This window comes from Triturus cristatus, chromosome 10 (genome assembly GCF_964204655.1).
Source record: "Triturus cristatus chromosome 10, aTriCri1.1, whole genome shotgun sequence".
NCBI classification, from domain to species: domain Eukaryota; kingdom Metazoa; phylum Chordata; class Amphibia; order Caudata; family Salamandridae; genus Triturus; species Triturus cristatus.
The window spans coordinates 165,680,045-165,752,133 of NC_140593.1; the positions used below are offsets into that span (position 1 = coordinate 165,680,045).

Here is a 72,089-nt window from a genome sequence, read left to right on the forward strand (position 1 = left end):
TTGCTGTGTACACATAGCTTCTACTACACACAATATGCAACGATCATCTTGATCAATATTCATGGTCTGTACATTAGCCTTCCACGTGTGATGGCCATGCATCTCAAACGTTATATCAAAAATCAAATGTGTGTTACACGATGCCCCTGGTGTGTGTGTGTGTGTGTGCGCATTATTGTGCTGCCTTTCGGCCTGGGTATTGCTGGCCCGAAGGGATATCATCAGCCACGGGCAGAGTTCACATCCTAGATCACATGTGACAAACAGTAAACAGTAATATGTACATTTGTATTGCTGTATTCTCTGTTGTCAGGCTTTACCAGTTTAGTAGTGTGTCATATGTGAGACTTTCAAATTTACGTTTGGCATGCATTGCTTGACTATAATGAACGTTATCACTATTTATGACGTAGCCTCACTGCTGATCCTCCCTCCATCTGAGCACATTCACATGTGTGCGCTTCGCGATAGCAACACTTTCAATAATACCGCACACCATTGACATGAGTGTCTGCGCATATCCACAACCTTGACAACGAGATGTGATGTTGACCATTCAATGTTTTTGAACCGCATCTCATTAGCGATAGTTGCCGCCCTCCCGGTTCATGGTACATTAATGTAAATTGCGCATTCTGCAACGTCAAAACTACAACAGAAACACACATAAGTACACTTCCTGGCCAGGCAGGAACTGAACAACGCCCAGGTCCACGGAACTATTATTAACACCCCTACGCTCGCCTGGCGTACGCAAGCCCAGCCCACTTTGCGTACGTATAAATAGGATAACGACGACGCCACATGTCCCAATTCTTCTACACTGCCTCAGGTGATATGGCCGCATCCACCTCGCATATCACAATGCCCAATAAAAAAAGGGATCCATAAGGCGTACACCATCATCGCAATCAACACTGCACCTGAATTGTGAACACTGCTGCCCGTTGTGTTTGGACACACAACAATGACAGCAGGTGAGCAGTGGTTGCAATTGAGCGCGATGCTGCGGGAGGGGTGGGGTGCATCAGCCTGGGTGCGCAGGTACAAACAAGCGATATTGCCCTGCTTAATAATGTGTTCTCTGACCTCATTCAGTCACATGTCTGTCTCATTTTAAGGACCTTCTGGACCGTACTGTAGTCCTGAGCCAGCGGGCAGTGCTGCCCTACAGACACGTGTTGAGCGCAGTGCTGAGGGAGGGGTGGGGTGCATCAGCCTGTATGCAAAGGTGCGAACAACCAATGTTACCCTGCGTACCGATGTGATCTCTGACCTCATTCAATCACATCTCTGTCTCATTTTAAGGACCTGCTGGACCGTACTGTAGACCTGAGCCAGCGGGCAGTGCTGCCCTACAGACACGTGGCATTGGCTTTTGGGGCACTGTAGTGAGCTGATTACTAAGTGTACATGCACACAGGCTTGCGCCACTGCATTACACACGCACATTATGCTTCTACCATGCACTCTGTTCCTTTGTATGTGAACATTGGCATAACATATTATTATTTAAACTTGTGTATTCTCGTGCACTCCAACTCCTCTTTGAACCACGATTACCATTAACAGTTCGAAGATCGTACTTCAAGAAGGAAGGATGCACTCAACTGGTGTTCTCTATTAACCTTCATTTACCTCAAGACGTTTCCAACATTATATTTTTAATCCCTTTTCAGATACTGGGTTAGTGGAGCCAAAATGGGAGAAGCGGGTGCTCACCCCGTGATGATGCCCTGGGCATTCTGATGCCTTCCACCGTGGTATCAAGACACCGTCCCCGACCGGAGACCTGCTGGGCCACCCTGATAGCGGCACCCTGGAGTTGGAGCTCGCACCGGCACGTCCTTGGACACACCGGTTGTGGCAGGTGAGCAGTCAAGCCTCGGCGCGCAGGAGCTGCAATTGAGCACAGTGCCGAGAAAGGGGCTGGGGCGCAGCAGCCTGGGTGCACAGGTGCAGGCAAGCAATGCTACCATAGATAATCATGTAATCTCTGGCCTCATTCATATCTCTGGTTCACTTTAGGGACTTGCTGGACCGCACTCTTTCTCGCGACCCCAGCGTCCCAGACACACAGGTGACGGGAGGTGAACAGTGAGGGCTGGGTGCAGTAGGCCGGTGCTCTGTCTCCTCCTCCCTCTGTTCTTTTCCCTCTCCCTCCCCTTCTCCCTTCCACCCACTCGCTCTCTGTCCCATTCTCACTTTCCTTCGTTCATTCTCGCTACCTTTCTTTTTGTCTTAGACATGGCACACATACTTATGTTTCTTTTTTGTCTTGCAGGTTTTGTACGCTGCTTCCGGAGGAGTCCCACCCACTTCTTTCATGTTTTACTGTTGTTCGAATAAAGTTACATTTCCATTTATTTGTGTTGTGTTAATAAAAGTTATTTTTTTTACCAATAAATAACTGAGTGTATGGGTCTTCTTTTTCTGACAACACTGGTCTGTAGTTTATTGTGAAAATCGGCAGTTGATAGTAGGTTATAAGGGAAATTTTGTTTAATTTTCCGGTGCACCTACCAAATATAAACCAACAGACTATTACATAAATGAAGCCTGGGTAATTGTACAACGGCAAGAGTTCTATGAGTGTATCACTTTATAACACCATGAGTACTGCCCGTGTGATTTCAGAACCAATAAGGCATTGCCTAGGGCCACCGAGGCTTCAAGGACTGGCGAGGCCCACCCTGCATATTTAAATAAAGCCCCGGAGGTTGCCGATCCCCGGTCTAGAGTTGGCCTCGAAGCCCCCCGAACAATTCGTAAACAATACCCGGGGAGGTGTCGATCCCCTAGTCTGCGAAACGTCTCTGTGCCCTCCCGCGCCTAATTTACATGTGCGATTAAGATCCCCAGTGCTGCAGAGACCCCGCAATATAATAATAGGATTGGCCCCGGAACATTACCCACCAGTGGGCTCATTTAAATGAATGGGTGAGACCCCACTTCATTTATTTTTTCTCCATTTTTACCATCCGGTTCCGCTTTATTGAAACGATACGAGGTTTTCCTCCTCTGGCTTCAACGAGGCAAACAAAAATTTACTATCACAGGGTGCAAGCAATGCTCCCGCCCTGTAATAGCAAACATAAATGTCCCGCGCTTGCACACCCCGGGACATTGTATGACCTGCGCCTGGGAGGTGGCGCTCCATGGGACCATGATGCTTTGTTTAATGCATAACTACAGAATTAGTATAAACGCATACTAACACTACTTGCACACGTGTGGTACAGCAACCAGAGTGTAGTGAAAAGGCAGAGGAAGCCCAAAATCAAAAAATATAAATCCTACCAGAGGTAGGATCACATAGTTCGATCAGCCGACGACCCTGGGATGAGTAGAAACAGATTCACCAAGAAAACGGGTCTACAGCACAACGCAAGCAAGCGCAAAATCTTGGTGACTGCTGCCTTCTTTTCACCTTCTCCCGCTCATCGCCAAATTTATGTAGTGAACAGGAAGACAGCAGTGGATCCGATAAGTAGATTTATTGCAGGAAAAGAAGACAGCTTAAACAGCCACCAACAGGACCAGACATAAAAGGCATCCATCTTCTCCAGCACCGTGTGCAAACTCCCCAAGATTTCCCTCATGACAGCCCTACATTCTAACATTACATACTTACATTATAGTATCATTACATACTAACATTGAACTATGACTTACATTGAAATAGTACACAGAGCACATCACTTTACAGCAATAAGCTCACGGTTTAATCCCTGAGTCTTCAGACCAATAGGGGTGAATAGTTCGCTTCCCACTCCCTGTATAGTATAAATGCATACTAACACTACTTACAGTTATACTACAGTGGCCAGTATGCTACAGCGCCCACAACCCATCACTTTACAGCAATCAGCTCGGTTTGATCCCCGAGTCTTCACACCGGTAGGCGTAGTACTTCGCTTCCCACTTCCGGTATAGTATAAACGCATGGTAGAGCTCAGTAGTTCGCTTCCCACTCCCTGTATGGTATAAACGCCTACTAACACTACTTCCACAGGTATCCTACAAACACTAGAGCACATCACTTTACAGTAATGACCTCCCGGTCTAGGCTCTAGGTTTCATACCCAACTGTAGCAGCATCTCATCTCAGCACCATGTCACTCTGAGCAACACTGCACTTTCAGACCGGTAGGTGTGACTACTTCGCTTCGCACTGCCCCACAGATGTTACAGTGCTCCTATCCTCCTGTTTCCTACTCTTTTTGCCCTTTTTCCCCCTTACTCGCTTCAATGGAATCACAAAATGGCGGCCAACACTCCCTAGTTGCAACCGCTCGCAGCGCTCACAACCAGTAAGCAGCAATCTCGTGCTCGTAACGCCTCAGCAAATCAGATGGCAGAATTCCCAAATATCGATATCTGTAAATTTTGATATTTCTCCAAAACTACTGAATGGATTTACACCGAATAAACAAAAGCGTGCTTTCTAGACCAAGACCCTTCTCCCTGCCAAATTTGGGGCAATTCCGTTCACCCGTTCGACCTTTAGCCTTGTCTAAAGTTTCCTATGGATATTAGCATGGAGAAAACACGTGCTGATATGAACAAAGAATTAGTTTGGGAAATTTCATGAAGATTCATCAAACGACGCCAAAGTTATAAGCAAAACAAAAAATGCTCTTCCTATGGAAACCTGGTCCTAACTATAGCTACCTACTGGCGACCGCCAGTAGGTAATATATATATATATATATATATATATATATATATTCACTGAAAAAACCATAGGTTTCACACATGTTATAGTTAGCGGAAATTTTACTGATAAAAAACCAATGAAATTCCCCCGTTATAGTTAGTGCAGGCAACTATAACTCACGCGACCGCAATCCTCTGCTGATGCTAATACTGTATTTAGACACTTATTTGCCCATGTCTTCTTCCATACATTTTTAGCTATACATATATTACAAATATTTTTTTTTCATAAAGACACATATGTCATCAGCAGAAGATTGCGGTCGCGTGAGTTATAGTTGCCTGCACTAACTATAACGGGGGAATTTCATTGGTTTTTTATCAGTAAAATTTCCGCTAACTATAACATGTGTGAAACCTATGGTTTTTTCAGTGAATTTGCAAGGTTTTTTAAATGCTAATTCCTAACTATAACGTGTGTGAAACCTATGGTTTTTTCAGTGAATTTGTACGGTTTTTTAAATGCGCACCGCGTGCCCACGTTACGCTAGATGGGCCATGTACGCACGATGCGCTTCGCGCACCGTGCGCACATGGAGGACATATGATGCACTTCGTTTTGAAAGGTAATATTTTAATTTTTCGTAAGTTTTATAAGCCATGCACAAATGGTGCCCTTCGGGCACCATTTGCACACGGGGTGGACAGAGTGTGGATAATTTCTTTTTTTTTTTTTTTTTTTTTAAATATTATAGTTTATCTCATCAGTTATAAATAATGCACAATTGGTGGCCTTCGGCCACCAATTGCACACGGGGTGGGGAGAGTGTGGATAATTTTTTTTTTATATAATTTTTTACCGTACGCGTATGGTAAGCGTAATTGGCGAAATTAGCGAAAAAAAAAAAATTCCGTTTTTGGCCTTGGGGGATCTTTGGGGACTCCCTCAACATGGCTATGTGTGTGGGAGCTGTCTAAACAGCCCCTTTACATGTTTTTGTGCTTTGTATTTTCATCATCACTCTCAGTGCGAGAGAGAAAATGGCGGCCGCCGCTTCCTGGTTTCGGCCGATTCGAATGTTTACTAAGATCTAAGAGCCAATCAGAATCGCGCTCGCGCACGCCACCGTACGCGTACGGTAAGCGTACCGTAAGCGCACCGTAAGCTGGCTCAGATATATATATTGATTTAAAGGCTATTTTCTCAGAATCTACTGAACAGATTTACACCGAACCTACAAAAGGCACTTCCTTGACCTGAGGACTACCTCTCTGCCAAATTTCAAGTAATTCTGTTCAGCCGTTCGGGCTGTAGCCCTGTCTAAAGGTCCTATGGAAAAATGCATGGGAAAAACGCGTTTTGGGACCCCCCTTTTATCTCAGCCCCCGCTTGACGAATCCCCCCGAGACTTTCAGGGTAGGAGCGGAGCGTAGCGCCCCACCTATTTTGAAAGATTTGCGAGGATTCGTCGACCGGCGCCAAAGTTATTCAAAATAGAATGTTGCGGATTTCCTATGGAAACGTGGTCCTAACTATAACTACCTACTGGCGACCGCCAGTAGGTAATATATATATATATATATATTCAAGTTGTGTAGATGTGGAATTAGGAACAGTAAATCTATACTTTTAAATGCAATCACCTTGCGATATTTTGGTCTTCGCTATTTTGTCGACAATACATACTGAGGCATGCTTCAGTTAGCGAGGTAAACCAGCGCCACTCAGCTAACAATGAAAGTGACAACAGAAAGATGGACTTGGCTTACATTTTTACCAAAGTATTCAGGGCTAACCTCATCATTTTTTCACACAACGCAGCAAGACACCATGCTTCGCTGCATCGCGTGAAGGGAGAGGGGAACAGCGAGGAGAAATAAAGATATTTGACACATTTTCAGGTCTACCACTCATGGTAAATCTGGGAATGCGCCAAAATGCATGGGTGGATGTGTGGGAAAACCCAATCTCCACCCATGGAATGCCTACCTGGGACAAAGTAATGCTATTATTATTATTAAACAAATCGAGGGAGGAGAGGGCTTGAAAACATAACAATAAATTTTACTGTTATCAAGGTCCAGCATACATGCCCAAGCAATAGTGAAAAAAGAAGGTATGCAGTTCCTAACGTTAACACAAGGTGTGACAGAATAACAAATGGGTAACACAGTGGTGACAGGGAACTATAGTGAGAAGCAGGAGTAAAGGTTACTCCTTATTTGGAAAAGAAGACCCTCACACACCCAACAAGCGGGTGTCTTGCTTCATCACCGGGTCTTTGCTCCTTATCGGGCCGGCGAGTGCAATGCCCGATCAGGCACCTAATAGGGCCTTCCTAGCGGAGATCTTTTATTCCAACGCCGGTGAGTGATGTGTGTGTGGGGTTGAAAAAACAGTATTAAGACATAGGTGAGTGTAGGTGCAAATGGGATTAAAGTGAACCAATTAAAACAGGGGCAGGTGATCCACTAATTAATTTTAATACAGTGTGGTCACCATCCTGGTTAAAAAATATATACAGTCTGCACATGTGACACCAATAGTTAAGCGAGTGTATGTGCTGACGTGATCAAGAGGTCAACATGTTTCTTGCCTTTGAATATAATAAATGGCAATTCATCAGGACCAGAGATTTAATGCGGCTACCTACACCTCTTTGGTGGTGCCCAATGTCTATAAGAGACTGAGTAGTGAGCACGCATACAGCACCCTAAAAAAGTGTGGTACCGTAGTTAAAAAGCACACCTGCGGAGAAGGAAAATAACAACAAATGCATAAACAACAAATAAAGTTAAAACAACGTAAGCATTGCGACAGCAGTTACTTAGGGACAAATGGTGGTGTCAAGCCAACCGTGGCATGCAAAGCTAATGAGCAATGTATGGAGGACTTGTAAAAGAACCAAACGCAAGCATACAGGGGAGGCACAATATCCAATAACTGGTACCAGAGCCCATCAATTTATGATAGAGGAAACAACCAAAAAGAACTCACCCTCCTGGGTTGTGCTGCATACAAGGCTGGGAGGAGTACACACTAAATTATAGTGTCCTGCGCTGAGGGAGAGAAGAGAATATAGAACACTCACAGGATGTAGAGCAATTGCATCCAACATCATTGGGAGCAGTCCGTGAAGCGGAATTGCCAATGTCACCCCCGTCTTGCTGCTCGCACAACACGCGGCAACAAACTCCATGGCGACCGCTTCGACACCATGAAGAGGAGCTATGATAATGAGGCTTCCAAATTGCCGCGTGTTAAGCGGGGAGAAATAGTCAAATCACTAATTAAACAAGGATGTTACCAGCATTGTGCGAGCTATAATGAATAAACACGCCAGTAATCGAGGGAACAAGAGGAAGTGGGTCTGATCATTCAATGTCTTGTTGACCAACAACACATTCATGGGGACAGCGTGGTGCGCTAATTGCAAATTGAATGTGCACGCTGAAACCATAAACCAAAGGAAGGTAAAACGGAAGCGTTGCCATCGATGTCGACGCTCACAGAGTCACTAATTCAGTACTCACGGTTCCGTTACTCAACAAACGCCGTCCACCTAGTGACGCGCCAGCCGCTGTAGACTGGTGGTGTCTGAACGCGCCTTGCCTGTATAACACCCCCCACCGGCAAGCTCACGCGAGAGGCAGGTGACGTCGGAAAGGGGGCGTACTGACGCCGAGTTAACTGGAATGCTAACAGCCAAGAACGTGCGGGGCTGCGCGTCCTGCTCGTTGTCATGGAGATATGACACAGCGCGAACGCAACCCAAGTCAATATTAGACTAAACGCGTCAGAACCGGAAAACGTGGCAAAGGGTAGGGGGCACTCGGGTTTAATAAAGGACTCCATAGGGGTCAGAGTGACCCGCTAGGAAGTTATATAAAGCAACTGAGGAGTTCATATTTACAATGCCACACCACACACCAAGGTACTCACATTTACTGGCAATAATACAAGTATTATTTTATGAGGGTGACTGACAAAAGGATGCAGCAACTTGAAAAGAGAAAATTGGTGAGGTCAGGTCAGCATGCTCCACGGAATATCCTCATTAAGGCCCGTGGTGTCCGCAGTCAATCTCAGGACCCAACGTTGTTCAAGTCTAAAGAGGCTTCTCTTTGACATTTGAGGGTGTGATTCAAGGACAATCCATTTGAAAGAGTCTGGAGCATGGCGTTCAAGGTGATAATGCGTAGTCATTTTGGTGTTGGTTTTCGCGCATCGAAAGCTACTCTTATGTTCTAACATACGAGTCTTCACTGGGCGCGTCGTCATGCCTATATAGGGAAGCCCACATGGGCATTGCATCATGTAAACACAGTTCGAAGAGTTACAGTTTGTGTGTTTGGAAATGTTCCATGTTAGACCATTAGGCAATGACACTTCTTTGCTGGTGAGGGTTTGGGCACACATGGAGCATGACCCACAGGGATAGTGCCCTTTGACTGGGGGAAGATTCCATAGCATTCTTTGCGAACTGTGAATAGGTTTTCTAGGTCTAGTATGGACCAGTAGATCCTTAAGGTTGCTTGTGCGCTTAAATGCAAATCTGGGGGTCTGTAGAACCAAATCGCCGGTGTTAAGAATTCCCCAGTGTTTTTTTATGATGGATTTGATCCTGTTGGAGTCCGGGGTGAAGGTAGTGACACATGTGATGGACTTATCAGGTGCCTTGATGTTAGTGTCCAACAAGCTCTCCCTGTTGTTGTTTCTGGCTCGTTTGCGAGCCTTTGCTACCACATGACGCGGATAGTCTCGTTTAAGCAGATCTTCCATGAGCGTGCCTGATTCTTTCTGGTAATCCGTCACAGAACTGCAATTTCTCCTGATGCGCAAGAATTGCCCAAATGGCAGATTTTCCCTCAATGCTTTTGGATGAAAGCTGCTAAAGAGGAGCAGGCTATTCCTGTCGGTGGGTTTTCGGTAAAGACTCGTGGTGACCTTATTGTCATTGAGGCGGATACAAAGGTCCAAGAAAGGAACTTCTGAGTCAGAAATGGTATGTGAAAATCGCAAATAAGGGTTCAATGTGTTCATCCAAGTGCAGAATGCTATGCACTCGGTGTATTCTCCTTTCCAAAGGATAAGGATATCATCAATGAACCTTTTCCAGAGCAGTACATTTGCGGCGTAGGGGTTGGAGGGGTGATGTATGTCCCTCGCTTCGAAGGCCGACATGTACAAACATGCTAGACTCGGCGCGAATGTACTGCCCATGGAAGTCCCCTGAATTTGATGATATAACTGGGTATTGTATTCAAAGAAATTTTGTGTGAGGGCAAGACTAGCACACTCCATAATGAATGGCACAGGAGTGTCAGATGAATGAGCGCTGTTCATCAAGGCATCCTCAATGACCTCAAGAGTCGCTTGTTGTGGTATATTTGTGTAAAGCGACTCAACGTCAAGAGTCACCAAGAGATTTATTTCTTGTGGGTTCTGAAACCCCTCAAGAAGGCGCAAGACATCGGTCGTGTCGCGAATGTAAGAGGGTGTCCTGGTCACTAATGGTTGAATGAAATGGTCAACAAATTGTGACAGTGGTTCCAGGATGGACCCTATGCCTGACACAATGGGTCGGCCGGGCACCGGTGTAGTCCCTTTGTGTATTTTGGGGAGACAATAGAAAAAGGGGGTCACTGGTTCTTTTGCTGTCAGAAAAATGGCCTCCTTTTTCGAAATCCAACCTTCTAGTTCAGCAGTCGAGACCATAGCACAAATGGTCCTAGTCAACCTCGGGGTAGGATCGTCTTTGATAGGGACATAGTATCTAGTATTGTTAAGTTGCCTCCGACATTCAATATCATATTCATCTGAGGACCAAATAACAGTGGCTCCCCCTTTATCCGCTTGTTTGATAACGATAGATTTATCATTGGCCAAGGTTTTAATGGCCAATGACTCAATCTTGGACAAGTTGTTGAAGGGGACGCACTTGGTCTCAGTGTTCAAGTCCTTGAGGACTGCCTGTTCAAAAGTTAGTACTTCAGGAGGGACCATGCTGCGAGTCGGTGTGAAGGTCGATGGTCTATGAAGCCCTGAGTCACCATTGGTTGGCGAGGGGCTATCCTGAAAGAAGGCTTGAAGTCTCACTTTGCGGAAAAGGTTCTGAACCTCGCAAGTATCTCGAAACCTATCAATTTTGGGTGTAGGAACATAGCCCAGTCCTTTTTGGAGTACTAATTCTTCCACAGGAGTGATAACTCGGGAGGAGAGATTGACAATCAATCTCTCATGTCCCTGGTTTGACTCCTGGTTTCTATTGTCCTGGGTGGGAGTTCCTGTCACTGGACTCTTTTTTGTTGTCGACCTCTTCTGCGCCCTCTTCCTCTGCCCCAGCCTCTGTCTAAAAAAGGTTGTTGCATACCAGATGGAAAAGGTTGTTGCATGCCAGGTGGAAAAAATGGTGGTGGGGGGCCTTGATGGTACATAGGATATTGACACTTAGGTGGTCCCTGGTACGGGGGTATGTTAAATGCCGGGAATCTTGGTGCCTGGAATGGTCTAGCTTTTCTATTGTTGCCGTTCCAACTCCCTGTGCTAGAATCACTGTTTGTTGAGGAATTCCGTCTAGAGGGTCCTGAACCTTCATCTGACGAATACCCTGTGGCTGTTGAGGTATAATCTGCTTGGAGATAGGGGTAAACCTTTTCAGCAGAAAACTTCTTGATATCTTTTTGAAGCTTGGATATCTTTTGCTTCATCAGGTACTCCCTATTCTCTGCAAGTTCAGCATTAATTTCTGCTAACTTGGTTTTGTATGTCGTGGTTTGAATGATGACCTTAATGGCACCCTCCGCTGTCTGGATCTTGATAAGCAAGGCATCCGCTATTCTCTTTGCGGTGTTAATAATGAGAATGAGCCAGTCCCTGGTGCATTTCCATGCTACCAGGGACCACTCTTTTTTGAATAGAGCATCCTCTAGGAATAACCGGGGAAAGTTATTCACGATAAGCCCGTTGGGTGCTATATTTGCTCTTAAATATTCAGTCATCATGGCCCCATGGAGTGTCACTTTAAGCCACTCGTGTTTAAGGTTGCTTAGGGACGTCCAATCTTCTCCGTGGCTCCCAGAGGCCACAGAGCCATCAGCGGACAGCAGTGAAGGTGTTCTGAGTATTGCTGCTGCTGCTTCATCATCAAAGCTTAGTCCTTGGAAGTCCTCCATAGAAGGAGAGGGGGGGGGGGGCGGTTTATGTTGTATGTTACACAGAGTACATGAATTGGAACAAGTAGGAATAAGTCAAAATTTGACAAATTCTCAGGGTCAATGGTCCAAGGAGACACTGTCTAACTACTTGGTATCCTGAAAATCCCGCGGGGATCACCCGCACAATCAATATTAAACAAATCGAGGGAGGAGAGGGCTTGAAAACATAACAATAAATTTTACTGTTATCAAGGTCCAGCATACATGCCCAAGCAATAGTGAAAACAGAAGGTATGCAGTTCCTAACGTTAACGCAAGGTGTGACAGAATAACAAATGGGTAACACAGTGGTGACAGGGAACTATAGTGAGAAGCAGGAGTAAAGGTTACTCCTTATTTGGAAAAGAAGACCCTCACACACCCAACAAGCGGGTGTCTTGCTTCATCACCGGGTCTTTGCTCCTTATCGGGCCGGCGAGTGCAATGCCCGATCAGGCACCTAATAGGGCCTTCCTAGCGGAGATCTTTTATTCCAACGCCGGTGAGTGATGTGTGTGTGGGGTTGAAAAAACAGTATTAAGACATAGGTGAGTGTAGGTGCAAATGGGATTAAAGTGAACCAATTAAAACAGGGGCAGGTGATCCACTAATTAATTTTAATACAGTGTGGTCACCATCCTGGTTAAAAAATATATACAGTCTGCACATGTGACACCAATAGTTAAGCGAGTGTATGTGCTGACGTGATCAAGAGGTCAACATGTTTCTTGCCTTTGAATATAATAAATGGCAATTCATCAGGACCAGAGATTTAATGCGGCTACCTACACCTCTTTGGTGGTGCCCAATGTCTATAAGAGACTGAGTAGTGAGCACGCATACAGCACCCTAAAAAAGTGTGGTACCGTAGTTAAAAAGCACACCTGCGGAGAAGGAAAATAACAACAAATGCATAAACAACAAATAAAGTTAAAACAACGTAAGCATTGCGACAGCAGTTACTTAGGGATAAATGGTGGTGTCAAGCCAACCGTGGCATGCAAAGCTAATGAGCAATGTATGGAGGACTTGTAAAAGAACCAAACGCAAGCATACAGGGGAGGCACAATATCCAATAACTGGTACCAGAGCCCATCAATTTATGATAGAGGAAACAACCAAAAAGAACTCACCCTCCTGGGTTGTGCTGCATACAAGGCTGGGAGGAGTACACACTAAATTATAGTGTCGTGCGCTGAGGGAGAGAAGAGAATATAGAACACTCACAGGATGTAGAGCAATTGCATCCAACATCATTGGGAGCAGTCCGTGAAGCGGAATTGCCAATGTCACCCCCGTCTTGCTGCTCGCACAACACGCGGCAACAAACTCCGCTAGGAAGGCCCTATTAGGTGCCTGATCGGGCATTGCACTCGCCGGCCCGATAAGGAGCAAAGACCCGGTGATGAAGCAAGACACCCGCTTGTTGGGTGTGTGAGGGTCTTCTTTTCCAAATAAGGAGTAACCTTTACTCCTGCTTCTCACTATAGTTCCCTGTCACCACTGTGTTACCCATTTGTTATTCTGTCACACCTTGCGTTAACGTTAGGAACTGCATACCTTCTGTTTTCACAAAGTAATGCTAGCAAGCGACTTACGCTGCCTCGAGTTACTCCAGATTTACCAAGCACCGCAGGCCCATGCATGGTGGCCTTACGTGGCTTGGTAAATCTCATCTAGGTTTGCCTTGCCCTTGTATTACACTGTGTGGTGCAAAGGCGACACAAAACTTGGCTAAATATGCGCCTCAGTTTCTAGCATCTAACAGAAACCATAGGTCATCAGCCTTACAGGACACTGAGACAACAGAAATACAGGAACCACTGGAGAAAGGAGCCGTGGACCATGGAAGATGGAATGGGAGGACGGGCCCAAGGGCTGGGATGAAGGCAAGCTTTTGCCTAAGGGATAAAGATCCTTAAGAAAGGTCAGGATATATTGCAAATGAAAGTAAGGAGTGCTCAGCTACAGTGATGAAGGGAGAGCTGAGGGAAAGAAGGGACAGCTCATTTGAGATGTAGGAGGGTGAGGTTGCGAGATGCTCTTAAAGGAAGGAAAAAATAACTGAGTGAAGAGGTGGGAGATCATGCGAAGGAGGGAGAGGAGTGCCAGGATACATGAGGGAGAAGGGAAACTAGACACAAGGATGGGAAGAGCGGCCAGATGAAATAGGTATTTCACTCAGAGGAAAACAAAAAAATAAAACAATAAAGTGATGGGCGGACTTCTTGTATTAATCTCAGTCACTGGTAATAACTCTGGATTGTATTCCATTCCATCCTTTCATGCCCACTATGCCACCTCAGACAGATACCTCCCATATGCAAATCATCCTTCACCCTGCTCCAATAGAAACAGCCCAGTCTGAACTGCCAGGTCATGTTCCCGTCTGTGCTGGAACACTAGTAATCTTGGATGGTTTTAGCTTATTTGTGTCTTCCCCGTAGGGTGCATCTTGAGATCTTTAATACAGTGATGGAGGGACCTACATTTCCTCACTATGGTGCATGGTAAGTCCTATGGCAAATTGCACATGGGGGCTACATCTGGGCACTCCTGACACACTTCGTGCAATGCACTGAGGAAAACAAAAAAGCAATGGGTGAATTAAGGGGGCTGAAGTGAGGAAAGAGTTTAATGACAGCTCGTTGGAGGATGCTGAGTTAGTAGCCACAGAATTTTATTCATGGCTCATGGCATCTTTTGATAACATGTCCCCACTCAAGGTAATTCACGTACGAGGAAAGACGCCCACAGCACCATGGTTTTCAGAAAGACTCAGACTGCTTAGACAGGCTTGTCATCACCAGGAATGAGCATGGCGGAAATCCTAATGCCACCCTGGTAAAATGGCCTACAAGGCTAAGCTGACCGAATATAAAACAGCCATCAAGGAGGACAAGTTGCGGTACTACACCAATGAATTTGCCTCAACTAAATCCCCAAAAAATCTTTTTAAGCTAATTAGCCTCCTATCTGTCCCCTCAGCTCCATAACGCATAAGGAATTCCCAAGAGTTCTGCGACCGACTGGCCAAACTCTTCTATTCCAAAGTGGTGGATATATACAAAGGTCTGGACCTTCACAACTCTAAGCTCTCCAATTCCTTGAAAGTAGAGTCTCAGGCAGTAGCTGACCTTCAAAGGAATCGGTCTACCCTAGACAATCCCATAGCAAGCTTATTGTGTGTTACTTTGCTGACACAACAGCAGACAGAACATTTTCTTCTTGGTGTAAAATCGGGCTCCCCATTAGAACCTTGTGCCCATAATGTTCTGCAATTAGGAGCCAAGAGTATAGTTCCCCATCTTACTGAAACCCTTAATAAAGTTATTGAATCCGGGTGTTTTCCTCTAACATGGAAAAAGGCGGTAGTTAAGCCGTTGCTCCAAAAGGCCTATTTGGATCCCGCAGAACTAAAAAACTATCACCCTATCTCCCTGCTGCCTGTACCTACTAAAAACCTCGAGAAACATCTGAACTCTCAGATTATGAACTTTCTTGAGCAATTCCAACTCCAAAACGCTTCTCCATTTGGATTTAGGAGCAACCGTGGGACTGAGATGGCACTAGTATCTGCAGTCAACAACATCCGCTCCATAGTGGATGCTTGGGAGGCTGTGGTGCTGGTCCTTTTGGACCTATCTGCAGCCTCCTATACTATCTCCCCGACCAAGCTTGTCGAGCGGCTCCAGCAGCTGGGGGGTCACAGACTTTACACTCAAACACCTGGCATCTTTTCAAGTGACAGGTCACAGGTAGATTACGGCGGACCAGTTTCACTCGGAGTCCATAATGTTGCCATGTGGGGTGCCTCAGGGCGCCACTATGAGCCCTCCCCTGTTCAACTTGCATGTCTCCCCAGTAGAAAAACTTATCAGATCTTTGGGGCTACAAACTCTGTCCTATGCTGAGGACACCCAAATCATTGTGTCTATCTCGGGGGACATCAATGCGACTGCCTCCAATTTTAAAAACTGTATGCAGGCAGTGGCTACATGGATGGAGAGAAACTACCTACGACTGAATGGGGATAAGATGGAGGTCTTGATATTTGGTGGGCAACCCTCTGTGTGGTACAAACTGTGGTGGCCTGACAGGCTGGAAGCCTTACCCAATCCAACAAACTTTGCAAAAAATCTTGGAGTACTGGTTGATACAAATCTAGCGTTTGATTTGCAGGTACATAGGACAATCTCTACCTTTTTTTTGATAATTCAATCCTTCTGGAAAGTGTTTCCCTTCTTTCCTCTTCAGAAACGGAAACAGGGGGTTTTGGCACTTATTATGTACAGACTGGAATATTGCAATGCCCTCTACCTGGACATTAATAAGACTTTACTTGCCAAAGCTCAGCTTGTTCAGAACGTGGCAGCCAGACTGATTCTTGCCATCCCGAAATTTCAGTGTGTCTCTGAGGGGATTCGGAAACTTTACTGGCTCCCTGTGAACAAGCAAATTACCTTTAAGATTCTGTGCATAGTTCACAATGCCCTGGACAACAGAGGCCCTAAACAACTCAGGAATCTATTGAAACGCTATATTTTCTCCCGACAGCTTCGATCCTCGCTTAATTATTCCTAAATATAGGAAATCGAGATTGGGAGGTAGAGCCTTTTCGGTGGCTGCATCCACGTTGTGTAACTCGCTTCCCCTTTCATTTTCCAATCTTCAATCTTACGCCTTATTTCGTAAGCCCTTAAAGACCTGGCTGTTCACTCTGTAATGGCTATTAGTTAGCTCCTTCTTATTTTCTCTCTCCTCCGAAGACCAACTGCTATCAGTGCTTTGACGCCATTTGGCATGTGTTGCGCTTTACAATTCTTTTTTTATTCATTCATTCAGTAAGGAGAAAGACCTGGGATGCAAAAGGGAAACAGGAGAAGTCAGGTACAGCAAGGATGCCATGGACCCTATGTTAGCAATGAAAATGAACATCAGTACCCCTAGCCCTGTTGTAAAAAATCAGCAATAATTAGGATGCTAGAAGCCCTTCATATTACTGGGCATTGGTGTTACTGCACCTGCTGTACTAACAATAGCCATGTCCTTGAGGGGGTCTCAGAATGAGAGAACAAGCATTGGCATAGCCAATAGTTCTCGCCTTTGGGGTCTTATACGTGTTTAGAGAGAGCTATTGGCTTTGTTAACGTTTTTAATATGTGTTGCAGAACATAGTTAATGTTGTGCAGCATGTTTACAAGTTATAAGTTATAATTAAAAAAGTGTTATAACCATTTTCACTTTACATATAACTTAGAAAACATTATATACAACTGAAGTATCCTAATAAAAACCAGAATTAACACCAAAAATGTGTTCTTGTTTTGTTGTTTATGCAAGGAAGGGGGCAGTGGGGGGAAGGGGGAGTGGAGGTGTAGGGAGGGAGGGGAGGAGTGGAGTGGAGTGGAGATTCAGGGAGGGAGGGTTTGGGAGGTGTGGGGAGTGGAGGTGCAGGGAGAGAGGGGATGGGGGAGGGAGGAGTGGAGGTGGAGGGAGGGGGTGAGTGAGGGAGGTGGAGGGAGTGAGGGGGAGTGAAGGTGGGAGAGTGGAGTTGGAGGGGGAGGGAGGAGGGGAGTGGAGGTGGGGGGAGGTGGGAGTGGAATAAGGGCACGATTGACGAGCTAGTGCGATATGTCCTGGGCAGAAGTGACTAACTTTAGGGTAGGTTGGCTTGCCGGGTACACCAATAAGGAGCAGTTTTGCTGAACTTTAGTGAAAGTGGATGTGCCCCGTACTGGAGTAAGGGCAGAACTGACAATCTGCTTTAGTGGGGGTGGGTGTGCCCTGAGCAGAATTGACGACCTTTAGTGGGGGTGGGATGTCCAGGGTTGGAAAAAAGGGTGTTGCAGGGCAGAATTGAGGAGCTTTGTGGGAGGTAGGAGTGTCCAGGACTGGAGTAAGAGGATGCAGCAGGGACGCCCATGGGGCGCTGTAAGAGATGGACGGGTTGGGAGGATTGATTTATGTTTTAAGGGCAGCCGCCTATGGCTCTTGGGGTGGGAATGGGGGCGCTGCAGGTCCGGAGTGAAGGCAGGCGGCTGAGCGGTGTGTGCTGGCGGCGGAGGGGTGCTGCTGTAGAGCTGTGTATGTGGGCCCTAGTACTGGACTCTGGGTGCTACAGGCCAGATAAGGATGTGTTGGCAGAACTGGGAATAGGCACTGCAGGTCAGGGTTGGGGTGTGCGTGTTGGCATAGCTGGGGCTTCTGCGAGGCAGAGTTGGGGCAGAGAGCTGCGTGTGGGCCCCTGAGCTGGAACTACAGGGATTATGCAAGGTAGAACTGACATGCTTTCGTAGATATAGGTGGGCCCCTGTACAGTAACAAGCATTTGCAATGCAATAGGTCTCGCAGTTACACGAGTTAAAGCTATTGGCATTGTAAATGACAATGCCAATAGGCATTGTTAATTGCAATGTCAATAGCTCAAACTCGCGTAAATGCGAGACCTAATGCATTGCAAATGCTTGTCTAGGCAATGAAGCCTGTAGGCCCTTCTCCCGCTGAATCATCCATCGGGAACCCAGACAGGCCTCCGGAAGGTGCCCTTGGTGTATGCTTGCAGGCACTGCAAACATCTCCTCCATGAAGAGGCTAGAGTCAGAATTAAATACATGTAGAAGAATTTAGTCAAGCAGAAACCTCGCCGATGCCGTGACATTTCGCGCCTAGGGCTTGCAGACGGACACCATTTCACACTGCAGAACGGTCTGCAAATATCACAGCATTGTTATAAGGTGGCTCGTGGACGCCAGCTGTTCCATTGGAAGGGCACGGATCTGTGCATGCGTGTTGCTTATGAAGTGGGGGGCATGCTTGGCTGTATTTTCTAGGACCACAGTGAGCGGGGATGGTTTTTCTAGGCAATGAAGCCTGTAGGCCCTTCTCCCGCTGAATCATCCATCGGGAACCCAGACAGGCCTCCGGAAGGTGCCCTTGGTGTATGCTTGCATTTTTTGGTGCTCTGTATAAGAACGCACATGAATAAGACGGTGGGAGCCGTTTGGACAACACTGCAGTTAAGCAAATCGTAAAAACACAGTCCGGGGTGGCTCTGCTTAGGCGACAAGATTGTTTTTCGTCCGCGCAATCATGAAGGTGGTAATAAGCCCACGGCCCGGCTGTTGGGGACAAAAGGTAAAATCATGAAAAGGGAACGAGAGAGAAACAGGTGGGAGTGACAGAAGAGTCACAGAGGCGAATATGAGGCTAAGTAGAAGAAACGTCTGAGAGTGGAAAACGCGAGGGGTTAAAGATGAGAAATAAAGACGGGGAGCGAGAAGTACGCGAAAGTGAAAGCAAATGGTGTGCATTTTCGCGTCCGCTTTGATGTCCTCAGTGCCCACGAGGCTCACTGAGGACATCAAAGCAGACACGAAAGTGAGCACGCAGGCTGCCAAATGGTGCGCGCGCCCGGCTCACATGCACTGTATTTGGAGGCCTGAAAGCACTCGTTTGCACTTCCAGATCCCCCATTTACAAAAGCTCTCGCGAGAGCAGCGCTAAAGCGCTGGCTCAGGCGAGACCTAAAAAGGGTCTGCTGCAGGGCAGAGCTGGTGAGCTTGTAGCGCCTTGTAAGAGCTGTCTCCTGGCCTGGCAGGGGGGACTGGGCGAGATTGGAGTGATAAGAGCTGCTACAGTGCAGCTTAGTGGTGGACTGGTAGAGCTGTGTGTGTATGTGTGTGTGAGAGAGATGTCCATTGGCTGGAGTAACAGGCACTGCTGCAGTGTAGCATTGTGGTGCTTACAGCGTTTGTGTGCCTGTCCCAGTATGGAAAGGCAAGGGGTGCTGTGGCTCCTGGTGAGTTGGATTGACTGGGCCGTGCAATGCAATAGGTCTCGCATTTATGAGAGTTTCAGCTATTGGCATTGTAAATGACAATGCCTTTTATGTATGTGCTGTTTTAAAAACAGATAAATACAAGGCATTGTCGTTTACAATGCCAATAGCTTAAACTCCCACAAATGCGAGACCTGTTGTGTTGACAAAGATAGATACATAACGAACGGGATCAGTAAAGAGTCAATATGTAGCAGATACTACTAGATCTACACTAGTATGCACCAAGCATAACCTGATGGATACACAGGGCCTTCAGTAAATGCCCCTTGCACAAAAAGGATCTGACCCTCAAACAGACTTGCTGCAAAACAAAACAAGTCTTCTTCATGCACAAAGTATTTATAATTCACAAAGCCAGCCACAAAAAAAGAAAATCAGGCAGCGGCACAAAGAAAATTAAAACACTACAACGAAATTAAAATATGAAAATCAGCTGGGCGTTTGGTACCCATTAGCTTTAAAACATAACTTGCTTTTTGGCCTTCTGTGCCAGCTCATAGCTTGCTAAATTATTCATCCTCTGATTGCTATCACTGAGTAACATCTATCCCAGACAACACTCTGCGCCTCTTGGAACAGAAATATTGCTTTTGTTCGTGTTCACAGCTGGATTGCATAACAGCGCTTGGGCGCCAGGCCAACCCCTCCACACGGATCCATACTGCTCTGCAACAGGAAAAACAACCCCTTGTTCATAGCTATGACAGGAGCTCGCTGGAACAGAATTTGTTTGTCCTGTTTCCTTTTCACACAGAATTTGTTATGGAATACGTCACAAAAATGCGACCTACCCCAAGTTGTGCTGAGGAGGTTTTCTTCACTCGGCTTTCAATGGTTTGTCGCATTCATGAGCAGGGGGAAGCCAAGGGGAACACCATCATGACTGCAATGATGAGAAGGCACATTCAATGACTGGAAAATCCCAGCCCTGGCAGGATCAGAACCAGGAACCACTAGTGTCCAGGCACAGGTGCAGGCGGCACCTGTGCGTTCTGAGAAGCGTATCTGTCACTGTCGAACGTTGTGACCGAGTTTACTGCAGCAACCACCGTACGGAACCCCATTTTCATTACACATTAGTGTGCGAAAGGACGGGGGCACGTTTTTTGCGGGTGCGTCATTAGCACATGAGTGTCAGAAGCTTTGGCGGGAAAGAGAAGGCTGGTGGCAGCTTGAGCAGATGCTGTGCCCCGAGGCAGATCATTCCAGACAACTAGACTGTGACAAATTATACCAACAAGCGAGCCCGCGCGGCAGCGAAAGCTTTGTAATATGACCCAGAACAGATGGCACCCTGCGTGCCACTGCTTGCTCCCAACAGCTGTAGGCCATGGGAGGAAACATTTACTGGGAAAGGTGGGACATGCACTTGCCTTTGGCCAATTGGGTGCTTTCATTTTTGAAAACCACACGCAATGGCCAATACAATGTGTGCCAAAAAAAAAAGCCACACGCACGAGTTTGCTGAGAAGCTGGAGTGATTCCAAGAGGTCATCTCCTAGGGCAGCGCATGCGAGCTGCACTAAGCGAGACCTAAAAAGGGCTGGTTTGAAGCAGGGAGTGGGAAGATTACATGGAGAGCGCGTGTAGTAGCTGCTCGCCTGGGCCTGAGAGAGGAAAAGAAGATGCAGCGGTGATTGAAAACAGGGAAGCTGGAGTTAATTGGCAGAGGTGAACTGAGGTCACATCAGTCAAATCAGGTAGAGGCTTTGTACCATGTTCCCCACTCTGCAGGATAGGGTGTTTAAGATAAACTGCTGATGTACATTTGTGGGCTTTTGATCCTAAAAGGATCTGACTAAGTATATTTCTCACCTCTACCCAGTACTATGAACACTTGAGGGTTGGGGGAAAGTGGGCAGCAGGGCTTTCATGGTATCTCTCGCAGCCTCGTGTTTCTTGTGTTTCTAATGTACATATCCATAGTTTCAAGAACTTCTAAGCAGCAGATGTAAAACTCTTGAAACACTCAGCCAGCAGTCTTGAGAGCAGTTATCCAGTGAGAGTCCCTAAATTTATAATAGCAACCTCACTGTTTGAGAAAAAAGACACTGACCTATTCCATTCAAGTTTTAAAAAAGCACAACGTCCATCATTTGCAGCAGCCTTTTTTACTTGTGTGGCATGAATGGTGATATAGAAGGAAGGTATGATAGAGGAGCTTACTTACTTCAAAAAACACCATTACTATGTAATTGTTCTTTTAGGAAAGAAACCCTGATTCCCACTCTGCCTATAAAGGTATCTTTAAATCATGTTCATATTACGTTCTGCACATTGTCAAGGGCCCAATGTGTTTTAAGTCAAGTGCAGGAAAATTGTCGGGTAATAATTGCTCAGTCCACTTGTGTATTCTTCCTAGTGAAATCAAAACTGACTGGTTTTATTATTTTTATTTAACAGTATTTATATAGCAGCGTAGTCTTGATTGTTCTTGTATTCTGCCTATCGCGCCGTTGTTTTTTACTGTATTTGCTCTGTTGTTTTTATTGTACTCGCTTTCCTTCTGTGACCGTTTTCCCCATTATTGTGCCCTTTCTTGCCTTCGGTACCCACCGCCCGCTCCCCCCTTCGTTTTTCCCGCCGCTGCATCCCTTGCGGCCCCGCCCCCCTGTTCACCCTATTCACTGCCCCGCTCCCGCCTCTTAGCTGCTTCTCCCTCCCACCTCCCCTCATATGGTGGCCGCTGCGCGGTGAAGAGAGCAACCCTTGACCCTGTTACCAGGCAGGTCGCTCCCCTCACCGCACAGCACCACCTGTGTGATGCTGCCCTGGGCCCGCTGCCACCGCTCGCTTAGATTCGTACCCCTGCATAGTCTTCATTGTTCTTGTATTCTGCCTATTGCTCTGTTTTTTTTACTGTATTTGCTCTGTTGTTTTTATTGTACTCGCTTTCCTTCTGAGACCGTTTTCCCCATTATTGTGCCCTTTCTTGCCTTTTGTATCCCCTGCCCGCTCCCCCCTTCATTTTTCCCGCCGCTGCGTCCCCTGCGGCCCGCCACCCTGTTCACCCATTCGCCGCCCCGCTCCCGCCTCCCAGCTGCTCCTCCCTCCCACCTCCCCTCATATGGCGGCCGCTGCGCATTGAAGAGAGTGACCCTTGACCCTGTTACCAGGCAGGTCGCTCCCCTCGCCACAAAGCGCAACCTGTGTGACGCTGCCCTGAGCCCGCTGCTGCCGCTCGCTTAGGTTCGTGCCTCTCCATAGTCTTCATTGTTCTTGTATTCTGCCTATTGCTCTGTTGTTTTTTACTGTATTCACTCTGTTGTTTTTATTGTACTCGCTTTCCTTCTGTGACCATTTCCCCCATTATTGTGCCCTTTCTTGCCTTCTGTACCACCCGCCCGCTCCCCCCTTCATTTTTCCCGCCGCTGTGTCCCCTGCGGCCCCCCCGGTCACCCATTCGCCGCCCCACTCCCGCCTCCCAGCTGCTCCTCCCTCCCACCTCCCCTCATATGGCGGCCGCTGCACGGTGAAGAGAGCAACCCTTGACCCTGTTACCAGGCAGGTCGCTCCCCTCGCCGCACAGCACCACCTGTGTGACGCTGCCCTGAGCCCGCTGCTGCCGCTCGCTGAGGTTCGTACCCCTGCATAGTCTTCAGTGTTCTTGTATTCTGCCTATTGCTCTGTTGTTTTTTACTGTATTCGCTCTGTTGTTTTTATTATACTTGCTTTCCTTCTGAGACCGTTTTCCCCATTATTGTGCCCTTTCTTGCCTTCTGTACCCCCTGCCCGCTCCCCGCTTCATTTTTACCGCCGCTGCGCCCCCTGCGGCCTGCCACCCTGTTCACCCATTCGCCGCCCCACTCCCGCCTCCCAACTGCTCCTCCCTCCCACCTCCCCTCATATGGCAGCCGCTGCGCGACTGCGCAGCAGGCGCGCCTAAGGTAAGCCCGTCTGCTCCCGTCCGCGCCTGGACCGCACCCAGCACCAGAAGCCCTGGCCCCCGTGACCACCACGATGCCCGTCACCACTACGATGCCAGCACCCTCCACGCACTCAACACCGGACGATCACACACCTGCTTCCTAGCCGCCCCAAAGCGCACCCATGGGCCCTTCTCCTGACGGAACTGCAGCTTCATCAGCATCCAATTCACCAAGCCAACCAGGAAAGAACGCAACCACCTCAGATGCATTCTTCTCAACACCCGCTCTTCCCGCAAGCACACCATTGAACTCTGGGACCTATTTGACTCTACCTCCCCAGACGTCGCCTTCCTAACGGAGACCTGGATGAACCCCTCCTTGGCACCCGACATCGCCATAGCTGTCCCGGATGGCTACAAGGTCACCCGCAGGGACCGCATCAACGGAGTAGGAGGAGGAATTGCCATCGTCCACAGGAACACTCTCAGAGTCTCAACAAACACGGATGACACCCTCAGCACCGCCGAACACCTACACTTCCATATCCGCACAGATCCCAACACCACCCTCAGAGGAACCCTCATCTACAGACCCCCCGGACCCTGACCACAGTTCAGCGACTCCAGCTCCGACTTCGTCAGTACACACGCCCTTCCCTCCCCAGACTACATCCTCCTCGGGGACCTGAACTTCCACCTCGAGAACAACAACGACACGAACTCCACCACCTTGATCGATAACCTTGCCAACCTCGGACTCAGAAAACTTGTCACAACACTCACCCATTCCGCCGGTCACACGCTTGACCCCATCTTCTCCGCATGCTCCCACGTCTCCTTCAGCCACACCACCGAACTCCACTGGACCGACCATCGCTGCATCCATTTCACCTTCCGGAAACCTACCACGCACCACCGCGCCCAACAGATCCCCTGCCGCTGCTGGAGCAAAGTCACCGAAGACCAGCTAACCACCACCCTCGCCCGAAACCCACCCGCCAACCCCACCGACCCCGACACCGCCGTCCGCAACCTCAGACAATGGATCGACGACTGCGCCAACACCCTCGCCCTGTTCAAGAAACCCTCCAACAGACACACCAGCAAGAAAGCCAGCTGGTTTACTGAAGACCTCCAAGCCTCCAAGCCAACCTGCCGAAAGCTAGAGAAGAAATGGCACCGTGAACAGACACCGGACAGCTATGTAGCCCACAAGAACGCCACCCGCAGACACCACCACCTCATCAGATCCGCCAAAAGGGCCTCTTCAAAGACCGCCTAGACAACAACGCACACAACAGCAAAGAGCTCTCCAACATCGTGAAGGAACTCTCCAACCCCAGCGTTAACACCAACGACATCCCACCTTTGCAAGACCTGTGCGACTCCCTAGCCATCTCCTTCCATCGCAAGATCGCTAACATCCACGACAGCTTCAATGTCACTACCGCCCCGACAACCACCGAGACCTCGGTCCCCACGGCCACCATCCGCACTGACCCCCTGCTCGCCTGGACCAACATAAACGACGACGACACCATCAAAATCATGAACACCATCCACTTCGGATCTCCGTAAGACCCATGCCCACACCACCATCGTGCCCCATTTCCGGAAAGCCATCAGCATCTCCTTCGAGACAGCGACCTTCCTGGAGAGCTGGAAGCATGCTGTGATCAACACCTTACTCAAGAAACCCAAGGCTGACCCCAAGTACCTCAAGAACTTCTGGCCCACTTCCCTGCTCCCGTTTTCGGGAAAGGTCATCGAGAAGACCGTCAACAGACAACTGACCCGCTACCTCGAGGAGAACAGCATCCTGGACCCATCCCAGTCCGGGTTCCACAGCAACCACAGCACCGAAACTGCCCTCATCGCCACCACCGATGACATCAAGGCCCTGCTGGACAATGGAGAAACCGCGGCTCTCATCCTCCTGGACCTGTCTGCCGCCTTCGACACTGCCACCGCACCCTACGCACACGTCTCCACGATGCTGGAATCCAAGACAAGGCTCTGGACTGGACCACCTCCTTCCTCTCCGGCAGAACCCAGAGCGTCCGCCTCGCCCCCTTCCGCTCCGAAGCCACCAAGATCATCTGAAGCGTACCCCAGGGCTCATCCCTCAGCCCAACACTGTTTAACATCTACATGGCAACGCTCGCCCACGTCGCCCGACTGCACGACCGCAACATCATCTCCTACGCCGACGACACCCAGCTGATCCTCTCCCTCACCAAGGACCCCCTCACCGCCAAAACCAACCTCCACGAAGGAATGAAAGCCGTCGCTGAGTGGATGAAGAACAGCCGACTGAAGCTAAACTCGGACAAGACGGAAGTCCTCATCCTCGGCTCCACCCCCTCGGCCTGGGACGACTCCTGGTGGCCGACCGCACTGGGAACAGCTCCAACACCCACCGACCACGCACGCAACCTAGGTTTCATCCTCGACTCTACTCTCTCCATGACAAAGCAGGTCAACGCCGTCTCGTCCTCCTGTTTCAACACCCTCCGCATGCTCCGCAAGATCTACAGGTGGATCCCCACCGAAACAAGAAGAACGGTCACCCAGGCCCTCGTCAACAGCAGGCTGGACTACGGAACGCCCTCTACGCAGGAGCCTCGGCCAAACACCTGAAACGACTCCAGCGCATTCAAAACGCCTCTGCTCGCCTGATCCTCGACATCCCTCGCCGCAGCCACATCACACCCCACCTGAGAGACCTGCACTGGCTCCTCGTCAAAAAGAGGATCACCTTCAAGCTCCACACCCATGCACACAAGGCACTCCACAACACCGGACCAGCATACCGCAACAGACGACTCAGCTTTTACACCCCCAAACGCCAGCTCCTCTCAGCCGACCTCCCACCTCGCCGCCAAGACCTGGAACACCCTCCCCATCCTCCTACGGCAGACCCAGGATCTGCTATCCTTCAGAAGACTCCTTAAGACCTGGCTATTCGAGCAGTAGCAGCCCCCCCCCCCCCCCCAGCGCCTTGAGACCCTCACGGGTAAGTAGTGCGCTTTACAAATGTCCTGATTGATTGATTGATGTGTATTTTAACATAGGGAGAGGAAAATTATTTGTACCTGATTGTTTTAATACACAAAGACACTTTTTAATGCACAAAGACCTTTTTATCTCATGAAAGTCTTTCCGTTATATTATAGGCTGGCTGTTATGTTTATTTCTTATGTTAATCATTTCATTTTTAAATTGTATGTATTTTATATTTGTGTTTTTATGGTTTGTCTCCAAACGAATAAAGATTTTTTTAAACTTTGAACTTGAACTTTGTGTTAAATAGCTCATTTTCAAAACGTTCCTTGATTGAGACTTCTTGTACTATTGTTTGTCTCTGAGCTATATCCAGTTCTGACCAATGTTAGTGGCACTGTTTGGTTTAAAATGCATGCTTTTCATAATATTTAGCCCCATTCAATACAAAGTGTTTTTTTTAACCATATAAGTTATGCCCACTGCTACTGGCCCAGTGTGCTTTAAAATGCACCGTTTTCCATGAAAATGTTGCATACATGTCTTTGTAGGCCGTCTTTCAGCCATATCAGTTCTGCCTAGTGTTACTGGGGGGTGGATGGCGTCACACAACAGTGAATGCCCAGGTTCAAGCTCCTCTGTACAACCAATTGTATTTTAATTTTGCCCAATTTTCAGTTCAGGATGCATTCTCTGAAATTACTGATTTATTGGATAGGTTGAAATCACCACACATTCAATGTCACTGGAAAGCAAAATTATTATTTTTTCCTTTATTTTTAATGTTAACTACCCCTGTTCATTAGTTTGTACTCCATTAGACTTTTTGTGTGTATTTGACAAGTTGCATTCACGTTCAACTTAACAGTTCAGTCCTCCACCACCAGAGGTCGGTGTTTGCAAACACCGCACGTAGTTCTCGTCTGTCCTTTCCGGCTTGCCGTAGACCGGGGAGCATTATCAGCAGCGGACCGGAAGAAGGGGGCCCTTTTCCCTGTAGACGCAGCCATGGTGAGAAGGATTCGCTGTGTTTGTGCTCTGAAACGTTGTTTTAATCTGAGTCCATCCTGTCCTTGGAGGGACGCTGCTTGCCCCTTGACCGACCAGGGCTGACGAGCGCGAGCAGAGGAGTCCCCACCCGCCGATCTTAGTGCAATATTTGGGAGGAGAGGGACTTTAGAGTCCGAACTTTGGATGGCAGTTGTCGGGTGCTTTTGGGACCAGTACGGATCGAGACCGGTTATGGGTTCCTCCGCCGCCTTCTCCTCAGTCAGGCGTGGTTCTCGCCTGCTTGCACGCAATGTGCATGCCTCAGGGTAGTGAATCGCCCAAAAATTGCGAGGGACGTACTTGCCACTGATGTGCCGAAGAGCATGGGTTCAAGCAGCTCATAGCCAGCATGTTTGAGGCGACAGCAGTTTGTTTGTCTCTGTGCATGTGAGTGAGTGGCAAATGCAGAAAGCCCAGTATGTAATTGCAGTTTCTGATTATTTTTTTCTCTTGTTTGAGAACTGCAGTTTCGCTTTGCTAAACGCCCCAGAGTGCAAGGGTGTAAAACGAATTGCGTGATCACACCATGCACGAGTCAACTTGAAAGCGACATAACCAAGCGTGCTGGTCTCTATTCACACATTCTTCGTTGTTCGTCTTGGGTTTTACCCTGGTTGGACACCCCCGGAAGTGAGTGCTTATAATTGTCAATACCCTGGTTTCTCATAGCATCATCCCATTAAAAACAGGATGAATTTCGGAGTAGTTAAGAGCGTACTCTTGTAATACGCTTGTATTACATGCTTTTGGAGTTGTTCTCCAAACATTTAACTGCAGTATGATAATACAAGTAGAAAAATACTATCGGAGCTGATTCATAAGTGCATATAAGAGCACGTAAAATAACACAACTTATCCAGAATGCCTTTATAAATAAACTCCAAGATTTTAGTATCACATTTGGAACAGTGATATGTATAATTAAAGGGCTCACGTTTTTATATTAACACACCCGCTGCCTGCCCCTCTTCTGCCTAGAGTTCTCAATTCACGTTGACTTGATGTTTTGTTATTTTGTGCATGTGTGCGATTATGGTCTCTACTGACTGAAAACAAAACTAACCTGTTTGAAATAGCTTTTAGTAAATCGACGATGAACGGATGCGAGACTAACAAGGATGGTGGATATTGTTGAACCTTGTGGAAGATGACATTGAGTAGATTTCTAATGGTCCCATTAGGCAAAAGGATGTGTTCAGCCTAATGTACTCGCCTTTACAAGGTTTCATGCTCTCTCCTGCTTGCAAGACACAGTATTTTCAAGTTACTAATGTAGAACATTGTTGTACTTGAGTCTATGCAAATTGCTGCATCCTTTCTGCGTTAGAAAGGTGTGCAAGAGTAAATTAGAGGAATATGATGGCACTCGAGCCCATTGGCTTACACAATTATTAATTCAAGTTGACTTTGAATATATGCGTGTTTCTTATCCACTATAAAACCTGGGAATGGATCTGCATGTGGTAGAACCCTGTTGGTCCCTTGTCCAAATAATTGTTAGGAGCCAGGTGTATTTGCTGGCTTGAAAATGGCTTCCAGTGTAGATCAATGCATGTAGTCTTATTGTATAACTAAGCTTGTTCTGATCGGTCGTCTCATTGAATATTCGGCTCATTTTTGTAATAAATTACATTTTGGCATTAGAATTCTGACTGATGTAGTTTCTCTCGAATATGTATGCTTGCAATAAATGTGATCGCCTTTTCTTGGTTAATTGTCGCAATTTATGAATTGTAACCATTATCAAACTTTGCAGACGTTTTTGAAGCTGACTTGTGATGGTTTCTTTTAATGCACCTGTTTCTTTCAGGCTCGAGGACCCAAGAAGCATTTGAAGCGCGTTGCCGCACCAAAGCACTGGATGCTTGATAAACTGACGGGTGTCTTTGTGAGTAACTCGTTGTTTTATGCAGTTCTACTTTTAGATGGACTTTTACAAGCACTGCATTCTGCAGTGGTTCTTCTATAAGACGCACATTTAGCCACACTGCAGTCACGTGAACAGCTTATTGTACTTTAAGAATGTCTGATCCACTTTATCAATGTCTGCAAGAAGCTTGCTTTCCAGTAGAAATGTCATGTCTGCCTTCACTATATTAACATATTTGTTGCGTTTTGAAAGTACCGGCCCTATGTAGTGAGAGTTAATTGTATTTTTCTTTTAAGGCTCCCCGTCCGTCAACTGGTCCCCACAAATTGAGGGAGTGCCTGCCCTTGATTATCTTTCTCAGGAACCGACTGAAGTATGCCTTAACGGGAGATGAGGTCAAAAAGATTTGCATGCAGCGGTTCATCCGAATTGACGGCAAGGTCCGCACTGACATCACTTACCCAGCTGGGTTTATGGGTGAGTGTGAACTTAACACTGTTAAAATCCCCTGAAATACAAAAGTGGCTAGCTTCTAGGTGACTCCTCAGTAAAATGTGTTATGGGCTTAGGAGGTACAGTGGCAGTCTTCTATTCTGACTCATTAGCCATTAACACTGTATTGCAGCTGACAATTAAGCTCAAACAAACCCTTTGACTATTTATCCACAACGAGATTTGTCATCACTCCGCTTTATCACTTCACTGTACAATTCCAATCAATCATATATATAGCGTGGTTGTATCACCTGTGAGGGTCTCGAGGCGCTTGAGAAGCTGGCTGCTGTGCGATGGTTTGTTCATTCGAACATCCAGATCTTGAGTTCTTTCCTGTATTGCTGGTTCGAAGGTGCAGTCCTGGGGTGTAGTGGAAGGTTGATCTAAGCCTTGGCCGTTAGGTGCAAGGAGTGTCACTGCTGTGTGTTCGGCGGATCCAGGGGGTTCCAGCGAGGAAGAGGGAAGCTGATCTTGGGTGTTTTGTCGGCTGATAGAAAGTCAGGCGGTTGTTCATGTATTCAGGTCCTTTGTTGTCTAGGGCTTTGTATGCATGGGTCAGCATCTTGAACTGGCGTCTCTTCTGGATCGGGAGTCAGTGTAGGTTTCTGAGGTGGGATGTGATGTGGGTCCCTCTGGGGAGACCAAGGATGAGTCTTGCCTCTGAGTTTTGTGTTGTCTATAGTCTCATCAAGAGGCGAGCGGTGGTTTCTACGCAGTGTTCCCGTAGTCTCGTCTGCTGGTGACGAGGGCATGGGTGATGGTCCTTCTGGTGTTGACTAGGAGCTGTCTGAAGATCTTGCGGAGCATGCGTAGGTTGTTAAAGCAGGCAGCTGATACTGTTTTGACCTTTTTCAGTCTAGGATGATGCTGAGGTTACAGGCGTGTTCTGTTGGAGTGTCATACCAGGGCGAGGAGGTGTTCCCAAAGATGAGGAAGATGAGTTTGAGACAGTTGTCCTTCATCCAGCCGGCGACATTTCTCAATCATCTTTGGAAGTTGGCTCTGTGGTTGGGGGAGTCTTCTGACAATGAGGTTTTGGGGTTAGGTTTGTAGAAGTTACAATGTGTGATAACAAAAACATGCTAATACATGATTTAAATCACAAAGCTAGCACAGGGTCTCCCCTCTCGCTGTGTAGGTTGCAGGTGTTCATCTTATCTAACACTGCTATGTATACGGGGTTGTGTCTTAGGCCTTATGCTTTATTTTCTTAGCATTTCAGATGTATTTTATAAAGTTAAAATGTTGCTGGCACTTAGTTTGCTTGGCGAGAGGTTGGCTAATCTAGAAGGTTTCGTTTAGACTGTGGTAATTGACGCAGTTTGAAAGTATACGCAGCAGACTAATGAAATATGCTCATAACAGCAATCATAGATGCACGTACAACCAGAAAAATCCTGAAAACTACATTTGTACAATGAGCGTACCCTCTGAATACGGAATGACAGATTTCAGCGCCAGAAGTTTTTATTTTTTATTAAGGGCTTGTATTTAAAGATTAGAGTAATTTTAAATGTGTAAATCCTTATAGTGGTCTGATTTTGTAGACCTCAAGCCTTTTGGGGATGGGGAGAAATGGGGGTGTGCTTGGGAAGTGTTGCATAGTGTTCTTGTAGCAAAGTTTAAGACCATGTCTAGTGAAGAAAAAAAATGAGGGAGGCCCACTGGGAGCTTGATATCTTAATCCAGTTTAGTGCAAACATGTGAGTTTATTGATGATGTGGCTGTGGGGAATAGGGTGAATGGACAGAGGAAAGAGACAACTCTTGAGTAGTCTTCTGAAGATAAGAGTTATCCGGTGATCCTGTGTTTGGGGTAATGAATTCCATAGTTTGGCTGCTTGACTAGAGAGAGATGTACCACCCATGTTTTTTTCACGTATGCTGGGGTTTTAAGTGGATGTTCCTTTGTTGTATGCATTTGATTTTATTCCTGATAAAAACAAGTAGTCCAGATCCATGTATTGCTTTGTTCATGATACAAAGCAGCTTGTGGATATTCTGGCAATGATTGGAAATGTTGTGCCCTCAAGGCAGGGGACATGTGGGCTTGTGGCTTTACATGTAGGAGTAGTCTTGCAGCAGAGTTCTGAATTTGTTGTAGTCGTTTTATAGTTGATAAAGATGATTGTTGGTAGAGGTCATAGGCATAATCAAGTTACTACAGTACAAGAGAGAGTAGCTTGGACCTTGTGTGGAAATCCTAGGTGGGGGAAGTTGCGCCGCAGAGTTTTCATAGTAATGAAGCTTGATCTTGCTCACTTGTCCACTTGTGTATTTAGTGATAGCTTGGAGTCCATGGTAATTCCAAGATTTCTTACTTCCAATAAACCAGCAGACACAAAGTATTGTCTAGCCTAGTGGGCAGCATAGTTACGGTTAGTTGTCATTTGGACAGTATGCTTCTAACATTTGGTTAGACATTACACTGGTGGGCATCTTGTTGCACTATGATTGAGGTCTAGAGAGTAGGGTGGTTGATGAATGTTGTATGGGAATGCTTCTTTTGTATGCCCCCCCCCCCCCCCCCCCCCAAAAAAAAGTTTTGGACTGATGCTGCTGGTTTTTCACCTGTTGTAAGGGAATGCTTCTTTTGTATGGTCCTCCCCTCCCCCCAATAAAGTTTTGGACTGATGCTGCTGGTTTTTCACCTCTTGAATGCACTGAGGCCTGCTAATCTCACTGCCAGTGCACTCTGTTTTAATTTGCCTATTCGACTTTGCCATTTAAAGCAATGACAAAGTCCAATCCTTCTAAGATGGGCCTATCTAGCTCTAAGGCATGGTGCTGTATATTAGATAGTGGAACATGTACTTTTGCATGTTCAAACAGTAAAAACACACCATTGTCGTTTTTACTGTTGGAAATGCAGGTAGCCCCATTGACTAATGCAGGGTTATAAGCTGACGCCTCAGCCTTGCTAACTGCTGACAGGAGCTACTTAAGTTGTTACTGTAAGCTTTCAAATATCATTGCATCAAGCCCGTCTTGATGTCCAAGCCAAAAGTAATGTAACTCGTTGCTGTGTGTAATTTTTACGTAGTTGCCACTTGGTTCCCCAAAGTCTGCTGTGCCCGTTCACAATTGCACATGGGGTCTGTTGCCCGAGACCACTTACTGCTCTTCTGAGTAGATGTGTAAATGACTCCCGGGAAAGGACACAATTGAAGCCTGTGTTGGGGGGGGGGGGGGTTGTGAGAGAGCGGTGTTACTGTTCCCTTGCATGGAGCTTTCTTGGGTAGCTATTTGCCACACTTCACAGGAAGTAGCCCTCAGCAGGGAGGCAACCTGGTAGCCCATTTGCTAGTGACCGCGACCTTCCCTGGGGGCATTTACTTGGCATAAAAAAGGGTACCCATGGCACCCAGAACTCTGATCTTGTTGCACTGGAGAAGAGGACTGAGGGACTGCCATGCTGCAGCAAGGACCCAGCAAAGAGCGGCTGCACCGATGTGGAGTGTACCTGGTGGCTAGAAAAGGTGCCTGCGGCGTCCTGCTTGAGGAGGAGACTCCTGACCCCAGTCGAAGCAAGAGACTACAGGGGGTCAGTTGGCTGACCTGTTCGGGGGTCACAACAGCCGAAGAAGCCTGCTGGGCCGAGTTGGTCATCCTGATTCACAAATCGCTGCTCCACAGCCCAAGGGACCAAGACCTGATGCTCCAGAGTCTGCTAGGCCTGGGAGAATTGTCGGAGTGCATCTAGGCTGCTCAGAAGGAAAGTTGCCACCAAAACAAGACCAGCATTGGCATAGCCAATAGGTCTCGCCTTTGGGACCTTATAAGTGTTTAGTTATCCAGCACAATATCCTTGGTGAGACAACATCAAGTGTTGCATGGTTAAACACTTATAAGGTCCCAAAGGCGAGACCTATTGGCTATGCCAATGCTTGTTTCTATTTTACTCCCAGTCATCCAAAACTATAGCTTGCGGGTTAGGTACTTTCACATTACAGGTTGAGATAGCACATTTTCTTTACTTTACAGAGTATCTTGCTAAATAAAGCTTAACTCTAGAGGATGTCCATTCACCGAGCAGGTCACTCCATAAAACAGAACATTGAAACTGTGTACTTTGGTATCTCAAATATTAACTTTCTGTCTGGTAATTATATTATAATTACAGGACATTAAAATTTGGTCTTGCCACCTATTCTAAATTTTGAGGGAATCACTACTTTTTGACAGCTTTTAACATATTTTACTCTATTTTCCGTTGACCCATATATGTCGGGCGTTTTTATATTTGCATCTCGATGTTAATATTTTCTCCACACAAAGTAAGTAAACGAAAAAACGAGGAGCATATCAGTTGTATGACCAACTTTTACAACCTTTTGAACCAGAGTCGTTGGCTATCGGAGGGAAGTGATGCATAGTACTTAGTTGCATTATCTTCTTCCCCTTTTCCCAAGAGCCAAAAAGTATTAAAGTTTAATATTGTTCTATGACCATGAAGAATAGCTTGAATTACAAAGTAAACTAGTAACATTCGCTTCCCTGAAACTTTGAATGCGGTTTTGCTAGTAGTATAAACGCAGAAAGACTGACGTTCAAGCTAACTAAGAGAAGAAGAAAGTTTGTTTTCTCTGCTTTTTTCTCGCATTAACGTAGTCTTAAAAAGTGAAAGGAATTAAAGCGCAGTAGCTCACAATCTGACACAAAACTACCTTTGCGCACCACCTTTTACCACCTGGCCCTCAAAACACACACCGCTATCTTCCCACAGTGCTCTGTCTGCAGTTCCTGTTTCTCAGGGGCGGACCAGTGGGAGGCAGCCATGGGTGCCATAACCGGCACCTGCAGCTCACACAATAGGCCGTGGGTGCTTGTGGGGGGAGACAGATTGATGTATTGTGCGCAGGAGGAGGCGGGCTGTCACTCAAATCCATGTGAACCCGGGCTTTAAGGCCAAGCAGGATTGACTGCTTTTGTAGGGTGTGCTTCTCTTTCAAAGCTCGGCGTTAATAGGCGGTACGTCAGGGGGCCCGGGCTGTCACTCTCATAACTCTGGCAATCGGCAGTATTCAGCGCGGCCGTCCCCGCCCCATGTTACGCATTAAGTGATTTGAGTAGATGAGTGCTCCGCATTAATTCATCTCAGGGTGTGAGTGTTTACTCTGGCTTTTGTCCCAGGCTTTCACCGGTCTCCGTGACCACGGGCCCCGCTCGAAGCGCTGTATTGTCGCAATCTGGCAAAAATAAAACCGGCCACAGAGGTTTGAGCTGAATAAAGATTGTTTCAAGTTGATAACCATCGCCATTGTCAGCTGCATTGCTGCCTGCGTGCGGCACGCTCTGGTGCCAATTGAAGATAATCACGAAAGGGGGCAACAGGTTTTGAGGGGTACTTTCAAACTTGCACTCTTGCTGGATCTGGGGCCAACCCGTGGAAATAGATTTATAACAAGGGAGACCTTGTAAAATGGAGTTTACTTTGTAAATATGCACGGCGTACTGCAATAGGGGAGTACTCAATATGTCATGAGATTTGATCACCCTTGCGTGGTGGTTTTGTTTCAACGGACGCACCTTTTGGCATTTATTTGCGGCACAAATATCCTTATTTTGTTTCTGCTTTCCTAATGGCAATTCTTTTTATACTTTTAACGACCACGTAGAAACGTGTCAGGAGTCGTTTTTCGTGTTTTCTGAAAACAGTAAAAAAATAAAATTAGTCTGGGTAAATTATTTGGAAAGTCAGTGTCAAACGTATCCTGCTTTAACAAGCACGCGAGTGGTGCACGTTGCACAGCGAGACATCTGTTTTGCATTATCTCGCACGCATCTGCATGATAATTAAAAAACGATGCGGCCTGTGCGGGTAACCGCAAGCAATATACCGTGGGCGGAGCAAAGGCGGGACATGCGCCTGCCTTTGCCCAATTGCGTGCTGACTTTCTTAGAAGGACGCACGCAAAAGCCAATAGCCTGGGACGAAAACCAAACCGCACAAGTGTGTGGTGAGCTTTTCAAAACCCCTTACAAAGTCTTGCCAGAGCAGTGCTTGCGCGCTGCTACAGGCTCGACCTAAAAACCGCTGTACTGGGCGACTGGACTTCTGCCAAGCTTGAGAGGACTTTGAGGGACATCAACCCCTTTGGCCAGGTTCTCCTCACCAAGACCATGGTCCGAGAAGTAGCCCCAGGAAAACCCCTATCTACTGCAGCGCATCTTCAGCATTCTGTATCCCTTGCATGAGGACCACTCCATATACGTCAATGGCAAGGAGCCACTGATGTTGGAACGGAACTGAAGGCTGCTTTTCTGGACGATGTAACTTTCTGTGGACCATGGCTGGTCCCACCTGGCTTGGCTCCCTGCCAAAGTTGGTTGTCTAAAGTAACTCTAGCTGCATTGATGCTTACCATTGTGTTTCTTAAAGTTTCCAAGTGGCAATTTTTTTTAATTTGCCAGTGCTTTTTCACGGTTACGTAAAGTGTTGATTTACTATACCTTACAAATTCTTTATCGCTGGAACCCCCTTCCCAGGCAACAGTGCCTCTTTTTCTGTGTATCAAATTATATAAAAAATCTTAACAGATTTTTATAAATTGTTGTTGGATGTCTCCTGTATTTCTCTTTCAATCATTCTGGTGCTCTTTAAATGCTTTACGCTTGTTCCTTTGTGTAAGTCTGACTGCTCAAACAAAATGAAACTTCATAAGTCCTAAAGGGCTTGGTAGTGTATTACATGGCGAGGTCTCCCAACCACACCATATAATACACCCCATTTCACCACAACTGTTTAATAAAAAATGGTTTAGAATCGCATTATTGTGTTTTATAGTTCAATGGCTTGATTGTTCTGTCTTTCCCATTGCTTCTCAGATGTCATTAGCATAGAGAAGACTGGAGAGCACTTTCGTCTAGTATATGACACCAAGGGGCGTTTTGCAGTTCACCGTATTACAGCTGAGGAAGCTAAGGTGAGTACAGTTAATATTGAAATGTAAAGTGCGGCGTCTCAATTTTCTTCCCCTTTTACTGCGTGCTCATGCTGACATTCCATTTTAAAATTTGTAAACTCTTTTCTGCTTGTTACTTGGTTCTCTTTTATGGGTCTTTAAATGTTTTTATAGATACAGAATACACATAGAATAATTATATAAAACTTCTTGGAAACTACCCTGCTACACCATAGAAGATGAAAGTTCGTCTGGATTTTCAAACCAGCATTCATGATCTTTTCTTATTGTGCTTCCAACTTTACTTTGATTTCCGCCGTGTTTCTATTGTGCTCAAGCAAATGTTGGACACGTGATACTGCAAAGTATGCTACACGTCGGTTATCAGCTGAACTCTAAATATTTCCTTATTTTTAGTTTATACTTCGGATGGTAAACGGCCGTGGTTAAGTTAGCTGAGACATATGGTCTGTCATGCGCTTTGGTAGGTGTTTTGGCATTTTAGCTGATTGCAGGCTGTGCAATCAGCCTCTAAACTTTATTGTTCAAGTGGTTTGCTATAATGTCACTCAATGCTGTGCGTTTTTAAGGTGAGAAATGAAGGAAGCTTACTATAGGGGAGTTTTTTTTTTTTTTTTACCAGTGAGTTAACAGTGACGAATCTGAAATACATGTAGTGTCTGAAAGTGGTCTGGTTTGTGGGTGCAAAGTTTATCTGCTAAGTTACTTTTAGGTGTCGTCAGTTACTGATTTTATAATTGTGAGAGGTATTGGTGTGGATCGATGCATGAAGCTTGGAGTCCTTTGCAGTCTGTGCTGGACAGTAGACTTAAGTACTTGACGTTCAGTGTCTTGCCTTGTCTGCTTCCAAAATTGCTCAAAGAATTCCCCGTTCACAGAATCGAAAGGCCCCTACGGCGATAAAACACGTATAGTTTGGATACAGCACCATAGTGAGAAGTTGAGCTCTTAAAAGGTGTGGAGAACTTTATGGCTCTCCCAATGCAAATTCTTTTCCTCCTGCCGTGCATGTTCCTAGCCCGGTTTGTTGTAATTGTTAGGTGTTTGTGATTGGTTGCACTTCAGTATGGTTGGAGATGCACATAGATTAGGTATGGTGTGGATAGAAACGCCAAGGAAGGCCCGTGAGAGATTGGGGAAAACCGAAAGGAATGAGGAAGAGACCAAAGGAAAAGCAAGTGAAAAGAACGGATCTTTTTGCATCCTGCTGGTCGGCTTGGAAGCAAAGGGGGTTGAAAAAACATACCATTCAACGGAGTGATAACCTCTAAGTTAATGCTGCAGCTGTGATCTGTGAAGGCAGGACAAAGAGGCCAAGGGAAAGGATATGTCCTTGGGGCAGTGCAGCTGGACGGGAGAAACTAGTCTAAGAGACCAGATTATAGGCGGAGAGCTATGGAAGTTGTATTGAAGCCTGTAGGGAAGGAAATGTGAGATTGCTATTTTCGATTGATGCACATAGGGTAGCTCTGTAGCTGCTTAGTTGGCTTGTCTTGTGGTGGTTCAACATCGCAATCCATAGACAGACCAGGTTTCATTGGTAGCTGTCAGTGTGGTACTCTGGGACCTACTGAGGAGTAGTCTTGCTAGTATAAGATACAGGTTTACCCGACTGACTTTTCCCCGTTTTATGTCTAGTCAGAGGCCTGAAGCTTGTTGGTGCTCTACTAAGCACAGTAGGATTGATTTATTTGGATGGTGGCGAGCCTTGTTTATTTGCTTGAACGTTTGTACCAAAAACTGTATAGATTTCAGATCATGGTGGTATTGAAAAGAAAAAAGTAATGGGTATATTAGGTTTTGAATCTAATAGGAATACTCTTTAGTGAGCAAACAATTTGCCTGATTGTTTAAAAAGCACATGTACTCAATAACCCTGTGGATGACCTTTGGTTGTTTTCATCCCCAGTACAAACTGTGCAAGGTGAGGAAGATCTTTGTAGGGACCAAGGGAATCCCCCATCTGGTAACTCACGATGCCCGCACCATCCGCTACCCTGACCCTCTCATCAAGGTGAATGACACCGTGCAGATTGATCTGGAAACTGGCAAAGTCACAGACTTCATCAAGTTTGACACTGGTAAGGCTCGGTTGTCATCTGCATTTTTTCCTTCTGCCTTTTCTGAGTAGGATGCTCTATTGAAATGTATAAGCAGATGTTCACTGAACGTTTATTGTAAATGCAGTGGTCTTTCTGCACTTTGCTCCCTCCTCGAGTGTGTTGAGTGATGTTCCTTTGGGGTAAAAGAAAACGTTAGTTGGAAAGGTGGATACAGATATTGAGCTGCTTCTCTGGAGCATACAAATACCAGTGCTGCGTACCTGCATATATCCGTTTTGGCCTGCATAGAACTAAAGAATTCACCCCTGCTAGTAGTCCTTCAGACAAAGGTTCTCTTTGGAAATAAAACGAGGGCCTGAAGCAAACCTATTTTCACGGCCTGCTGGCCCTTAGCGTCATTTCTTTGTCCATGTTACTCCTAATTGACTGCCCAGAAGACTTCGCAGAATGAGGGTGCTGTTTTTTTTGCGTACGTCTACAAATGTTTTCCCGATATACAAGACTGTTTGCTTGGTAAGTGGGCCCAGCTGTTACCCTATTCCTGTGACCTGCTCCCCTCTAGTATCGACCCCATTTTACTTGCTACTTTCATCCTACTGATGTCTAGCTCTCGTCTGTCTTGTACCTTGTTCCACTTTCATGTCAGTGCTGTACCCCTGTCCCCTCTAACCCCCATTGTCCTTTGGTTACCTCACACATTAACTTCTCCTTTCCAAGCTGTCCTGTCTCAGACTTTTCTCACTTGTCATTTGTGTGCCTTTGTCCCCCCCCTCACTCAAGCCTCTTGTGACTTGGATCCTTTTCCACTCACAGAATAGAATGATATGCAATCCAGTTTGTTGCCTTTCCATGCAGCTGTGGGCCGCCTTGGTCGTCACACAGACCCATTGGAACCTTACCATTAAGTTAGGGTTGTTGGGACACTCCTCCCCAGTCCATTTTCCTCCAATAGGATGCCACTTTTAATATTTCACCATTTGCCTTACACACTGTTACTTTTTTGCCAATACCGCTCTGAAGCTCTTATTTACACAAGGTGCAGAGGTTTTATTCATGTGTCAACTAATTTTCATAATCTAGCATGCTATAATTGTAAATCTGGCGCAAACTTTTTCATTTTGAAGCTTTTTGTGTAATACTTCTAGAAGTCGAACCACCTCTGTATCTTAGTGTATTGGGCTTAAAGTACTTTCGTAAGGTGTGTTTTTAGTTACATTTTACAAGACCTATCATTGTATATTTATTTTAAATCAAACTTCTTTTGTCCTGTAGTGATTTGCGCATGCATGTTGTGGTAGCGGCCTCAGAAGAGTGGGCGGTTTTGCAACAGTCTGGGAGCTACCATGAGCTGGGATCTGAACATTTATCCCGTCGCTTTATTTAAAGAGAAAACATTTGGGACTGAGCATTAGTGGTAGGCATAGGCTGAACTCTAAAGCATACTGTGCAAAGCAGATGTAACCGAGCCTGATCGTGAACACTGGGTGTGAAATTACCATGAATAATATTAAATCTAGTTGGTATGGCCAGTGTGTCTAGCTCTAAAATCTCATGAGTTGAAAATGAAAAGGGGTAAAGGTAGAAGTCAATGAATAGGTATTCAGGTGTTAGTGCCAGACAAGTGGAGCGAGGATTGCATCTGTTGCCTTTCTAGCAGGCAAGATGTTGTCAGTGGTATGTAGACTATGTGCATTTTATGTTGGTGAGGTTGGGCTTACTGGTGATTGGGTAAACAGACAGCGATTCAATAGCCAGTAGGCAGTATTTTCCCTAATTAACATACAAAGTCAATCCATTATCAAAACTTAAAGGGTGACCGCTTAACAAGTGATGAGATTGGCTGAAGACAAAATATGCTAAATGCTTGATTTTTATGGAGGGGAGGAGGACTGTTCTGATCCTTGGGAGACCATGGTCAAGAGTCGAAGTCATCATGGAACTGGCAGCTCCAAGCGCAAGTCTCCCCTTCTACATGCTTTCTGTGCTCTATCCTGAAGAAGAAAAATCTGATCTCATATTAGCACATGCTATGACCTGAAAAGACAGTAATAAACCGATACAACAAGGGATGGTCTAAAACAGTTAAGAAATTACACCATGCCCCTGGCATGCCAATTTGGGTCTAGATTTTATTTGTGAACAAATAAAAAATGAGGTTTCCTTCACCTGGTTACTTAATTGAATTGAAAAATTGAATTGATGTATATCTGACTTAGCAGACCTCCTAGAAATTGTTCTGATTGTACTTTTTTAGGTCTCGCCTACGCAGCGCACATGCGCTGCCTTTAGCCGTCACTCTACTCCTTTTCAAGCACACACTCGTACTTGTGGCGGCATCCACCTTGCGGGAGCGTGCAGCAGCGCGCCACAAGCACGAGTGCAGTGCTTGAAAATGAGCAGACTGCGCACGCACCACTCCCGGGCTCACCTCCTGCTCCCCCTCTCTCGCACGCGCACCACTCGCTCAAATATTATTCAGAACTTGAAGGAGTCAAAGAGATGGTTTAAAAACAGTTAAAAGATTCGTGCTTACCAAAACAATAATTGTCCCTTTATTCATTTTTAGCACAGTCCAGTACTGTAATCTTAAAACCGCTTCAAGTTCTCAGATTTTGCCTTGCTGATTGAGTAGTTGAAATGTCCACTACAACATTCCCTACTTTTCTTTATATTTCTGTGCACCCTAATCCGCAGCGCACATCTCTAATTTACACTTAAATGTGCACGCCTATTTGTATACCAAACGGATGCATTTATGAATTCTTACAGACTGTTCTCTATTACGGCATAAATGTTTAATATATTAATTACCATCTTGCGTTAACACTGTCTCCTAAATAGATGTCACTCTCTGCTTTTAATTATGGTACACCCTTTCTTGCATTATAAAACACACTGAAGTGTGCTAATTAAGACCCGGTTGCGTGTGAATCATTAGCATGAATATTGGACATTCTGTCCTGTGCACCAGAAACTGCATCTTAAATTAGGGCATAAGCAGTCGTGTTCTTTTGTATACACGAGTGGGTATTGCTAAACACATGGTGTTGCATCATTCCACCGCCAGTTCTAGGCGACGCACCTCGGCACAATACAACGCGTCGCTTCAGACTGTTGCCTAATTTTAGAGCCATTAACTACATTGCGATATGGCATTTTTAGCACCACCCTCAAAGCATTTTCCTCCTTGGGCGCTATATCTTTTGGCTACATTGGAGTCAAACCCCCTACTGGAACCGCTGATTTTTCATAACGCAGTTGTGACTTAATGTGTGAACCTACTGTAGCAGCTACCTCATGAACGTGTGCGCTCGCTGAGGTCTCGCAGTCTAAAGCTTAACTCCGAATTTCTCTAATTGTAGTAGAGATGGCGGGACTGATCGGAAACCGTGAGCTGTGGTTGCTGACATATTGTAATCGCGTTTATATAGTGCTTGCTACCCCTGAGAAGGCGTTGATGTATGAGTTGTGCTTTTTCAGCAGCTCATGCCCAGCTCATTCAATAACAGAGAAATTAAGAGTTAAATGTGTGCGCTCTAAACCATGCAGTCACATAAAGCAGGCAAGGCGCTGGGTCCTGTGAGCAAGCACGTTCAAGACGTCATACACGTTCCTGACGTCACATGCATAATGGGAAGCTGATGGTTAGATGCCCTGCATTCAGTTGATGCGTGTAAGGTATGCTAAATACAATGTTGTGATGCACGCGATGTATCACATGGTCCAAGAGTTGGTCCTGGTATACACCGGGACATTCTATGCTCAGGTCAGAGTACCTGCAAAGGGGCTTAAAAGGATGGCATTTGAGTCATTGTCTCTGCCAAGACCTCTTCCCAGGAACATTAGCGACAACTGAATCTCCAGTGTTGTGACTATTATGGACACACGGGTTACCCGAGATATATTTTGCCTTAGTTAGATGGCTAATAGGCGTTCATGTGTTACTCTATTTGATCTGGTGGAGTTGTCTACTCTAGCATTCTATTTTGTAAATGTTGGAAAAACGTACCTTTTGAGTGGCTATACGCGCACTCGCCTTATTTCAGTCTGCGCTACAGCTTCAATGCTTCGCTCTATCCGCATCGATTATCAATTCTGAACTGCACCACTGCGGCTTTTTACATAGGTCAATATCAAATTCTTAATTCCTTTTACTCGTCTCGATGCACAATGAGCTGCAGTTAAAATAAATCAAACTGCCTCACCGAAGCTTTTGCTTGTCGCATCCCTGCCTCACTTCCACAGATTTTCACCTTCCTCATGCTGTATTACGCGCATTACTTTGAGCTTAAATTATCCGATGCTCTGCACTTTGTTCGACTTACCACGAAGACGCAGACCCTCTCCTAAATCTTACGTGGTTGTCAACCGTCTCTCGCCACTCTTCTTTACTTTTCATCCTGATTGCGATCTCGGGCAAATGAAGTTCACGCTGCGACCTCAACCTCGTCCCTGAGCCGGCAAATCGTCGCCAAAATATGTTGTGAATATGAAGCACAAACTCACGTATTTTGAAGTAGATCACTTTATTGTGCTTCGTAGTCGGGCAAAGCGCACTCACTGTAGACTGCACTGCAGTGCTGTGCTGTATGGTACACGCTTGTAAATCAGATCAATGTCAGGGGGTTGCGCCGGCCTGGGGGCTCAGCTGCCTGGCTGCATGCATACTGATTATTCATAGGTCTTGAGGAGACTCACTCCGGGCTGGCTGCGGAGGTATGACGTGACTATCCATATACAGACAGGAAGTCACACTTGTGAGGCGGCAAGACGTGGCAGTAAAGTTTCTTTGCTGCACCACTGTGTGCTGCTAGTTTCCTATCATCACCATGTGGGATTATTTGGAGAGCAGACCAAGTTCCACTGAGTGGTGGAACGTAAAATGGTGCTCCCTCCCCCCCCAAAAAAAAATTGTTGTGAGGCCTTTAGCCTCGCATATCTGAGATATGCCTCATTGACTGAGGCTGAATGTGCCCCTCCCCCACCTGGGTTAGGGACCCTCAGATCCGTGTGCAATTTTTTCTGAGTATCTCAATGTTTGCCCCTCCCCCTCCCCCTCTGCCGCCTTGAGCTCCACATGCCAGGCATCAGCCCGCTGTGTAGGAACGGAAACACCTTAAGCCACACAGTAGTGCTAATTCACTGGCTAGGGCTGTTAGCTTGCACAGAGCATGCGCAGGATCTCAGCATGTGGTGAGCAGCGAGAATAAAGAAGGTGCTTTATTAACTGTTCTTGCAGCCAGATTCCATGAGAGCTGTGCTTTCAGTCGCTCGGGTCCCTCCGGGTCTCGGAGCTGGCAGTCATTTTAAAACTGCTCCATATCAGCCTCTCTATTCAAACTCTTAACTCTACAGTTAAAAACAAATGCGATTTCTTAACCGCGACGATAAAACGCGTTAATGTAACCCTTGTCATCCATGCAGTTCCTGTACACATTTCTTGTTTTGTTCCATCTTGCATTCCCTAAGAGTATATTCATGCAATATTTGACCCCTGTGTGGTGCGCACTGTGATCTGGGTCACCTCAACATGGCTAGGTGAGTTTATTTAATGGATGTGTGTTCAGGACAGGGCATGACTGTTTATGCTTCTGCAATTTTTGATTGGGGGAGGGGGGAAGTAACCTGTTAAGGAGAACTTCAGTGTCTGAAATCAAACATGAAAACATTACAAAGCATCACCTCTTCAGTGCACAAAACTCCAAAGCAACTTTAAAGGACAGTAATGCCGTTATTTTCATTCTCCTACCCCTACTTCTCTACACTTAAACACTGCTCTACAAACCCAGCATCTCACTAATTTCTCTCTGCAAACACAATGTACCTCTTCACTGACTCATCTCTGTATAGTCTCATTACCTTTTCAGTGCCCCAGCTCGCCACAGCCCCTATATGTCTTAATTGTCCTATTTTGCAACATCCTCTACAACTCTTAACTGCCTCCATGTCTTCAGTTTCTGCATCCCTTCACTGCCCTGTCCCTCGGCAGTCCCAGCATCACTTGAAATACCCCTCATTTCTCCACTGCTCCTGCATCTTATCACTGTCAAACCGCTCTGTAGCCTCTACATCTCTTCACTCTGCCCTTCCCTCCACATTTGCAGCATTTATTCATTGTCCCGTCTAACCAGTAGTGGCATCTCTTCACTGTTCAACCTTTCTACAGACCCTGCATCACTTCATTGTCACGTGTTTACAGCTTGCATATTGTCACATTAGTGGACCGAGGCAGAGGGAGAGTATGATTTGCCCAAGATCAAACAGTTTGCTAAAGTTGGAGACAGTACAAATTACTCCAAAGACTATAGCTTTACCCAGGGCTTTAAGTGGGCCAGATCCTGCCAGTGCTCAGCACTGGCAGTTCTAAAAAGCGGGTACTGAGACTGGTCCCTATCGGGCTCACCGTTTGTGCCCTCACCCTTAGGGTGAAAAACAAATCTCAACTCTGCAGCAGCGCCACCCTTCACTGCCTTTGAGGTAACTTCAAAGACACTCCTTGTAGTTCTTTCAGTCTCATTTCAGAACTGAAGCATTTTCAATATTCTATACAACAGAGCCATAGTTGTTGCTTATTTATCCTGAGAACAAGTTCATGTATCCACTTAATTTATGTGATTGCTATAGTTAAGCCCCGTGACTTCACCCACACAACTGTTACTTGCATAGATTGACGCACGCATTTAATGTGATTTTATGTTGCAGTAAATTTTTTTTAACACATAATCCACTCATGAAATGGGCTACCAGCAGTGTCTCAAAAATTAGTCTAAACCTATCCGGGTTGCTTTACAAAGACCGACATCAAATGACTCTGTTTTCGAGTGCCCCACTACCATATTATGTACTCTAGGCTTTCTACGGAAGGTAGTTGATGATTATCAGACCATTTTCTTTTACTTATGGTTTTGTGACGTATTCAGTAGTCTGATTAATTCATTATGGTCTCTTCCATGGAACACTATGCGTTGAAAAGCGCGCTGTTACGACTCGGTCTAGGCACTGCACACGGTAAAACCTGGTGAATAACCACTATTAAACACAATGCAAAATTAGAGTAAGCATGTTGAAACTGCAAAGAATAAGACGAAAATCATCCTGCATTTACTTGCACATTTCAGAAAGATGTAAAAATTAATCAAGTAACATGCATCACGTCACTACTGCCATTATTCAATAACTGTTTGTTTTTATTGCATCACCGATTGGTGCCGTTAGTGAAGGAATTATTTGAATAACATTATTTTAATTCATCGTTTAAATTCCTTTAGGTTGCAGACTTGCCCTATCTGGGCATGAATTGCTTTTCCATTGTTCATTAAGTAGCACAAAAGCCTGACCTTGGGTGTGTGGCCATTCACCAGTGGCATGCGAAGTAACAGCTGATGTTGTAGCACCTAGGATAATGTGCTGCATGGCTAAACACTTACAAGGTCCTAAAGGCGAGACCTATTGGCTATGCCTATGCTTGTTTTTATAGTCTTCAGCACCAAAAATATTAAGATGTTGATTTAGTAAAGTCCATTGACCCCCCCCACCCCCGTTAAATGTGTTGGTATACAGTAATCTTAAATATTTTGTGTTTTTTAGGTAACCTGTGTATGGTGATTGGTGGTGCTAACTTGGGGCGAATTGGCATCATCACCAACCGAGAGAGGCATCCTGGCTCATTCGATGTTGTTCACGTGAAGGATACTAATGGCAACACCTTTGCCACCAGACTTTCAAACATTTTTGTGATTGGCAAGGTAAGTAAAAATTAATTTCATAGTAGCTGCTTTGCGTGGGCCCTAATCCAGCAACCAAAAGTTGGTTGTATTAAATGCATGTGATAAGTACATTTTCCCTTTGAACTTGAAAGCACTTTGCACTGTTGAATCTAATTAGTCCACTTCCAAGTCTTTTGAGAACTTTATCTTAGCTCAGATGGGTGATCGTAACAAGTGAACGAACATCGCAACAAATTCTCCTTAGTCAGACTATCCTTTTTCTACTGTGCCCTGACAACCCCACCATGGACTACCCTCATCCTTTATTTTTCTGATAACTTCTTCCCCCTAAAAATGTGTTTTTCTTACACCATCTGTCAAAAAAAATGCGAATTTGATTGCATATTAAATACTGTACCTCTACTGCTTTTTCATTCTGTGTTCGCCCAGCTCTCGTTTCGTAGCAATTTAATATTGTAGAGACTCACATGGAAACAGAGGTTTTATGTCAAGCCCCATTAATAAAATGTGTAATTTGTACTGATATGTTAAAACTCATGCACCTGATCGTTCAAAAGTGGGCTAGATCTAAATATTAGACTGTGGTGTTAGTCATCTATCCGTGGTTCCTTCCTACCTGTCCTTTAAACTGCATAATTGCACTGCATTCTGGTCAGACAGTGGTCTTATGGCAACTGAATTCAGGCGAGACATTTTGTTATGTTACAGTGGGTTTAGAGGCTGACATTGCTTATCATTGGTTAGCTTCATTGTCACTCATTTGCTTGCTTCTTATTATTCAACTTCCGTAGTTGTGCCTTCTTTGGAGCATGCACTAATTCTTATGACCTTCCATTGCTCGCTTTTTCAGATGCATTTTTTTTTTTATCTCTAGCACTCCGTGTCTACATGTGTTTTCCAGCAGTCTCCTTTGTGTGGTTCTCTGCCCCTGTGTTCCATCCTCCAATGTCCGTGTGCTTGCCTCACCCCCCCCCCCCCCCGTCCCATCATCCACCCTTTATTGTCCATCTGCTTGCCCTAGCCTCTGCCGTTCACCCTTCGTAGTCTGTGTGCTTGCAGCTGCCCAACTCCATTCTGTTCGGGTTAAGAAAGATCTTTTCTGCTGTTTAGCAATACTGTGGTTCTCTATCAGTTTGTTTTTTACCTGTCTCGTTTGGTTGCTGGGGTAGCATTTGTGGTTTGATAATGCTCTTATCTGGTCTTGTACATTAAATATGCCTTCGGTTAACTGCTGGAATGATATTCCCTGACATTTATAGAACTCTGTTTTGAAATTGTGCTTTAGGGTAACAAGCCCTGGATTTCTCTCCCCCGTGGCAAGGGCATCCGTCTTACCATCGCTGAGGAAAGAGACAAGCGACTCCAAGCTAAGCAGACCAGCGGCTGAGCTGGATGGGAACTTTGGAGGAACACGCGTTTGCAGTTGTGGAATAAAATCTTTAACAGTAAACCATGAAGATTCCATCATTTTCTGTGCTTGTCAAGTTTTTAGTGTAAATAAAAATTGGTAATATAAAATCCCACAGAAAGGCACAGGCCTTTTATTCAACTAGGAAACTGTGTGCCTTGAAAATGCCCTTATGGTTTTGTCTTACCAAATATTTCACATTTGGTTATTGCATTGACTGTCGACATGGGAAACAGAACATGGGCGGCAGTAGCCTGTGAAACAGGCAATACAAAGGCCCATAACTATGCAGAAATCCCACAGCGATGGGCCATACCATTAGCAGAAATGCAGTACCCGAATAAGAACAAGTGATACTATAAAAGTTAGGTTTCATCTGACGTTTTAGGTTTCATCTGACGTTTTAGTAGTAGTCTATCTCCTGTCCCAATAGGAAAGTAGCATAATGTCATGCTGGAGTAGACCACAGAGTTGGTGTCGGTCCTCAAAATGAATCATGGAAGGTTCTAGTATAATCCATGTGGAGGCATCCTTACAGCATAAAGATGTACGTTTTCACACTATTAGAAAGGCCTTAATTTCTTATTCACATTCAACTTTCCAATTTGAATTGCATGTACCTGTAATAACTCTTGTGTTCAATTACTTTCCATATTTCCTTTCATTTAATTTCCAGAGTGTCTTTTTCCATAAAGTTTTTTTTATTAAGTATCCAATTCCATCACACTTTAAACAGACCCAGCCAAAGCGTTTCATCCCTTATAGATCAGACAGGACTAGGACACACACATGCCGAAAGACCCTGATGAAGTCCCTTAAAACGTATACAACCAGGAATTTCCAGTCTTCAGTATTTGTAGATTTAGTCATCCAAGAGTATTATTACAGAAAGTCATTAAAGTCCAGGGAATCGTCATAAAACCAAAATCATAATGCACAATGTCATGTGCCTCTAAGAAATTAAGTAACCATGGTCTATTTGGTAAATAATGAAATTAATAGTAGATGGGCATATATATAGAAAGTACTTCAAGCATCTAGCCCTCTCAAAGCAGCGAGAAGGAAAGTCTGAGCTCAAGAATGATTTTTCTCTTCCGAAGATAGTGCATCTTTCTAATGTTCTGGACAATGAACGTGCACGTTTTTAGCATGATATTGCATAGACTGGCTGCATAAAATATTGCTTGCGCTGCAAAAGCAATCGTCTGTTAAATTCAAAACTTGTACTTGGACATTTCCTTTGTAAATTATATTATTCGTTGCACAGAAGAAATTGGATGTTTTGGTAATGCAAAAACAAGGAAACCAAAAACTGCTTCTAAACATTTGTAACAACCGAGGTTTTGCTCCTAGCGTTTTGTTGCAGCCTCCGCACATCCATTCCCAAGGAAACTAGCGGGAAGTTACATTTGCGCACAGCCACGGAAAACCTGGTGTGCTGCCGAATTTGCATTTTTCGGAAAAGAAAATGGTGCAGCTGGTGTACAAGAAACATGAACTTTTCTGCAGTGTGATAACAAGCACTCATGTTAGTGCGGTCTAGTTATGCTAACTAACTCATACCGGAGTTCACTGTTTTCCAATAAAATATTCACTTTTACACTGGCAGTTTCTCTTGCAACTTAAATAGAACTGCAGGTGCCGTGTTAAGGCGTAAATAATGCTTGCGCAAACAGTCGCAAGCTGACTCGAGTATCAAATAGTGAGCAGTAATTAATGAAGGCGTAATGTTACCGGTTTAGATAAGCTCCGTGAATCCCCAGTTTAAAAAAATAAAATAAATCCAAGTCAAAGGCCACAGCAAGTAAGGGCCCAACTAGAATAAAGCAGCTGCATGTCTCCGTACTGGAACAAACGCAAACATTTAATAAATCCTTGTACAAAAAATACAGCGCAAGAGCGCGCTTCATATTGAGGGCAAACACCTTAAATAAATTGTGTTGCAAGGACACATCTGCTTCTACACCTTTTTGGTTCATGGGTTGAGTCATCTATTCTAGTAAAACATGAAGGTATCAATCTCACCGAAAATAGGCTGTGGTAGCTTGCAGGTGCAGCAACACTGCCCGCTGGTTTCATCAGTGGGTTCAAAGACTGCAGAAGGATGGCTTATTTCATGAGCGAGATTCACAGCAGCACATTTGAAAAAGACGATCCCTCTGCAGATTGAGTCCCTCTCCTTAAACGAGAGGGCTCATCTATTAGACAGTCTCTACTGCGCAAGGGAGCCACAGTAGAAATTGTGGCATCATGTTTTATACTGAAAATATCGGTCAGTGTATGGTTTGTGTTCAGGCTTAGGTTACTTTTAGAAGTTGACATGGTTTATGGACAAATTTCCCATGCATATATTTGTGAGCATTTGTGTTAATGCCATGATCAAAGTGAGCTTAAGATTGAGCAATGGAGGAGCGGAAACGCTAGGAAGGGACCTTTTTCTATATAATTCAAACAGTAAGTATCCTGGGATAGGCCATCTTAAAAAGCTCTGAGATCCTGGAATCTCTGTGACCTGTATTATAGGTCCACACGGACATGGTTTTTAGGTTTTAATTTTCAGTTGGCAATTGTTTTTTAATGATTTTTTTTTATTGAATTTTGCAGTGCAATAACTGCATACAACCAAAAAAGGACAGCAAGCACATTACAAGGATTCCAACATTATGCATCAATCCCCACTGTCCTGCATACGTCCTAAGCTGTGGGAGGGGAGAGGGACACAGCCACTCAGCTAAAAAGTCTGACCTTATAGAGGTGGCATCCGCCATTGTTGCAGCCGAATCCTCTACAACAATTGCAGGGCATGTCTCACACTGTGTGACCTAGGAAACGAGTCTCGTCTCAGGGGGGCATCTCTTGATCATTCTCTGCTAGATCGGCATTATCCCCACTGAGGGCCCCTAGGTACATCTTAAAGAGGGACCATATATCCAGTAGGCCGCATCCTGAAGCCACCCACCTTCCAAGGCGTCGGGCGCCTCCCCAATGCACTGCCACCCGGTGCTTGGCCAGGAAAAGTAGGATAGCTACCAGTTTGCGCGACTGGCGAGACTTTCTTAACGTAGCAGACCATAGAGAATGTCTGGGAGCGCTCTTGCATGTGCTATGATTTTGCCAATATCCTCACACCCGTGTCCAGAAGTGCTGTGCTGCGCTAGAGCGCAGTCCCCCACTAAAGGCAGAAAATCTGCGTTGGGTGCAGTGCACGCTGCTTGCATCATCAACCAGACCCATGCTGTACCTGCAGACCAGTGCATATTGTTAGGCGGTATAGCCTGTGCAGTAATTTGAAATGAAGTGCACCCTATAGTTTGGGGGAGGGGTTCTAGATTAGGTGCAGCAGTAATTCCATTGCTCTTAATTAAGGGGGACCACTACGTCCACAGGGCACTCGTTCTGGAGCAGATTCCTGCTTAGAGCTTTGTGACTTCGCCTGTGCGGGGACGGGCTTGTAAGTGTCTCCCCTGCACCGGAAATGCTGAAAGGGCCTCCAGGAAGGTATCGCGGACCGGCTCGGGCCAACACGCATCTTATAGTAGGAGTAGGTGAAAGTGTCCAATAGTGAAGCTGCAGGTCCCTGGAGAACTTATGGAGCAGCAAAGCTTCCATCCAGTTATACAGCCCCAAAGGATGTCAACTCAGAGTGCCAGCGTCCCGAGTGATGGGAAATGAAGGGAGGCCAGTAATCTGTACCAATGGCGCAAATAAATGGTTGTTGCGCCTCCCAAACCTCCCCCCCCCCCCCCCAAATTCATTCTCCAACCCCACTGTGCACGCCACCATATCGGTTACCAATTGTTGAACTCCGGTTTGCAATGATCTGTAGAAGAGCATAGGTTTGAACAAACCCCACTTAGACTTGGGGGGAGTAAAGCATGTTTGAGGCATATGAGCTGTAGATCATATGCTGTGCATAGATTGCCATCTAGTGTCTGGATATTTGCACTTTGTTTTTCTTCGAAGAAGTCTTTCCAGTCACAAGGTAGGTGATTCCTCCTTTCGGTGATAGTGTGCATGGGCATCCACTCCATTGTTTGTTCCGCCATCTGGTTCGGACGTCTATTGTTGTACTTCTGTTCGACACCGTTCCTTCGGTTTCCCTCGGTGCACAAGATACTCTCCCTCGACGGGGATCGTTTTCGATCACGTCTCCCCTTCTATTTATTGTAATTACTTAAAATAATCTTTCGAACCGAAGGTTTGTGGAAGGCCGTCGGGTCGACCTGTAGTCGATGGAACGAACTCCCTTCAAATTCTGCCCTCTGTGTCACACGAAATACCCATGCACCGACTCACACGAACTGTGCAATCTGTTTTTGTCCTCTGAACACAGAGGGCAACACAGCGACTCGTGCCAGGCTTTCAAATTCAAGAAAACACTTCGTGACCGTCGGGCTCGACGTCGCAACATGCAGAGCCAGCACACTAGCTCCATTCCGGAAATCTTCGGTCAACAGTCGGACGAAGAGGCCGGCGAGGCCATGGGAACAGAGGAGGAGCAGAAGCTGGTCGCCATCTCGGAATTCGAATCCGACCAAGAGGAGGACATCCCACATGGTCAACGTACCGTTAGTACAGCTCCCACCTCATCCCAAGAAACCATTTCAATTAAAAAGAAGGCTCCGGTCCCACTGGGCACCTAGATCATGCTTCTGACGCCCCGCCCTCTGGCTCGGCACCAAATCCTACCAAAAAGCCTTCCGTCTCCGAAAAGACTCCCTCCAAACAGAGTTTGGAGCCCAGACCTGCGGGGTCGACACAAGTCTGGCACTGAAACCCCCCCCCCACTGCCCACCCCCATTATACCTCGAAAAAATCGTCTGATCTGAAGACAACTGTTTTCAACTCGGGCACTGAGAATTTCTGTGCCGAAACAGACAAATGGAGAAAACTAAAAAGCCCAGTTTCGATGCCCCAATGGAAAAAACGGATCCGAAACAAAAGCTTTTGTATATCCAACCACAGACTGGCCATATTGCCACTAAAGTGACTAAAAGGAAGGGCTGATGCAGAAGAATATCGCATCTCTTTAAAGAAGAGAGTTTGAACTTCCCCCTCCTCCTCTTCCTCCAACTATTTTGTCTTTGTCACCACCCTCAGCCTCAACCAATTTTGCCTGCATGTTCACCACCGCATACACCTGACAACCAGGATGATGATCAGGATAGGGATGATCAGCCATTACAAGACCCATGGGACGATTATATCACCAATTCTCCCACGGGCAATGATCCTGAGCTGTACCCTACCAATCCCTCTACACTAGATGATAGTGTAGGCCTCATTGGGTTACTGGGTAGAGCTGCCAACTACCCTGGGGTGCAGCTACATAAGGATCAGAAGAGTATTTCCTCTTTGAAACTCTGTACCACACAAGTCATCACATGCACTACCCATGCTTAAAGGGATGGTCCGGCATGTAGATTACCTTTTTAATGACCCACTCGGAGCTCATATTCTTACCCCTAAAGTGGACAAGAAGCACAAGCCACCACCATTGGACCCAGTGTATATCTAAGGGGACAATTGCCACTAGACTCCCTGGTTGTGTCCAATGCAAGGAAAAAAGCCAACTCCCAGACAGCAGGAGAGGCTCCATCTCCTGATAAGGAATCAAAACTTATTGATGCTTCTGGGAATAGGGTAGCTTCTCAGGCAGCTGATTTCTGGCGCGTCTCCAACACTCAGGCACTATTAGAGCGATATGACCGTGTGCACTGGGATGAAATGGAACAACTGATCCAATATTTACCCCCGGAACACAAATCAAAAGCACAAGATCTGGTTCATGAAGAGCAACTTATTGCTAACAATCAAATAAGATGCTCTCTAGATGCTGCAGACACTGCTGCTAGAGCTATAAACACTAGTTTCCTTTTAAGGAGGGATGCCTGGCTCCGTATATCTGGTTTTAAACTTGAGGTTCAAACCTCCATATTAAATACCCCATTCAATAAAGAACATCTATTTGGCCCAGTGGTTCACTTGAGAAAATGAAGAAAGATACCGAGGTAGTCAAATCTATGGGAGCTGTTCAGTCCACACAGGGTCGTGCTTCCTTTCTATGCTGCTTTTACAGAGGAGGTTCCAAGAATACCTAATCAGAAGCCACCTATAAGGGCAATAACCAACCCTCTTTATCTAGGGGTTATTTCAGGGGAGGTTACAGGGGTAACAACGGTAAGGGCTGGGGTACAAACTCATGCACTTCCCCCGCCAACACAAAGCAGTGACTTGCCTTCACTTCCCTTCTACCACTCAACACCTGTCGTGGGAAGACTGTCAGATTTTCTACCAATCTGGCAATCCATAACCGACAATTGGGTACTCCAAACTATCCGTTCTGATACTGCCTGGAATTTAGCAACACTCCTCCAAATATTCCACCAAAGCCCCACAAACTATCACCAGACCATCTATACCTCCTCATACAAGAATTTCAGTCTCTACTTCTAAAAGGGGCTCTAGAGCCTGTGCTGCCCAACATCACGGGTTTGGCGTATATATACCTTTTATTTCCTAATTCCCCAAAAAGATGGTTCTCTCAGACCAATTTTAGATCTCGGCTAACTCAACCGGTACATTCTGTCAGACCATTTCCACATGGTGACAGTTCAACAGGTACTTCCTCTACTACAGAAAGGTGAGTTTCTATCTACTCTAGATCTAAGATGCCTACTTTTATATATCAGTTTGAAGTACCATAAAAATAAACTAAAGGACTATACCTACCAATAGTCCCAATACCATTACCCAATAATCAATCAGTTGGGAGTGAAGAAGGTTCAATCGTTTATTAAACAAAGATACTCTATAGAGGAGCCTCTCCGAACCTCACCCATCAGGTGCGCCGAGAAGACTGTTGGATCGTATTCAAACATGAGGTTATATACTTTTCGGTTCAACACATACAATCACTGTAAAAGGAAAAATACCAGTTGGCCCTCGAGCTCCAAGGAAGGACCATATATGGCACACATCAGACCAGTACAAAGGCTTGACAATCTATTACTGATGAGGTCAGGAGGGGTGACTCCCTTTCGTCTTGGTGCCTGGGAGTGTAGGCACGGCGCCTCCAGGAATGCGCTTATCGCCCCCCAAAGCCAGATGCGACCTTGAGTCTTAGAACAGTCGAATAAAACAGCCTACCTTCAGCTGCTACCAGTAACTCAAATGAACTGGGGCCTGACAACTGCCACAGGCTTAGGGAGTCAACATTGACTGTCGACTAAGTTTAGAAAATAATCGATCCTGCAGAAAATGTATCTTTTTCTCATCAAAAGACCCGGTTAAGGGCCATTGTAATTCCACATTATATTTATGCCATAGTGTATTAAACAAGAGAGGTGTAATACCATGCTTTACATACATATCATAACTTGGGCTGCCCTCAGGCGGGGCAGGTTGACTTTCAGCCAAACGCGTATCATTGGGGCGGCAACAACATCTAAAACAACTCAATTTGCTCCAACACGGCATGGTTATTGTCGTCACGCGTTCCTCATTCGATCATAAAAATAAAATTCCAAACATGGCCATGTTCAAACATTCACAAAACATACAACCTCACGTTTATTTAAACATACACAAGACAATAATATATATATATACACAAATATTCAAAAATGATGTCTTTTCAAACAAAGAACAGAGCTCGTCGAATCCTGTTAGTGGAGAATCAATCAAATTCCGATTCCAAGACCGACAGATACCAAAATCAAGCAGTCCAAAGACTACCAAGAGACTCTCAGACAGGTATAACCACAGACCGACCTACAGACCATTCCGCAGCCTTCCTGGTTCACTCTTGGGACTATTCTGACTAAGCCCGCTTCATTAGCGCTGCTTCAGATGTGTTCCCAAGGCTACCCAGGTACAGCCACAGGCTTTTCCGAGAGCAGTCCGGCCGGGCGCGCACCACACGTGCCACACCGGGCGTCCAATCGGCGTCTCTATTATTCGCAAAAGGTCTGTGGAGCATCTATACATGCAGCCACCACAATGCTGCCCTGTCAGACCCCCAAGATTCTCCGTGGTACACTGACCACCAAATACTTACACAGTTAACTGCTTCAAAAGCACTGGTTAACAGTGCAGGCCAAGAACATCAAAACAATTCTACTCACCTGGTGCACACCGGTACAATTGCGTGTTCTCCACTGCCAAATCCTGAAGACCAACACGGTCAGCTCCTGGGTTACGCCCGTAGGACTCCGGTGAAGGGTCACTAGCAGCTGGGGATACTCTGATCGTGAGCGGAGTAAGTTTATACCAAAAATGGCTACATTTCAAAGGATCCTTTTTCCGTCCACCCGCTCGTCCAGAATTACCCCTTGTCCTTACTACCCGTTTACGGGGAGGACGACCCAGTCACGTAGTCCCACCAGAGTCGCCAACTGAAGTACCATAAAAATAAACTAAGGGACTATACCTACCAATAGTCCCAATACCATTACCAAATAATCAATTAGTTGGCAGTGAAGAAGGTTCAATCGTTTATTAAACAAAGATACTCTATAGAGGAGCCTCTCCGAACCTCACACATCAGGTGCGCCGAGAAGACTGTTGGCTCGTATTCAAACATGAGGTTATATACTTTTCGGTTCAACACATACAATCACTGTAAAAGAAAAAATACCAGTTGGCCCTCGAGCTCCAAGGAAGGACCATATATTGCACACATCAGACCAGTACAAAGGCTTGACTATCTATTACTGATGAGGTCAGGAGGTGTGACTCCCTTTCGTCTTGGTGCCTGGGAGTGTTGGCATGGCGCCTTCAGGAATGCGCTTATCGCCCCCAAAACCAGATGCGACCTTGAGTCTTAGAACAGTCGAGTAAAACAGCCTACCTTCAGCTGCTACCAGTAACTCAAATGAACTGAGGCCTGACAACTGTACGTGATCAACACATGATCACGGCCCGTGCTCGAGCATATGTTCAGAAGATGGCGTCTGTATGGTTCTCGGCCTACTCTTTTAGAAATAGAAATACAGGGAGGAAATAAATTAGTTTCCTCCAAGCAAAAGCATGTATATCAAACAGGGAGTATACGTATAGATGGATCATGCTAACATAATATAGGACCGATACTCCTTATATACGGGTAATCTACATTTCTATCCCTCGGAACAGCCCTTTTAGCATGATGTAGCTAACTAAAACAGTTCAATCTTCAAATATTCCCCCTTCAATCTGCATTAGGTCTTTGAGCTCCTGCTGAACTAGCTGAGCTTTTACTGCTGTTGGGGATGGACCAGACACAGAGGAAGTGAGTTTTGTCGCGCAATAAGAGTAACATGCAGGTCCACATTGTACACAAACTCAACATATGAATATGATACCGGCTATACATGCCAGCACCATCAAAATTTTCCATCCCCAAGTAGACCGCAAACCCCAGAACCAAACAGAGACCACGTACCAGTTTCTACATGTATCTCGGAAGCTAAACGATGTAGCTTCTGTATAGCGAAATGAACGGAGGGGGCGGAGTCCGGAATATAAACACAGCAAGAGCTGCCGATCACACTGCATGCTCCTCCTCGATCTGCCAAGATAACGTCCAAAACCATACGGTTTTGAAGCGAAACAAGTCTGGTCGCCTGTAGCTCTACTTATATATTGGTCAATATTCCTGCAGTAGTTTTCATTACCCCTTCGACTACTCTAGACAAACGTCGTACTTCTTGGCTAGTAATCATAGGCCCCCAAAAGGGTAACACTCCCTTCATAATGTCGGTGAAATACTGCAATGGAGTATCGGTCTAATCTATATCTATGGTATCTATCACCCTTTTATTTTTCATAATAAGCACGCTACGTTTATCTAGTCGGTGATCCTTGTTATAATTAGAAGGAGCAATATAGACTGGAGGGTACCGGAAGGACCGGTAGCAACGTCCAGTCCAACCTCGTAGAAGCCAGGTATAGGCACTTTCTCCACAGACAAAATATACATTAGGAGGGGTTAACAACGGGGGGCTGCTAAAGGTACGCAACTGGTATGTGTAATCACATCGACTTTCTCCTACTGATAAGTACCCTATCCCTTGAACACAAAACGTAGAGGTACTGTTTAATACAGGCACTGGAATAGCCTTATCTTCCAAAACATTATGGTCCTGAAAGTGTTGATAATATTGAGTGAAATTGAATTCAACAAAGTCCAAAATTTCATTTTTCAACCAAGTGGTATTTTCATGCGTTGTATACATATTCATACAGGCATTCGGATCTAAGGTTCCCTCTCCATTATTCCCATCGGAGTTGATTCCTTGATGAACCTCAATATATGCCAAAATCATTTCATAATCCCTCTCTGAAAACCTTTGAGCATCCACAGTGTAATGCATATACATCATAGAAAGCAATTTGAACCAAGCCTCGCAACTTCCCAGATGAGACAAAGGTAGGGATATAAATAAGTCGTGCTTGTGCATAACAGATGGTAAAAGACCACAAACCCAACAATTTGTAGTATTGGTGGCACTGTGTGCTTGATGAAGCTTTTCAATGAATACGTTTTTCACATAGGTCTGAGGATGCCTTTCCTTATGTGGGGCTAAAGTATGAAACACATGTTCCGGAGGTGGGGTAGGTGTCCCTAAAACAGTATGCATAGGGTGGCGAAATTCTAAATATATGAATACTCCCAGTAATATAATTAGCAATATTGCTATAGTAGCTATAAATGCAATTTTACCACGATTGGTCCAACTAGAAAAAACAGGCGTATATGTAGGAAAATAGCGTGGTACAAAAGAGACGTTCCTCTTCAGGAACAAAACGAGCAAAGGGATACATGCTAACTAAATGTCCAACAATAAACTAGGGCAATGCAGTCCAACCTGCCACAGGGTGCTTCTTTCCTGTGTCCGTTTCGAGCCTCAGAGGCAGGCTCCTATCGTTCATCACAGATAATACCAAAACAAACTTCTCACGTTGGAGTTATGTTCTCACACAACCCTTGAAGAAAACACAACCTGGGCCCCTTTGAACATGAAACTCAGTCTTTCTTTCTGAACAGAGCAAACAAATGTTCAAGGCTCTCAGCGCGTTCAGTCCAGTGTCTCGCTCAGTACACCAGAAGCGTATCTAACAGACATTCATAGCACAGGTCTGTACCCTATCACTCAAGTCTCTCCCTATTTCCTGCCATGTTCACCTGGTGTACCGTGTTGTTTTCTGGGCTGCAGGTTGTATCTAGTATGGCCAGGCACTTCTTGATCAGAGAACAAAACAGAGGATGACGAATCCGGTGAAACAGTGGTACTGCGAGCCTCTGGGTTAGCTGCAGGGACAACAGAATCTGGGGTGATCAATTGTGCCGATGACGGAGCCCCTTCCGAGCCCGGTGCACTTCTCCAATTACCTGGGCGTCAGAAAAAGGGATGAATCGAGGAACTCGCTCACTTTCCTGAGTTAGAACCCCGTCCTGGATTTGCTGATCATATGGAAGCGGGAGGGGTTGTTGTTTCAGATGTGACACATTAATCCAGTGTTGCTTGCCATTCACTTTTACCGCCGTCCGTGTGGCCAACAAGACTTGAAACTGTTTAGACCAACGAGGATCCAAACTGGATTTTCGCTGATAGTTACGGACCAGAACCCACTGTCCTGGTTCCAAGCGATGTCCAGGACCCTCTGGCAGGGGCTGCAAAACTGCTGAAACCTGTTGATGAATGGAACGAAGATCTTTAGTCAAAGCATACAAATAGTCTGTCAGCATAGGATACTCTATATCACGAAACGTTTTGGGTCTCGGGATGCCCCAAACATTAGCAGGGTGCCCAAAAATGACCATATCTAGACAAACCAGAACGAGAATGTGGGGTAACTCGTATTGACATTAATGCCAGCGGCAGAGCATCTGGCCACCTCAATCCAGTACTTTATTGAATTTTAGCTAATTTGAACTTTAATATCCCAATATACTTCTCGACCAACCCAGCGGACTGGGGGTGTCGAGCCACATGGAATTTCTATTTAATCTGTAGTCCATTACATATATGTGTGATGAGTTCTGCATTAAAATGCCTTCCGTTGTCACTCCGATCACATGAGGCAATCCGTAGCGAGGGAAATACTCCTTTACCAACGCTTTTGCCGTTGCCAAAGCAGTGTTTTCTTTTGTCGGGTAGGCTTCCACCCATTTACTGAAAGCGCATACCACGACCAGGACATACTTCAAATTGTTAACGCGCTCCAGCTGGATATAATCCATTTGAAGCACCTCAAAAGGCAAAGATGGTGGTGCAAAGTTCCCACTCAGAACAGGCTCCCTGCCGTCTGGATTGTGTCGTAAGCAAACCATGCAATATTGTACCAAATGAGCAGCGTTCCTAGAAATATTGGGATTGTACCATACAGAATCTAACAATGCACAAATACCTTTCACCCCAATATGAGCCGAACCATGTGCCATTGTCACCACCGCATTCACTAATGCATTAGGCAACAGCCACTGTTGCTTTCGTCAGATCAATCCGACAACCATCTGCGTCTAATCTCCCAATTTGCTCCTTCCAGTGAGCCAGTACAATAGGGGTAGCTTCTTTCTGTATTACTCGAACACTTTCCATGGTATTATCAAACATCAGTTTCAGCCACCCACCTAGCAGAGCTAGTCACAAACATTGAGGTAAATTTGGATTTTGCAGTTTCCTTAGCTACTTGATCGGCAAAGGCATTACCCTCTCCCACTGCATCAACCACTGCCTTGTGTGCACTGCATTTAACTACTGCCACTATTTCTGGTAACGTCAATGCTGTCAGTAATCGCAAAATCAAGGGGCCATGCTGTATTCGCGGACCATGAGAAGTATGAGAAGTAAGAACCTCTTTCTGCCCTAAGTCTACCAAAACTATGAGCCACGCCAAAGGCGTACTGGCTTTCAGTGTAAATATTTACTCTGTCCTTCACTTAACTCACAGGCCCGAAACAATGCCACTAATTCAGCCGCCTGTGCTGACTGATAGGGTACTCGAGAAACCTCAACTATAGTGTGGAGAGTAGTTATCGCATATGCAGCGGTTGTCGTGCCATCTGGTAGCTTGAAACAAGAGCCATCGACGTACAACTCCCCTTGAGGGTCAGATAGGAGTGTCAGTCCGATCTACCCGTCCCTTCGTTTCTTCCTCTGAAATATACAATCATGAACATCATTGTTCTTTTAATTCGAAGGGAGGGGTAGTAACGTAGCAGGGTTCAGAGTGGCACATCGTTTAATCGTAATGTGTGGAGCAAACAAAGTCAATTCATATCCGGTAAGACGTGCACTCCATAAGGTGCTGGGTCTTTGTTTTGTTCAATAATGTATCCACAGCGTGCGGTACCATCACTGTGAGGTCAGTGTTCAGAACGAGCCCTTCCGACTGTCGAATAGCCACCGCAACCGCAGAAGTAGCCCTTAAACAGCTAGGGAGTGCTCTGGCGACGTTATCCAACACCGCCGAGAAATAGGCACAAGGTCTCTGCTTACCACCAAATCCTGTGTTAACACAGAAAGCGAGCAACCGTCCACCTTGTGTACATAAAGCACAGAAGGATTTCGGTAATCAGGAGTACCATCAACAGGTGCAGAACAAAGCGCAGATTTCAAAGAGTCAAAAGCATCTTGACAAGCATCAGTCCAGGGTAAAGGTTCATGCACATCTTTAGTGGTTAAATACAGAAGAGGTTTAGTAAGAAGGGAAAAATTAGGAATCCATTGGCGACAGTAAGAAGTTATGCCGAGAAATGCACAAACATCACGCTGAGTATGCGGTACAGCCATATTAAAAATGGTAGTCACACGCTCAGGGGTTAGTCTCCTTCCCTCCTTTGACAGTAGATGACCGAGATAGGTCACCTCCTGTCGACAATATTGAAATTTAGAAAGGGATACTTTATTGCCATTAGCAGCCAAAGGAGACAATAATTGTACGGTGGCCTTCTTACAACCTTCCTCGGTATCAGAAGCCACTAACAAATCGTCTACATATTGCAAAAGCACATTACCAGGGGGCAAGACGAAATCGTCCAACAATGTTTTCAAAGCTTGACTATAAATACTAGGACTCTGTGTACCCCTGTGGAGCGCGACAGAACCGGAAGCTGCGACCAGACAATGAGAAGCCCAAAATATGGCGGCTATCGGGATGAATCGGAATGCTAAAGAAAGCATTCTTTAACTCAATCACAGAGAAATATTTAGCAGGAGGAGGAGTCATAGTGAGAATAGTAGTAATGTCTGAAACCACAGGGTATTGGGGCACCACTATTTTATTAATTTCACGCAAATCAATCACAAAACGATAGGTATCAACATAGTCAGGATCGCTTCCAACAGGGGCTCCCTTTAAGATGGGCAAAATGGGGCTGTTACTCACATTAGCAGCTGTCTCTTCCACCACACCCTTTTTTACCAAATCTTGTATGATGGAGAGCAAAGCCTTCTCGCCTGCCGGAGAAATTTTGTACTGAGGTATACGAGGAAGCCGAGCATTTTGCTTCAAAGTAATAGAGACGGGTGGAATCTTTATTATTCCTACATCTGTGTCACCGGTGGCCCACAATGTTGCTGGAATAGCAGCAAACTCAGGAGGGTGGGGTTCATTTTTAGTAAAACACTGCAAAGTATGCTTCCCAAGGGAATTAGTAGTCAAGTAAACACCATCAGGTGAACAATGAATCTTAGCATGTAATTTCTTCAACAAATCCAAGCCCAACAAATTTTCATCACAATGGGAAGTCAAAAGAAATGGGGAGTTTATCGTAACAGGACCAATTGTAAAAGGAATAGGTTTGGAGATGGGGCTCACCACTGAAACATTATTGTGCCCGGACAGCGCAGCCCCTGGGACCAGGGAACGAGAAATAGAACTATTCATTGCACCCGTATCAACTAAAAACCTTTCAGATGTCCCCATCAAATGCGCCTCTACATAAGGTCCTTGCTGATCAACGGGTACTGACACCTGGCCCTCACTCTGTCCATGGCTATCCTAGGTATAAGTATACCCTTCGGTCGCGTCCATTGCACTCTCCTCATTATAATACTGCCCACCTCTTGGATTATCAAAATAATTATTTTCTTGTCCAACTTGCGTCATCTCTTCTCGTTGCATATCACTGCGATCTACACTTCCCCGACCTCTTCCTCTACTTCTCATAGCCCCGTTATGGGTCTACAACAACGGACACTGAAATCGCCAATGCCCTTCCTCCTTACAATAAGCACACTGATTTATTCCCAAAACAACAGCTGGCCCACTGCCTTGTCCAGTCCCCGCCCCCCTCAGGACAAACCCTCTACCGCCTCTCTCTCTGCCACGTCCTTGAACAACTTGTTGCAACAACACCCGTGTTTTAAGATCCTTTGTTCTCTTTTCCATCTTATCCTTACTCTCTCATCTTCTCTATGTTCGTAATATTGGGCCATACTCAATATTACTGAGGGCGTGGAAGTGGTCCAGGTACTTTCAGCGGCTTGTAGCTGTGCAGAGACTTCTGGTAACAAATTGGTCACAAAACGATTAACAAATAATCGTATACCGCCTTCCAACGATAAATCCTGTCCACTAAAATTCATGAATACTACGCCCTCAAATCTAGTGAAAAAATCAGAAACACTTTCATCTTTCTTCTGTTTACATGTTGTCAATTTGTCCCAATCCACCTTACGAGGCGGAATTAAGGAATGCATGTAAGTGATAATACGGCCAGGTAATGCCAATAATTCAGGTTTCGGCCCAGGCTTACGATCCTTGTCCCGATCTTTTATCTGCTCCCATGTTCCGCCTAATTCTTGAACATGGTCCTGATCATGCACCTGACGCCATACGTCAATGGGAACCAACAATGCAAAAAATAGCTCTGTCAGCTAAGGTCATTACAGCTGAAGAGGCCGCTTCTGTGAGTTCCTTATAATAAGCCGTGGGATTCTTACGGGGGTCGGGTAATTGTGATTTTAGCGAGAGGACTTCACTCCTCTTCCAGGGAGTGTAAATCCATTGCTCCTGCACTGTGTCCTCTACACGAGGTCTAGTCACCACGCCCTGGTCATTCTTTAGTTCCGGTATTTCAGGATGAAAGATAGGATGAACTTCTCGCATAGGATGCTGAGTGTCCCACGAGGAACACTTTTGATGCATCCATTCTCGATAATTTAATAAAACCTCCACATTTCTATACACTTCATCTGGGCTAAGTTCAGACTTATGAGCCCTGTCCCGGATGTCCTACATCACTTGGGGGGGGGGGGGGGGGGGGGCATCCCTCCTGGAAAACACTGTTCCCAGAGTCTAACAATACGTGCAGCCATGTGTTTCAAGGCATGTTGCTGCATAACAGGCTCATAGTCTCGAAGCGTGTTCCATATATCAGTTATAGTGTAAATAGGCTGTCACATCCACTGAGATGACTGATCCTCAATCATCTGTTTCTCATTCTGTCCTACAGCCGAACGAGTAAACAACTTCCGTGCGTAGAAATCCCCCGGAGCACGAAATGGAGTCGAAACAGCTGGAGATGGGGTTGTGCTTGCAGAAAGGGAAGCCCACACAGGGGTGGGTGGAGACAAAACGGCTGTGGACCTAATGGAAGACGGCAGTGTAACAGGCCATAAAGTAGCCATCTCAGACACTGAGGGAGACAAAACAGGGGACGTTCCCGGAGAGGCAAGGGAAGAAGAAACAACAGGGGCGGAAGCTGAAGGGGCCTGTACTAGAGTCGGGGGAACAACGGAATATATACGCTGCGGAGCATAAGGTGGAGGTTGACGAGTATCCAATAAATCCTCTATCTCATCTTCTGCTTCAGTCCTAGCCACATAGGTTTTATCCACTTGCAATCTAAATTGTCTGTCCGCACATTCAATCCCTTGTTCAGTTTTTGCTTTATCATGAGCTATAGCCTTCAGCGTAATCGTCTGATTTCCTTTCATTCTACATACTTTCTCCTCCCGCATACGTCTACGCTTTGCTTCCTTCTGCCACAGGCTTAGGGAGTCAAACATTGACTGTCGACTACGTTTAGAAAATAATCGATCCTGCAGAAAATGTATCTTTTTCTCTTCAAAAGACCCGGTTAAGGGCCATTGTAATTCCACATTATCTTTAGTATATTTATGCCATAGTGTATTAAACAAGAGAGGTATAATACCATGCTTTACATACATATCATAACTTGGGCTGCCCTCAGGCGGGGCAGGTTGACTTTCAGCCAAACGCGTATCATTAGGGCGGCAACAACATCCAAAAACAACTCAATTTGCTCCAACACGGCATGGTTATTGTCGTCACGCGTTCCTCATTCGATCATAAAAATAAACTTCCAAACATGGCCATGTTCAAACATTCACAAAACATACAACCTCACGTTTATTTAAACATACACAAGACAATAATATATATATATATATACAAAAATGACGTCTTTTCAAACAAAGAACAGAGCCCGTCGAATCCTGTTCGTGGAGAATCAATCAAATTCCGATTCCAAGACCGACAGATACCAAAATCAAGCAGTCCAAAGACTACCAAGAGACTGTCAGACAGGTATAACCACAGACCGACCTACAGACCATCCCGCAGCCTTCCTGGTTCACTCTTGGGACTATTCTGACTAAGCCCGCTTCATTAGCGCCGCTTCAGATGTGTTCCCAGGCCTACCCAGGTACAGCCACAGGCTTTTCCGAGAGCAGTCCGGCCGGGCGCGCACCACACGTGCCACACCGGGCGTCCAATCGGCTGTCTCTATTATTCGCAAAAGGTCTGTGGAGCATCTATACATGCAGCCACCACAATGCTGCCCTGTCAGACCCCCAAGATTCTCCGTGGTACACTGACCACCAAATACTTACACAGTTAACTGCTTCAAAAGCACTGGTTAACAGTGCAGGCCAAGAACATCAAAACAATTCCACTCACCTGGTGCACACAGGTACAATTGCGTGTTCTCCACTGCCAACTCCTGAAGACCAACACGGTCAGCTCCTGGGTTACGCCCGTAGGACTCCGGTAAAGGGTCACTAGCAGCTGGGGATACTCTGATTGTGAGAGCGGAGTAAGTTTATACCAAAAATGGCTACATTTCAAAGGATCCTTTTTCCGTCCACCCGCTCGTCCAGAATTACCCCTTGTCCTTACCACCCGTTTACGGGGAGGACGACCCAGTCACATAGTCCCACCAGAGTCGCCAACTGAAGTACCATAAAAATAAACTAAAGGACTATACCTACCAATAGTCCCAATACCATTACCAAATAATCAATTAGTTGGCAGTGAAGAGGTTCAATCATTTATTAAACAAAGATACTCTATAGAGGAGCCTCTCCGAACCTCACACATCAGGTGCGCCGAGAAGACTGTTGGCTCGTATTCAAACATGAGGTTATATACTTTTCGGTTCAACACATACAATCACTGTAAAAGGAAAAATACCAGTTGGCCCTCGAGCTCCAAGGAAGGACCATATATGGCACACATCAGACCAGTACAAAGGCTTGACTATCTATTACTGATGAGGTCAGGAGGGGTGACTCCCTTTCGTCTTGGTGCCTGGGAGTGTTGGCACGGCGCCTCCAGGAATGCGCTTATCGCCCCCAAAACCAGATGTGACCTTGAATCTTAGAACAGTCGAGTAAAACAGCCTACCTTCAGCTGCTACCAGTAACTCAAATGAACTGGGGCCTGACAACTGCACGTGATCAACACGTGATCACGGCCCGTGCTCAAGCATATGTTCAGAAGTTGGCGTCTGTATGGTTCTCGGCCTACTCTTTTAGAAATAGATATACAGGGAGGAAATAAACGAGTTGCCTCCAAGCAAAAGCATATATATCAAACAAGGAGTATACATATAGATGCATCATGCTAACATAATATAGGTCCGATACTCCTTATATACGGGTAATCTACTTTTTTATCCCTCAAGTTCACCCTGCTCATCACAAATTCCTCAGGTTTGTGGAAGTGGGTCAACACTATCAGTTAAGGGTACTCCCATTCTGTGTCACCACTGCCCCCAGAGTCTTCACAAAGTGTCTGGCGGTAGAAGCTGCTCACCTAAAGAGACAAAGCATCCACGTCTTCCCATACTTAGACGACTGGCTCATCAAAGCCAACACGTACCAACAATGTCTGCAGCACACTTTCAGAACAATTTGGTTACTGCATCAACTAGGGTTCACAATCAATGTGCCAAAGTCACATCACCAACCAACCAATACGAAGGACTACCTAGGAGCCACAATAGATACTCAAAAAAGGCTTGCTTTTCCCAGCTCAGCCAGAATTCGAAATATTCAGGCTTTAGTTCTACGCTTTCAATCCAACCATTGGATTCTAGCTAGAATTTACATGCATTTACTGGGAATTATATCATCCTACATCATGATCGTTCCCCATGCCAGACTGCACATGAATGAAAAACATTTTTTATATACTGCATGGCTACCCGGAGGCATCCCAGCGCTGCGGAGGCGGATAGAGGAGCAGGTGGAATTATGGGAATAGCCATGTCTTCAAATGTTTGCGGAATATTGAGTGATTAGCTTCCTTGCGGATAGAGAGAGGAAGGGAGTTCCAGAGTTTGGAGGCGTTGTAGGAAAGAAGGCGGCCCCCTGTCCGGGCCTTCTTAATTCTGGGGACCTCAGCCAGGTGGAGATCATCTGAACGCAGACTTCTGGTGGCCTTGTATGGCTTGATGAGGTTTTTGATGATGGGAGGACCCTTGCCCTGAAGGCTTTTATGTGCGATGCAAAGGACTTTGAAATTTATTCTTTCCTGTATCGGGAGCCAGTGAAGTGCTCTTAGGGCAGGCTTGGCTGAGAGGCAGTTGTTTGTGCCCGTGAGGAGCCTTGCTGCCGAATTTTGGACCACCTGTAGTTTGGAAATAACTGAATTGGGCACGCCCAGATAAAGGGCATTACCGTGGTCCAGCCTGGAGAGGATACGCACCTGAATTGGGAGCTTTCTAGAGTTGCAGGGTAGAAGAGGAAGTATTTTCCGTGCGGTTCGGAGCAGACCATAGCAGGTGGCGGCGGTTTTCCTGGCTTTGGTTCTAAAGGTAAGATCGTGGTCGAGCCAGATGCCCAGGCTCTTTATTTCCTTTTTTGGCATCGGTGCAGGCCCCATGCAGGATGGCCACAGAATGTTAGAATTAAAAATTGCTTGGTTGCCCAACAGCATTAGCTCAGTCTTGTCACAGTTGAGTTTAAGGTGGGATGAGCTCATCCAGCTAGCGACTTCTCTGAGACTGGAGCAGAGGTTCGTGGGGAACTGCTCTACCTGGTTCAATGCCACGATAAGCTGAGTGTCATCACTTCAAGAATGCTTAGCCAGTCAGTAGAACCAGTCGCAAGGTCTATTGCCGATCTAGTGTAAGCGGCCGTACTCCTCGCTCTCTGCATTGGTGGAACACACAAAATTTAGCAAAAGGACGACCGTTCATAGACCCGGTTCCACAGAGAGTACTGACAGCGGACGCGTCTCTCACTGGCTGAGGAGCTCATCTACAACAGCACACTGCAAGACTTGTGGAGCCAACAACAGAAGTTGCTCCAAATCAATCACCTAGAGCTGCTTGCAATATTCCTAGCACTCCAGGCATTTCAAACTCACCTAGAGGGCAAATCTGTCCTAATTCGTACAGACAACATGACAGCCATATATTACATACAAAACAGGAGAGGACACACTCCCTCCAATTGTCCCACTTAGCCCAAGACATTTGGAGGTGGGCCATTCACCACAAACTTGATCTCCTAGCGGAACACCTCCCAGGAGTCAACAACCAGAGTGCAGATCTCAGCAGGCAGAGACTGCAAATACACAAATGGGAACTCCACCCTCAGGTCCTCCTGCCATACTTTCAACATTGGGGAGTACCTCACATAGACCTGTTCACCACATACCAAAATGCCCAAACTTCGCGTCCAGCTATCCACACCCATTGTCAAAAGACAATGCACTATGGATGAATTGGTCAGGGATATTTGCTTATGCTTTTCCGCTTCTCCCACTCATTCCATTAGTGGTTCGGAAACTCAATCAAGCGTCCCTGACACTAATCCTAGTTGCTCCCACATGGGCACGTCAACCTTGGTTCACAACCCTACTGGAACTCTCAGTAGTTCCTCACCGAAAACTACGTCTTACACCCAATCTTCTCACACAGAGCCATGGAGACATAAGACTACCAGAACTCAATCTGGCGATATGGCTCCTGAAGTCTTAGGGGGATATTCTCAAGAACATGCGATAATCATCGCCAAAATAGGTTAACGCAATGTCTCATATCGCTGTCTATCGCTGCAAAGTAACTCTGTGTTAACGTCCTATTCACAACACGGCGATAAAATGCGATAGTCTCTCGATAACGCGTCAAATGTCTGCGATAAAGTCACAGAGACAGTGATAAAAATCTAAACCCCAACGTGAAAAATGTTGCGATGGGCCCAACCGCAATTAAAAAAAACAGCGTTAAGCTGCGCCAGGCCTGCAATTCACACACGTCAGGCGGGAAAAATCACTATAAAAGTAGAAAAAAAACCCCATACAAACAAAAGTAAAACAACGCGAAGCACCATGGAGGTAGCCGGAGCAAGTACAGAGGACAAACCGAATCCCACAAGCCCCACGGAGGCCCAGGCCGGAAGCCTCGGGGGTCATGGAGAGGCAAGGACAAGAAGGAGAAGAGGAAGATGTGGTTCAGTTCGCAGGAAAACAGGATCCTGATAACGGAGGTGATAGAACACCATCAACTACTGTTCGTCACTTCCACTGTGTCATTGTCAACAAAAAATTGAATATGGCAGTCCATCATGGACAAGGTGAATGCAGTCGGAGTACTGAGGAGGACAATGGAAGAGGTCAAGAGGCTCTGGAATGATGTGAAGCGCAAAACCAAGCAGAAACTCTCAAACAACCAGAAGGCAGCAATGCAGACTGGAGGTGGGAGCACAGCGTCACAGGAGGATATGGAGGAAATGGTGCCCACAGTCATCAGTGGGTAGACGGTGGCAGGAGTTGGGGGACCGGACACTGCTTAACATGACCTGACACAACAGGGTGAGTAACGACCTGGGACTGAGGGAACGGGGGGGAGATGGGCACAATGGCACACATGCACAATTAAGTAGAGCACAGTGCACACCCACAATGACTCTGGAGCATGTCTCCGATCCCCTTGGCACACTGCAGCACACCTAGAAACAGCAAGTTAGCCCCTGTCGACTGTGCCCAGAGTGGGCCCTTCCCACACACCACCAATCTCACAACCAACCCATGCATATGTGTCAAACCAAGCAATGCGGCGTGTCTGTGAGCAACACTGGCAATGCAAGTGACACTGCATGATGAATAGCATTGCTGCAGTCAATATATCATGAAATGTTGCATGCCACAACACTGAGGTGGCTGAGTGTGGACCACATCCGTAAAGGAGCAGGTCACACCCTGACATATCCACGTGTACAAACAACCCCTGACATCAACAAGACATCTGCAGACAAACCATGCCCCAGACCCCCAACTCCCACCAAGTGACCAATGTACCCAAGTATGCAACATCCCAGCACTGTATAAGCACAGAAGTCAAAGGCACGCTGCATGAAAGGGATAAGGGCTAGCAAAATCAGAGCTGCAGGGGCGACTCTCCCAAAATGCAGCACACACACATAACATGCAGAGCACATCAACATTGACAACAATGTGGTACAAACCGCAACACGTCCACAAAAGAACAGGGGACACAACTGGTGCCGCTTGTCTGTAGAAACTGGCCGATCACATTTGGCATGGCAGGGAAATGTGAATTGATAATGTACAAGTGCAAACACACATCTGTGATGTCGAAATGTCCACTGTCCCGCATCAAATAGGCAGCTCCTCCCAATCAGTCACAATGTACAATGTCATGATGTCTGTATGTAAACATGTACAATGCGTCAACATACATGTGAACATAATGTTAAACTGCATCTCCCCTTCACATTGCAGAGGGAGAATCAACACCTCCAGCAGAGCAGACACAACTACTCTTCACTGATGACGAAGAGGACCCCCCCCACCTTTGACACCGACGCCCTCCAACAGCTCATGGACATCCTCAGCACCCTACCCCAGGAGCAGGGCAGCCCAGCTGCATCGAAGAGACCTCACCCCCTGCACAGCCCACACAGTAGGCAGCACCCACCTCCACGGCTGCCTCCCAGGACTCCCACGAACAACACATGGCCTTCCAACGCCGTGTTGGGGTGCCTGCTACCACTCCATCTACATCTCCGCCCCCTGAAGTGTCAGTGCCACACAGTGTGGCAGACATTCCACCTCCGACCCCTGAGGTTTCACTGCCACACAGTGCTGGAGACAGAACACCACCACCCACATGTGAGGCACATGAAACAGCAGAGGACAAAGATGCGGATGATTCTGCCTTATTGGTAAGAAGGACGCAGTTTACACCCACACCGCACCCACTCAGCACACGCGTCACAGGACACGTGACACTGCCAATAAAAAGGACTGGGCGCACGTGCTGGAAGCCATTTCCACTCTCCATCTGGGTGTATGTGTGGTTATTATTTATGCATTGGGGCCTAGGGCCCTACCACATCGCATTCCCCACTGCCGGAGGTGACATGATGGCACCCGCAGCACGAGACTCAATCATAAAGGGTCCATGACTTGCGTTGCACAGAGTTGGTGGCACCGGATACACTGCAGCCGGCACGGGCCTACCGTCACGGGACGGTGACTTTCGGTGCACTGAGGTAAGGGCACCTTAAGTGCTGAGCGGGCGTGCAGCCTGCGATGATGCACCGTCCTGGCGTGCCGGACTGGTAGGGATTTGTGTGTGCCCTGCTGGACCGCAGTGTAGGCCTGAGCCAGCGGGCTGCGCGGACCTACCACCACGTGGCGTTGCCTCGCTGTTCACAGAGTTAGTGGCACCTATAGAGCTGAGCGGGTGTGCAGTCTGTGATAATGCCGTGTGC

General features: G+C 46.1%; 1 protein-coding gene across 1 annotated transcript; it reads left to right on the plus strand.

The window, feature by feature from the left end:
- The first annotated feature begins 27,554 nt into the window (after positions 1–27,554).
- RPS4X (ribosomal protein S4 X-linked) lies at positions 27,555–48,150 on the plus strand. Its single transcript, XM_085630742.1, has 7 exons — positions 27,555–27,581; positions 29,431–29,508; positions 29,787–29,967; positions 36,813–36,910; positions 38,820–38,991; positions 46,561–46,718; positions 47,986–48,150. Exons 1-7 carry the CDS (start codon positions 27,579–27,581, stop codon positions 48,085–48,087), a joined length of 792 nt encoding a protein of 263 aa, XP_085486868.1. The 5' UTR covers positions 27,555–27,578; the 3' UTR covers positions 48,088–48,150.
- Positions 48,151–72,089: the final 23,939 nt, after the last annotated feature.

Coding starts and splice junctions, on each gene's coding strand:
- RPS4X (XM_085630742.1), top strand. Junction 29,509..29,786: donor ATAAACTGACGGGTGTCTTT/GTGAGTAACTCG, acceptor TTTTCTTTTAAG/GCTCCCCGTCCGTCAACTGG. Junction 29,968..36,812: donor TTACCCAGCTGGGTTTATGG/GTGAGTGTGAAC, acceptor ATTGCTTCTCAG/ATGTCATTAGCATAGAGAAG.